We start from the raw sequence: 72,089 nt of genomic DNA on the forward strand, positions 1-72,089 counted from the left end.
TGCGGTTTCCTCTATATTGGAGAGACCAAGCGTAGACTGGGTGACTACTTTGCAGAACACCTTCGGTCTGTCCGCAAGCATGACCCAGACCTTCTTGTCGCTTGCCATTTCAACACACTGTCCTGCTGTCATGTGCACATGTCCGTCCTTGGCCTGCTGCAATGTTCCAGTGAAGCTCAACGCAAACTGGAGGAACAGCACCTCATCTTCTGATTAGGCACTTTACAGCCTTCCGGGCGGAATATTGAGTTCAACAACTTCAGATCATGAACTCTCTCCTCCATCCCCACCCACTTTTTGATCCCCTTTTTTTCTTATAATTATTATTGTTTTCTATGTATATATTTTTTTCTTTTTCCTATTTCTATTATTATTTTAAAAATTTATTTCCATCCATTGTTTTATCTCTACCTTTTAGCCTATTTCAATCCCCTCCCCACCACCCCACCCCCACTTGGGCCATCTGTCACTTGCTCATCCTGCTTTCTACTCATAATGTCACCATTAGCACATCCTTTAGCTAATATCCCCACCGTCAACAACCCTTTGACCTTCTGTTTATGACATCTTTGGCAATCTCTCTTTTGCCTCCACCTATCACTGGCCCTCTAACCAGCTTCACCTTTCCAACTCCCCTTAAACAGCTTATATTTCATGACATTGTTATTTCTCTTTATTTCTGATGAAGTGTCGTACTGACTCGAAATGTTAACTCTGTCTTCCTCGCCACAGATGCCGTCAGACCTGCTGAATTTTTCCAGCATTTTTTGTTTTTGTTTTTGTTTCAGATTTCCAGGATCCGCAGTATTTTATTTTTAGCTTGGTGAGACCACACCTGGAGTGTTGTGTGCAGTTTTGGTTCCCCTACCTAAGAAAGGATATACTTGCCATAGAGGGAGTGCAGCCAATGTTCACAAGGCTGATACCGGGGATGGCAGGACTGTCGTGTGAGGAGAGATTGGTTCGACTGGGCCTGTATTCACCAGATAAAAGCAAAATACTGCGGATGCTGGAAATCTGAAACAAAAACAAAAATTGCTGGAAAACTAGAGTTTAGTAGAATGAGAGGCGAACTGATTGAAACGTATAAAATTCTAACAGGGCTAGACAGACTGAATGCAGAGAGGATGTTTCTCCTGGTTGGGGAGTCCAGGGACCACACTCTCAGGATACGGGGCAGGCCATTTAGGGCTGACATGAGGAAAAGTGCCTTCCCTCGGAGGATGCTCAATCTGTGGAATTCTCTACCACAGAAGGGTGCCGAGGCCAGGCCGCTGAGTATATTCAAGAAAGAAATTGATAATTTTTTGGATATTAGTGGCATCAAGGGGTATGGAGAGAAAGTGTTGAGATAGAGGATCAGCAGTGATTATATTGAATGGTGGAGCAGGCTCGAAGGGCCGAATGATCTACTCCTGCTCCTAGTTTCTATGTTTCTTGTGCCACAGGAATCAGTGCTGGAACCTCAACTTATCACAATTTATATAAATGACTTTGATAAAGGGACCTAAGGAATAGTTGCTAAATGTGCTGACAGCACAAAGATAGATCGGAAAATAAATTGTGAAGAGAATGTAAAGAGGCTAGAAAGTGACATAGGTAGGTGAAGTGAGTGGGCAAAGATCTGGCAAATGGAGTATAATGTGGGCAACTGTGAACTGGTTATTTTTGTCAGGGAGAATAAGAAAGAAGCTTATTATCTAAATGGTGAGAGATTGCAGATCTCTGAGATTCAGAGGGATCTGGGTATCCTCATGCATGAATCATCTGGAGTATTGTGAACAGCACCTCTCTCTATACTTAAAAGATAGATGTAAATGCGTTAGAAGCAGTTCAGAGGAGGTTAACTAGATTGATGCCAGGAATCGGCAGGTTGTCTTATGAGGACAGGCTGGACAGGTTAGGCTTGTATCCACTAGGATTTAAAAGAGTAAGAATTGACTTTATTGAAACCTTTAAGATCCTGATGAGTCTTGATAGGGTGGATGTGGAGAGGATGTTCCCCCTTGTGGGAGAATCGAGAACGAGAGGTGACTGTTTAAAAATAAGGACAGCTCATTTAATACAGAGAGGAGGGGAGATTTTTTCTCTCAGGTAGTTGTGAGTCTTTGGAACTCTCTTCCTCCAAAGGTGGTTAAAGCAGAGTCTTTGAATATTTTTAAGGCAGAGCTAGGTAGATTTTTAATTAACAAAGAGGTGAAAGGTTATTGGGGTAGACAGGAAAGTGGGGTTCAGTTTACATTCATATCAGCCATGATCTTATTGATTGACAGAGCAGGCTCGAGGAGCTGAGTGGCCTACTCCTGCTCCTAATTCGTATGTTCATTTGTATAATCCAAAATTGAAAGAAACACAGAGTACAGCTAAACCCTGAAGCTAAATTAGTTTTGGAAGGGAGCCAACCAGCCAGTCACTTCAAAACACCCCATTACACAGGTTGGAAAGAAAACATTTAGCCTTCACTAACTCTTCAGTGATAAGATTTATTAATAAAATAGACAATAGGAGCTTGTTTTGTCTCTGCAGGCACTGGGGGAATTTGTCCCAGATTTGCTTTAAGTGCGGTAGCAGGCGGGTAAAACAACATTTTACCCATCAGCCAGAAAACAGCTTATTGTCCCAAACCCACCGTGTTATTTATGCATTCCCAGGAAACACACTGGGCAGAATTTGGCCCTCGGATGGTGGGCGGGCCCCACTGACTCTGTGGCGGGTGGACAGCCGACCCCCACCACCGAAACGGGGCCCGCCACCATTTTGAGTGGGCGGGCCAATTAAGGTCCGCCCAGCGGCCTGCCCGACGGGAAACACTTTGCGCTTCCTGTGCAGGGTGTGGGGGGGTGGATTCCCCATCTGTCAAAGTGCGCTGCTTCCTGAGGCAAAGTCCTGACTCAGGGAGACTAGTGACAGGTAAGTAAAGTCTAAAAATAGATAAATATTGAAATTATTAACATGTCCCCCTCATGGGACAATGTCACACGAGATGGGACATGTTAATAAAAATGACATAAGCTTTATTAGACTTTTTAAAAACGGATATGAAACCTCATCCCGCCAGTGGATGAGGTTTCATGCTTTACCAGGATCCCGCTGGGGCTCCTGGCCTGCCCGCCGGCCTTTAGCTTGGACAGGCAGGTATTTAATTATCTTAATTAGCCTGTCAATGGCCTCAATTTCGCTGTCCGCCCACCTTCCTAAAAATTTAAAGGGGTCGGGATGACGTCGGGGGTTCCTCGCGATGTCATCCTACAACATTTTCCTGTCGGCGAGCAGGCCCCGCCCCCAAATCGCCGACGGGAAAATTCAGGCCAGTGTTTCCATGCCAGGCGAGCTCTCATTTGCCCTCCACACCATCATCTCACCGCTTCACACTGGGCACCATATTTAAAGTGTAGCTGCAGCAAAACCTCTCAGTGCTTCCAGCCCACGGCTGCTGCACAGAAGACATAGTCCTGAATGGAAAAAAGACTGCAGCCCTCCCAGTTCAATGACATGTCTCTCGAGCATCTTTTGGACGTAGTGGAGACTCGCCATGATGTCCTCTAACCCCGCTCTGGCCGCAGGATGGGCAGCAACATCACCAATCCGGCTTGGCAGGCTGTGGCAGTGTGGTCAGTTCCAATGCCCTGCACAAGAGGACTGCCACCCTGTGCCACAAGAGGATGAATGACCTCCCCCATTCCACCAGGGTAAGTCTACCCTTTCTCCTCAAGGAGTCAGGCAGGGGCCCTTGGGCATCCATAGGGGGGAGGATCAGCAGGTGCACACCCTGAGGCCATCCATCCAGGTGATGCCGGGAGTGTCCGGCACATCTGAATCCCCTCTTCTTGTGGCCTGAGCAGCTCCAGCTGCACAGGCCAATGGTGGTGCCAACACCACACAGCAGGACCCCAAAAGCTGGCTGGGGCCCTCCAGGTCTCAGCCTCCAGAGGATGCCAATCCTCTGTCTCCTTGTCTGACGAGCACTGTTCATGACACTCAGATATGAAACGTTTCTGCACAAGATAAAGGCAGGTATCTCAGTCTATGGCCTCTTGCCTGTGCTCTGTGCAGCCTTCAGAGCAAGGTGATGGTCCAGCCTCACACTCCCTGGACACATTACTGAAGCCTGCACCTAGATGGTGCTTGTTATTGGTGCCAGAATGTCATGGGCAGGCGTCCCAGAGATCCATCACTCTCTCTCTCTGTTCTCAGAACCTTTAAGGTGGGGCTGTCCCCCATCTCCTCAGCATCTGTGACCAGTGACGCTGTGCACCCGAAGGGCTCAGGTGCTTAAGGTGGTCAAAAGATCTGATGCTTCTTAAGTTTCAGGGCTATGTCTCTATGACATGACCCTGATCCCAGAGCGGAAGCGAGCTGCCCTTAGCCAGACAGGAGTCAGACATTCTCAGAGGCTACATAAAGATATTAGGTGAGTCCTCACTGCATGTCATCATCATCCTCCTGCAGTCGAGTGACTTTTAGGGCCTCCCCTGCATCTCCATGACAGGAGCATTATCACAGAGTGTATGTGCGCTACCATATGCCAGACAGGATTCAAAAATTCATAGATATAATTTGAGGATCTTATGGTGTCTCTCCAGTGCATGTTGTCATCATCCTCGACAAGTCTAGAGGCAATGATGGCCTCCCGAGCACGCCTGCCTCGTTTGGCCAGTGTGAGGGCCTCATCCCCGTCATGGTCGCCTTTGAGGACTTCCTCACCCTCATCATGGTCGACATCCTCGGAGTAGGAGGAGACCTCCAGCTCCTCCATCTCCTCCTCAGCCAGCTCCTCTCCTGTTTGCAGCACCAGATTGTAAATGGCATTGGGGAGACTGGTCCAAACTGGGTTGATGACATTGCAAAGGGCTACAAGTGCCTTCACCAGTGACTGCTCCATGGCCAACTTTAGCAAAGAGATTGTACAATGTGCTCAATCATCCAACAGTTCTGCAGTCCACTAAAACACTAATTTGTTTACATTCTGTGCCCGAGGGGTAATAAACTCTGGAGCACTTGGTGGCACTTTAATGCCTCTGTGTTGCTTGAGTGGGCAGATAAGCTCGAGGCCCAACTCCAATCATATCAATGTGGCTGCTCCTGAACTGTCTCAGCTGCAGAGTAAGGGTCACTTTATACAAGGTGTCCCTAATGCGTGGCCGCTTCCCTTACTCACTCCCCCACCCACCACCCCACACGGGCTTGTGCGCTACCTTCAACTGCAGGGCAGCCTTTGACCCAAACCCCCTGAAAAACACGCCTGAGCCTTGAAGTCTAACAGGCGTCCTTGGTGAGTGCTCTGCAATGTTACTGTGCACTCGCCTCCAAGTTTGCCTCAAAGTGCAGCCCGTCAAGTGCACGCCTTTTATATGCTGTTGTGAAACACATCACGTCAGCGTGGGCGGATGATCCGGCCGGGGGAGGAATGAGTCTGACAGGTGAGCCTTACAATGACATGTAGGTGTACGACATTGAGGTTCCCCATGTCCAATGGATGGAAATACGGCCCGCCATCGATGGACTGAGAGGACGATCGCAAACTGGTTTCACAACTCCCTGGAACCCATTTTTGGCCTTCTTGCCATATTGTCCGCTCACAGCACCAAACACACCCGACGCCAGTGGGCACAGACGATTCCACCCACTGCATTTAAAAGTTCACACCATGAGGATTAGGTCAGTCAGTCACCTTTGGAACATAAAGCGTCAGTTTTACCTTTTGAGAATTCCCCTGGGTTGAGACAGAGATATATCAAAATTCAATATCACCATCTTGAATTCATGAGTAAATATCTTTGTTAATTGCTACTGTTTGCGTTATCCAACAATATTTGCAGGTAAGTTGGATTTATAAATTCCATGCGTTTAAGACTATTATTAATGTGCTTTGTTTAGCTTTAATTATCATTTATAACTTCATGTATAAGCTACAAACTAAAATGGGCTTTAATAAAATGTGTATGTTTTTGAAGCAGGTGAAACGTGTAGTCTTAAAAATGTGTTATCTCGGCAATCTGCATAAATACGCTACTCCTGAAGTCTTATTAAGATGTCTAAGAGCTGATATTTGTTGACTTTCAAAGAAGTTGGTCAGCTAAGACAGGCCTCAATGTATGTCCCATCCTAAGATAATTTTGTGGGCTTTGAAACTCCTGGGGGAGAAGGCTTGTATTTGGGGACCCAGTCTAAGATTATGTTCCTTTAATGCATAGAACCCCTTTTAGTTGGGACTTTAAGCAAACAATAAGTTGAAGGCTTACCCTGACGGGAGCTAATAATATTGGAACCATTAAAAGGCTACTAGCTGAGACTGGATCGCATTGGGAATGTGGTCAGGGAAAAGGTCCGAAAGTGAGTGGAATTGGGGAAGGTGAAGGGATACCTGCACCAGAGGTTGACAAGGGGTTTGAGTGGATCCTGGAGTGACACTCATATAGACTGTTGGGCCTGCATGGAGGGACAGTCTCGAGGGGTTGTACTATCTATCCCTGTCCTCTTTGCCCAGTAGGAAGCCTTAAAAACATTAAAAAGATGCACATGCCTAGGCATCTTCTTATTTTTACACTGTGCCCCCTCATTCCAGGTTCCCTTTTACCCCAGGCAGTCAGTGCCAGGGGAATTGCACCCCAGTGAGAATCAGTGCCCAGGAAACAGAAACTCAGTGAGAGGCAGCGCCAGTGATAAAGTAACCTGGTGAGAGGCAGTGCCAGGGATAAAGTAACCTGGTGAGAGGCAGTGCCAGGGATAAAGTAACCCAGTGAGAGGCAGTGCCAGGGATAAAGTAACCCAGTGAGAGGCAGTGCCAGGGATAAAGTAACCCAGTGAGAGGCAGTGCCAGGGATAAAGTAACCCGGTGAGAGGCAGCGCCAGGGATAAAGTAACCCGGTGAGAGGCAGCGCCAGGAAAGCTTTTTTAAATTATTCATTAAGGGAAGTGGGCTTCGTTGGCTAGGCCAGCATTTATTGCCCATCCCTAGTTGCCCTTGAGAAGGTGGTGGTGATCTGCCTACTTGAACCAGTGCAGTGCTGTTAGGAAAGGAGTTCCAGGATTTTGACCCAGCGACAGTGAAGGAATGGTGATATATTTCCAAGTCAGGATGGTGAGTGACTTGGAGGGGAACTTCCAGGTGGTGGTGATCCCATCTGTCTGATGCCCTTGTCCTTCTAGGTGGTAGTGGATGTGGGGTTGGAAGGTGCTGTCTCAGGAGCCTTGGTGAATTCCTGCAATGCATCTTGTAGATGATACACACTGCTACTACTGTGCGCCGATGGTGGAGGGAGTGAATGTTTGTGTATGTGGTGCCAATCAAGTGGGCTGCTTTGTCCTGGACAATGTCAAGCTTCTTGAGTCTTGTGGGAGCTGCACTCACCCAGGCAAGTGGGAAGTATTCCATCACACTCCTGACTTGTGCCTTGTAGCTGGTGGATAGGCTTCGGGGAATCAGGAGCTGCGTAGTTTGTCGCAGGATTTCACATCTCTGACCTGCTCTTGCAGCCACAGTATTTATATGGCTGGTCCAGTTCAGTTTCTGGTCAGGATGTTGCTGGTGGGGGATTCAGTGATGACAATGCCATTGAACGTCAAGGGGCGATGGTTAGATTCCCTCTTGTTGGAAATGGTCATTGCCTGGCACTTGTGTGGCACAAATATTACTTGCCACTTGTCAGCCCAAGCCTGGACATTATCCAGGTCTTGCTGCATTTGGACATGGACTGCTTCAGTATCTGAGGAGCGGCGAATGTTGCTGAACATCGTGTAATCATCAGCGAACCCAAGGCAGTGTCAGGAACTGGACTTCAGTGAGAGTCGTTACCAAGAGTTATGAACCTCAGCCAGTCTCAGTTACCTCAGGAGAGGAGGGGAAGAAATAAATAGGAACAGTGTGAAATGCTCAAGTTATTGGGCAGTGAGACCCACACCAGCTTCACCTACTCAGTGAGGAAATGGTGGTGTGTCCCGCGGTTGGAGTGCAGCATGGCCACTGGGTTCCCACTTTCTGCCATTGCAGGAAACCCAAGAAATGAAACTGTGCAGACATGAAACCCGAATGTGAAATTGTTTTCTCCCGGGTCACTAACACCAGCGGCCGGCAGATCAATCTTCCATTCCAGGCGACTCCCAAACAGGGAGGGTTGACAATCCTGAGTGTGTGAACTGGAATCAATTGTAAAATAGCTTCCCGAGTGTTCAGACTTCCCGGGAACCGGCACTCTGAGAGTTAATGGTTTCTAATGTCAAGTAACATTTCCATAATGATTCAGCTATTGCGTTTCTTCAACACAATTTGTTGCTACCTGCAGCTAAACAAAATTGAAAATCATCTTCATGAAACAATGTAAAAAGACCTGAGCTCTCTGCTCAATCTGCAGATCCACCTGAAGGTGCTGAGAGTCATTCAGTGCGTTCACCTGTGATCTGAGCAGACACCAGGATGCTGAGACTCTTCCTAACTGTGTCTGTCCTCTTCTGGCAGCAACTTGCTGCACAGGATGAGCTCCAAGAGGTGATCGACTTCTGTAATGAAAGTGACTGCATTGAGCCCGCAGAAGTCATTCAGCACATGGTAAGTATTGTTCAGAGTTGACTGCGTTCTGTCATGTTTGTACGTGGGGAAATTATTTAATGCCCAATTTTGGGGTACATAAACTGTGGTGAATTGACAGCGCATCCCCCAACCCTCAAACATGAGAATGGACTGAAACATAGAAACTAGGAGCAGGAGTAGGCTGATCGGCCCTTCGAGCCTGCTCCACCATTCATTATGATCATGGCTGATCATCCAACTGAATAGCCTGCTCCCACTTTCTCCCCATATCCTTTGATCCCTTTCGCCCCAAGAGCTATATCTAACTCCTTCTTGAAAACATACAATGTTTTGGCCTCAATTACTTTCTGTGGTAGCGAATTCCACTGGCTCACCACTCTCTGGGTGAAGAAATTTCTCCTCATCTCAGTCCTAAATGGTTTACCCCATATCCTCAGACTGTGACCCCTGGTTCTGGACTCCCCCACCATCGGGGACATCCTTCCTGCATCTACCCTGTCTAGTCCTGTTAGAATTTTATAGGTTTCTATGAGATCCCCCCTCATTCTTCTGAACTCCAGCGAATGTAATCCTAATCGACTCAATGCCTCCTCATATGTCAGTCCCACCATCCCAGGAATCAACCTGGTAAACCTTCGCTGCACTCCCTCTATAGCAAGAACATCCTTCCTCAGATAAGGAGACCAAAACTGCACACAATATTCCAGGTGTGGTCTCACCAATGCCCTGTATAATTGCAGCAAGACACCCCTGCTCCTGTACTCGAATCCTCTCGCTATGAAGGCCAACATACCATTTGCCTTCTTTATCACCTGCTGCACCTGCATGATTACCTTCAGCGACTGGTATACGAGGACAACCAGGTCTTGTTGCACATTCTCTTCTCTCAATTAATAGCCATTCAGATAATAATCTGCCTTCCTGTTTTTGCTACCAAAGTGGATAACCTCACATTCATTCACATTATACTGCATCTGGCATGCATTTGCCCCCTCACTCAGCTTGTCCAAATCACACTGAAGCATATCTGCATCCTCCTCACAGCACACCCTCCCACCCAGCTTTGTGTCATCTGCAAATTTGGAGATATTACATTTAATTCCCTCATCTAAATCATTAATATATTGTGAATAACTGGGGTCCCAGCACTGATCCCTGTGGTACCCCACTCATCATTGCCTGCCATTTGGAAAAAGACCCGTTTATTCCTACTCTTTGTTTCCTGTCTGTTAGCCAGTTTTCTATCCATCTCAATACACTACCCCCAATCCCATGCGCTTTAATTTTACACGCCTTCTGAAAGTTCAAATAAACCACATCCACTGGCTCCCCCTCATTAACTCTACTCGTTACAGCCTCAAAAAATTCCAGTAGATTTGTCAAGCATGATTTCCCTTTCGTGAATCCATGGTGACACTGTACGATTCTGCCACTGTTTTCCAAGTGCTCAGCTATTAAATCTTTTATAATAGATTCTAGAATTTTCCCCACTACCAACGTCAGGCTGACTGGTCTATAATTACCTGTTTTCTTTCCACCTCCCTTGTTAAATAGTGGGGTTACATTAGCTACCCTCCAATCTGTAGGAACTGTTCCAGAGTCTATAGAATCTCGGAAGATGACCACCAATGCATCCACTATTTCTAGGGCCACTTCCTTAAGTACTCTGGGATGTAGATTATCAGGCCCTGGGGGTTTATCGGCCTTCAATCCCATCAATTTCCCCAATGCCATTTCCCTAATAATACTGATTTCTTTTAGTTCCTCCCCTCACTAAACCCTGTGTTCCCCAACATTTCTGATATGTTAGTTGTGTCCTCCTTTGTGAAGACAGAACCAAAGTAACTATTATATGGTCAGCCATTTCTTTGTTCCCCTTTATGAATTCCCCTGTTTCTGACTGTAAGGGACCTACTTTTGTCTTCACCAATCTTTTTCTCTTCACATACCTAAATAAACTTTTACAGTCAGTTTACGATTTTCCCCTTTTTAATCAATCCCTTGGTCCTCCTTTGCTGAATTCTAAACTGCTCCGAATGCTCAGGTCTGATGCTTTTTTTAGCCAATCTGTATGGCTCTTCCTTGGACCTAATACTATCTCTAATTTAAAAGCAAAATACTGCGGATGTGGAAATCTGGAAATCTATCTCTAATTTCCCTTGTAAGCCATGGGTTGGCCACCTTTCTCGTTTTATTTTTGCGCCAGGCAGGAATAAACAATTGTTGCAGTTCACCCATGTGCTTTTGAATGTTTGCCATTGCCTATCCACCGTTATCCCTTTTAGTAACGTTCCCAATCCATCATAGTCAACTGGCGCCTCATACCATCGTAATTTCCTTTATTAAGATTCAGGACCCTACTCTGAATCAAGTACGTCACTCTCCATCTTGATGAAGAATTCTTATTATGGTCGCTCATCCTGAATCATGAAATTGGTCCTTGGGTCTTATTAACATTTTATACATGAGCTGCTGTCGGCTGATTGGTCTCCACTGCCAGTTTGTGTAGTCATAATATCAGGGTTTCCATCTCCAGCAGAGGGTCAAGAGAGCGGTTGGCGTGGTAGTAGAGAGGTTAGAGGGACGATGAGAAGGTCTCTAGAGTCGGGAACATTCCTCCCACTCCTGTATTCACTGAATCTAACCCAATTTCGGAAATTTATAACAGACTTAAGTTCACTATGTTACATCTGTAAGAAGCCAAGTCTTGTTTTAGGCGATACCCCCACACCATAGATACCTGGAAAGTCACATCAATACAGCAGTGTCCTTAAAGCAGGTTTGGCTGTGACAATTACATTCCATCCTTGCTAGGGTAATATAAATTGGCCCAGAACTTCTGATCTCTGGGGAGTTTTACCCAGGAGGTTCCCCTGAAGATGTGCTGGGGACACCGCAGATGTGCCCATGCAAGGACTGCACAGGATTTGTCCAGGAATGTTTAAACTCCCGATGGGCAATTATCCTATACTGGGAACTATCCGATACTCCGATTTACATCAGTGACTTTGGATGGTTCCGACTCTCTTAGCAGAATAGTTACCCAGGAAAAGTTAGACAGATTAAACCCACTTCTAACTCCTGGCTACCTATGGTATTGAACCTCCAACTCCCCATTGGAACAAACCCCACCCCCACCCTGACCACCCCCCACTGCCCAACTACCCCTATCCCCAACCCCAACTACCCACTAACCACAAATAACCCCCCCACCCATCTGACTAAACCTCCCAACCCTGATTGCCCCCACCCATCCAATTACCACCCCTGGACTAACCACCCCAACCCCAACCATTTCCCGACTACCCCCACCCCTCCAATAACCATCCTCGGACTAACCACCCCACCCCAAACATTTCCCAACCTCCGACTACCTCCACACCTATCTAGGCCCCAATTTCCATCCAAGCCGCTCACTGCACCCCAACCCTTCCACCCAAACTCCAGATCTTCCTCCACACCGTGACTATCTCCGACCACCCCAAGCCCCATCTACCCCCCACCACAACCCAACCCCCCCCCAGACTACCCCGTGGTCCGCTCACCCCATGATTGGTCCACAACCCACTGACTAACCTTCCCACTCCCCGAGCTCCCATCTGATAGCCCACCACCCAAACCCCAGACACTCCTCCCATACCACAAATACCTCCCTCCACCTCGACTACTCCCCACCCCCTCCACCTACCCCTGGCCCTCCCACCTCCTGATTTCCCAACAGCCCCACAAACTCAGCCCCACTCCCTGACTACCCCACCACCCCGACCACTGGACCCCCGCCACCCGTCTGGCCCGCCTCGGCCCTCCTCCACTCCAAGGAGGTTGTGAGCCATTAGCATGAGTGAGGGATTGGATAATAGACAGAACGAGGACAGAAAGACCTTCCACCACTCTGACCACTCACCATCCAACCCGCGATTATCCCCTGACCCTCCCACTCCCTTATTACACTACAGCCCCCTGACTAACCCCCACACCCCACCCCTTCGAACACTGGACTCACTGCCCCTCCTCCAATCCATGACTATCCCAAAACAATCCCACCCCTGACCATCCCCCAACCACCCCCCCCACCCCCACTTACTACCTCAATGACCCTCTGACTAACCCCCACTGACCCAACTATCCCACTAGTCACGTCTATAGTCCCACCTATCACCTGAACTCCCACCTCCCCGTGAATATCCCCCGCCTCCCCTCACTGCTCCCTACCCTTCCCGACATGCTGACCCTCCCCCACACCTGGGTGAGTGAAAAGGAACGGAGTGGAAATCCGAAGGCGATTGTCACTCCCTGGATGTTGTGAGCCATTAGCATGAATAGGGGATTGGATAATGGACAGAAAGAGCTATGGGAGGTTGATAAACAGCCTCAGTGAACAGGTTATTTCTAAGCAAGTGCTCCATGATAGCATTGTTGATAACCCCTTCCTTTTCTTTACTGTCGAAACTCTTGCTATCCGTTTTTACATTTCTAGCTAGCTTCCTCTCATACTTTAATTTCTTCCTTCTCATAAGCCATTTAGTAATTCGCTGCCATTCTTTGTATTCTGACCAATCACCTGACCTGCCACTCAACGATGCACAATTATCGGCTTTTTTCTTCAGTTTGGTGCTTTCTTTAACTTCTTTAGTTAACCATGGATAATCGGTCCTCCCTTTAGGATTTTTCCTTATCATAGGAATATACTTATTCTGAGTATTCTGAAATATCCCCTTAAATGCATTCAGCTGCTTCTCTGTTGATCTATCCCCTAGCCTAGTATCCCAGTTCACTTCAGCTTGCTCAGTTTTCATGCCCATGTAGTTACCCTTATTTAAGTTTAAAATACAAGTCTTAGACCCGCCTTCCTCCCTTTCAAATTGGATATAAAATTCAATCATAATGTAGTTGCTGCTATCTCAGAGTGCCTTCACTCTGAGGTCATTAATTAAAAACAAAAACAGAATTACCTGGAAAAACTCAGCAGGTCTGGCAGCATCGGCGGAGAAGAAATCAGTTAACGTTTCGAGCCTCCATGGCCCTTCAGCATCCGCAGTAGCTTTTAGCTTTTTGTTTTTGTCATTAATTAATCCTGTCACATTACACAGCGCTAGGTCTAATATAACCTGTTCTTTGTTTAGTTCTGCTGCTCTAAAAAAAAATCTCGAAAGCATTCCATGAACTCTTCATCCAGGCTATCACTGCAAGCCTGATTTGTCCAGATTATATCTAGTTTAAAGTCACCCATCCCTTTATCAAAAGCACCCAATATTTCTTCTTATATACTTTGTCCTATACTGTGGTTACTTTTAGGGGACCTGTAGACCACTCCCACGAGTGACTTCTTTGCCCTACTATTTCTCATCTCCACCCAAACCGACTCGACATCCTGATCCCCTGAACCAAGGTCATCTCTAACCATAGCACCAATGCCATCCTTGATCAACAGTGCTACCCCTCCACCTTTACCGAGCTTCCTATTCTTCTTGAATGTCATTTGCCCTTCAATATTCAGAACCCAATCCTTGTCATCCTAGCAGCTACTTCTCTGAAATGACTCTCAGATCATATTTATTTACTTCAATGTGTGCTATCAATTAATTTACTATGTACTGAATGTTTTGTGCATTCAGATACAGAGTCTTTGGTTTTGTCTTTTTGTTATCTTTGTAATAAATAGCCTTGACTGTTGGTGTATTCTTAAGTTTTTTTTCTCTCTGTCCCTGCCATTCTCTAACCCTCATTTCCTATATTACTATTTTGCTCCTCTGCCTTGTCTCTACACCTTGATTTTCAATACCCACACAAGCTTGATGCCTCACACCCTTTATTTAGTTTTACGCCTCTCTGTTTCCCCAGCTATGTAGCTCGCTAGAACACTTGTCCCAGTCAATTTGTCTTATGCCAATTTACACATGGCTCAGGGAATAATCCAGAGATTATCACCTTTGGAGTTCTGCTTCTTAATTTGGTGCCTAGTTCCTCACACTGACTATGTAGTTCCTCCTTCTTTCTCCTGCCTATGTCATTGGTACATGGACTATGACAACTGGGTTCTCCCCCTCCCAGTGCAAGTTGCTCTCCAGCCCTGAGCAAATAGCCCTATCCCTGACATCGGGCACGTAACACAGCTGCCTGGACTCTCATTCTTTGCTGCAGAGAACAGTGTCATTCTCCCTCACTATACTGTCCACGACTATCACTATATTCATTATAGCTCCCTCCACTTGAATGGCTTTGTGTTTGCCCTGGATGACAGTGGTATCCAGATCCCACATGCTGCAGCTGTGTCACATCACCTGTGCTGCCTTCCTTATGTGTTTTAATTAACAACTTAATTATTTTATTGAATTATTTATTTTATTTTATGTATTTTATTAATCTTACCATTAGTTCCTATGCTATTTGAAACCTTAGGAATAGAATAGACCTGCACCACAGACCAGATCCTCACCAAACAGCTAGCTCCTTCCCATGTAGTAGAGCAAGTACCAGTTCCTACAGGTGAAAAAGTGAGAAAAAACAGAATTGCACCTTCCTCCCTTCCTCACTGAACTCCCAGCAGTGCGATGAGGTCACACTCCAGTGCTAAGTTGCACTGAAATGTTTGAATTCATGTGCTCTGAAAATAATGGCACTAGCTGAGCCCAGGTACAGAAAAACATTGCAAGCTATCTACAGCTGCACCCAGTGTTTAGATACTCTCTCCCTGGTTGGGCCGCTGGATGAGATTTAGAATTTAAACAGTATTGGCAGTTAATTTTTAAATGCCAAATATAAACATTATTAGACATTTAAAAAGAGATTTATGTTCCCTCAATTGACCAAACTCTCAGGACTCTGTTGAGGTCACACTCCAGTGCTCGGTCACACTGAAAGTTGCTGTCACTTTTTTTTTTCCTTTTAGGGATTCTTCTGCATAAATTACACTTTTCCACTTAATTTCCCTCTTTTGCACAGATCTCAGGAACAAGCAGATTTTTAAAAAAATTGTATTTTGACATTTATTTAGTGCAAATGATATGCAACATCATATTGAACCTGTGGATAGGCTGTAAATTCAGTGCTCAACACAACTTGTACGACAGCTTCTGGGCGCAGGGGAATCAATCCAGTTCTTGAGTGATGGCCGTACGGAATGTTTGTACCATGTATCATTCTACTCTGAAAAATTCAGAACAACGATTCTCTCTACAATTTTTCTGAGCTGCTGGTAGATATCAGAATGTCAAATCCTTGGTTAGTGGCATTAGCATACAAGGGACCGATGCCATTTAAGGTATACGATGAGTTGGTGCCAGTGAAGTCAGAATGGCAAGGTTATATTGTTACAGAGTTGAATTGTTTTGTAAATGTAGTGTTTTCTTTGTAGTCACTTTGCTAACACTAGTCAAGTGCTCTGTGATTAATTATCCTAAGAGAATCAGCATTGGTCCTGCAATATCACCATTGCTACAGTCACTCTGCCTATCCATGCAGGTGTAATGAAAGAAAGTTAAACATGCATTTATACAGCACCTTTCACAATGTCTCAAATCACCTGATAGCCAATTAAGAGCTTTTGAGTTGTAATCACTGTTATAATTTAGGGAATGTTGTTAAATGGCAGAGCAGGCTTAATGGGCCAAATGGCTCACTCCTGCTCATAATAGTATGTTTGTGTGTCATTCTGGATGGATCCGATAAGCTGGTCCAAATGGCCTTTATCATCCATAATTATCTTGCCATCAGGAAGTTGAATCATTTCTGGAGTTCTGTTTATTTTCTTGCTGATGGAAGTTTACTGTGAGCATGTTTTGTGGAGTGGAATTACAAGGACACAAGAGCGTAATGGGCTCATAGAGAATCAGTAATCTATTTTACACCCTATGTGATTCTTAAGTGCCTTTTCCCTTGATTTCAATCTTTTTATCTACTTAACTATTAGCTTACTCTATCTTGGTGCTTTTAATGTTTCCTTGAGGCATTGAAACATCAAGATGAAGTTGTGTTGCATACTAGATATTAAAAATATATCCTAGTAAGAAGCAGCAATCAGAAGAGTGTTCAGACTTGCTGAACAAGAAAATACAAATACAAATGTGAACCATTCAGACTTTGTCCTCTGGCCTTCTAAATATTGTGTTGCACAGAGGCACATTAGGGTTCCAATGCTTCTCATTGACAGTGAAGACCATGTTGTTCCATAATTGCACTTTGTTGATCAGGAAGTATTTGATATTTCTAGCCTATGAGATTACTGATAAAGTAGAATCCAGTAATAGTCCTTGTGTGAAATAATTGTATTGAATAATATGCACCTAAGGCAGAATAAAGTATTCTACTGCTTTTATAGAATGGGATAGATCTTCTGTAGTTAATCTGAGGTGCAAGTTTAGAATATTTCCACAAATATTAATTTACTGTCATCACTGCCAGGAAGGACAATGCGTGGAATATTATAATGAGGGCTGAGGCAGTGAACAAAATCAGTGTTATCGTCTGCAGTGTTATAAATAAGTAATGGGGTATATTATACAATGCTGTTAAAGTAATATCTGTAATCTCTGGTTCATTTAGTGGTCGTGGTGGGATCACCTTTTGGGTGCAATCAAACTAACACTGCATTGTATCATTCTTGCTCTTACTATTAATGAGCCATGCTGCATAAATATCAGATGATATTTGCAGCCAGATGCTAACAATGGGATTTCCCATTTTACTGGGACCTTTCTGTGATCGTTTAGTGAATTAATTGGTGAATGTTGAATGGGGATAAATCATCCTGCATGATTGAGGGAAGAGGGTTGGGGGCCGGTGGGGGGAGGAGGTGGGGGTGGGATTAAGGGGCTGGGAAACAGGAGAAGCACTAGGGCTCAAGACTTCTCTCCCTGGCCCTGAGAACACTCAGAGGGGCTTGATTCAGTGTAAAAGGCTTCCAATAACACTCTCTAATTTTTTTTTATTGAAAACCCAAGGGGAGGAGCAAGGCCAATAGTGCAGGACAACGCTAAAGCTGAAAGAGTGAAAGAAAAAGGAAAATGAACCAGGAAGTGTTAATGCCAAGAATTCCATCAAACCTCCTAACTCTCTTTCAATCCCAGCCCATCCAGGACATGAATGCTGCTACCACACCTGGGAAACTAGGATGCCCTCTGAACACTGACGCTTTACAGAGGGAGTTCAGTTGTGTCATATGGTAATACATTCTGCTCTTTTTGTCTTAGAATTATGAAGAGGAAGAATTCCTACATTTCCAATGGATTGGAACAATGGTTCATGGAATGGATTTGAATAGTGCAATAGAGACCGGCCTGGACAGACTTTTCAATTATTCACATTTCTCTAATGCTGCAGGTACATCCAATGTTCCCTCAAAATAACAAAGGAATAGAAAACAACCTTTCGATCTTTGATCTGTCTTGTTTCAACCTAAGTGTGTAGACTGAGACACTGACCGAAAAATCCCCCCATTGTCAATCCCAGAGGCTTCATTGTTCACTTGTTCCCAGTGGGTAGAAGTGCCACTTGGGCTATTCCTTTGATATCTGCAGACTTTATGCTCCCAGAATAGGAAGGTTTCCCACATATGGGGCGGAATCTTCCCAGATTCGTACTCAGTGCCGAAGCAGGCAGGTAAAACGATGGTGGGTTTTCACGCCGTATCATCCCAAACCCACCACATTATTTATGTACTCCCGGGAAACGCGCTATTTCCATGGCGGGCGGGCTGTCATTCGCCCTCTCACCATTACCCCGCCGCTGCATCACGCCGAGCACCACATTTAAAGTCCAGCTGCAGGCACACATCTCAGTGCTTCCAGACCACAACTGCTGCACCTAAGACATGGCCCTGAAACGGAAAAGACTGCAGCCCACAGGTTCAGCGACGCGCCCCTCGAGCACCGTTTAGATGCTGTGGGGGCTCCCGGGATGTCCTCTACCCCCACTCTGGCCACAGGAAGGGCATCAACAGCACTAACCCGGCTTAGGAGGTGGTGGCATTGGTGGTCAGTGCCAACGCCCTTCAATAGAGGACAGCCACCCAGTGCTGCAAGAGGATGAATGAACTTCCTCATTCCGACAGGTTAAGTCAGGGTAAGATCTCCCCCGTTACACCAGGGTAATTAGGGCAGGTGGTAGTGTAGTGGTATTGTCACTGGACTGGTAATCCAGAGGGTAATGCTCTGGGGACCCAGGTTCAACTCTCACCACATCAGATGGTAGAGTTTGAAATTTTAATTCAATTAATATCTGGAATTGAAAGTCTGATGATGATCATGAAACCATTGTCGATTGTCATAAGAACCCAGTAATGTTCTTTAGGGAAGGAAATCTCCTGTCCTCAGCTGGCCTGGCCTACATGTGATTCCACACCTACAGAAATGTGGTTGACTCTGAAAAATGCCCTCTGAATAAGGGCAATTAGGAATGGGCAATAAATGCCGGCCTAGCCAGCAACGCCTACATCCCAATGAGCAAACAAAAATAGAAAAGCCATTCTTCTCATCGCTTTCAACACACACACTCAAAAACCCATCGCACATCCATAGGGCCATCACTCACAGCTGGCTCAAGAGCCCAATGGCGGAATGGCTGAAATCAAGGTCCTCACGGAATTTGAAAACAGAGCCGCCCAGCTGGCTGGTGATGATCTGGACCGGTCCAGTGCTGACGGTGAGGTCAGCGGTGCTCTTACAAGTGAGGGTCCAGCAGTGCAACATCCATTAGACAACTATGCTGTGAATGACATGTTCTCTTTCACAGGCCAATGCCATGCACTAATTATCTCCCCTTGCTTGCGTAAGCACATCTGCCAAATAGCCGATGGAGTCCACAACCCAGCGCCTCCAAACAAGCCCCGAAGAAACCTCTGTGCAGGAATCTGGAGGCACCCTCCCTGAAGTCCCATCACAGTGCTGACCCTCACCCTCCACCAGCGCAGAGATACACTTTGGTGGGACCGAGCCTTAGAGTAGCCTTGGGATCACAATGTGGTGAGCACATCGCACAGCAGGCGGAGGCAGTGACCCCCGAGGTTTCTAGCACTCCGAGGACCGCTGGAGGCCAGAATTGTGCTGAGTCTGAGTCAGATGACGAGCCTCTGGACTCAGTCATGTCACAGTTGCTGGAGCTGCAAAGGCAGGCTCAGGAACATCAGGAAGGGATGTCCACTGCATTCCTCAGTTTGTAATGCATGATGGAGGAGTCTGCCAGCCTTCAGCCTGAGGTGACAGTGCCGACATGCCAATGCACTGAGGTTAACACTGGACCAGGATGTTGCTTCTGCACTGCTGTGTGGGCTCAACTCCATTGCTGATGCTCATAGTAAGCCTCCAACAATGTGTACGCAAGATGGGTGCCAGGCAGCTCGATCTCAGCCCGGCTACCCCTGCTAGTGGTCAGCCTGGGGCCCCTGGGCACCTGTAGGGAGGAGGATCAGCAGGTGCACTCTCCAGGCCCATCCATCTAAATGACTCATAGAGTATCCAGCCCACCCGACTCTCAAGAATGTCTCCCAGCCTATGGCCCCTTGTTCTGATGAGTAGTGTTTTTGTCACTCAGATATGAAACCTTTCTGCAGAAGATAAAGGCAGGTGTCTCAGTCCAGGGCCTCTTCCCTCTGCTCTGTGCAACCGTCAGAGCAAAGTGATGGTCCGGCCTCACACTCCCTGGGGCAGAAATTTGCCCTCATTGGGCGGGCTCGCTGGGGGCAAAGTGGAAGTGGTCGGGGAGCCAACAGCCGCCCGTGAATGGGCCATAATCGTTATTTGACGCTGGCGGGCCAACTAAGGCCTGCCCGGTGTGAAAGGTGCAGGACAGCGCTCAGCACTGCCTGTGTAGGGGTAGGGGGAGAGGAGGGCCAGCACAGAAGTTCACACATGCACACGGTTAAGCAAAGGAAAAGCTCCCTGAGGCTCAGAGCTGCCTCACGGAGATGGAGATTCTTGGAATAAAAAGAAAGATTGTAAAAATTTTAATAACATGTCCCTGCTCATGTGACACTGTGAGATGAGCAGGGATGTGTTAGAAATTAGTTTAAACATTTAAATTTTTTTGGATGACTGATCGAAACCTCATCCTGCCCGTGGATGAGGTTTCACAAAAAATCCAAAGGCCGCTTGGCCTTTTCACCCACCCACCAACCGTAAGGTCGGACGGGCGGTGAAACATTTCATTCACTTGGACCTTTAATGTCCTTAATGAGCCTGTTAATTGTCGGCGGGCGAGCTGCCGACTGCTGCACGCGCCTGCCCACTGAAATATCGCGTGAGGGAGCGATGACGTCGGGATGCTCGCCTGATGTCATCCTGCGTCATTTTACACACGTTCAGACCGGGCGCACACCCGCACGACGAACGGAAAATTCTACCCCGGGAAATATTACTGATGTCTGCACCTCGACAGTGCTTGTCATTGCTGCCAGAATGTAGTGGGCAGGTGCCACAGAGCTCGCTCATTCTCTCAGTGTGCTCTCAGCACCTTTAAGGAGGGGCTGACCCCCGTCTCTTCAGCATCTGTGACCAGTGACGCTGTGCTGCTGAAGGGCTCAGATGCTGAAGGTGGACAAAGGATCAGATGCTTCTAAAGTTTCATGGCTGTGTCTCTATGATATGTCCCTGATCACAGAGCACAGCCGACCTGCCCCTCAGCCAGACAGGAGACAGTCTTTGTCAGAGGCTATGTGAAGATCTATGGAGTGTCCTCACTCCATGTCATCATCATTCTCCTGCAATTAAGCAACTATTAGGGCCTCCACTGTGTCTCCATGACAGGAGAATTATCACAGAGGGTATTTGCGCTGCCATAAGCCAGACTGGAGTCAAACATTAACAGATGTGATGTGAGGAACTATGGTGTCTCCTCACTGTATGTCATCATCATCCTCCACAAATCTAGCAGCTATGAGGGCCTCCTGAGCACGCCTGCCTCATCTAGTCAGTGCGAGGGCTTCATGACCATCATCGCCGCCTCCGAGGGCCCCCTCACCCTCACCCTCACCCCCTTCAGCGTCCTCCTCATCAGAGGAGACGTGCAGCTCCTCCATTTCCTCTTCAGCCAGCTCCTCTCCATGTTGTAGGATCAGGTTGTAAAGGGCGCAGCAATGTGTGTCACCCTCTGCGGAGTGTATTGCAGGGCTCCACCAGACTTGTCCAGGCAGCAGATCCTCATCTTCAGCATCCTGATGTTCTGCTCCAGCAAGTTACGAGTTGCAGCGTGAGCCTCATTATACCATTGTTCTGCTGCAGTCTGAGGCTGCCGCACAGGTGTCATCAGCCCCGGCCTCTGCGGGTAGCCCTTGTCCCCAAGGAGCCAATCCTGCAGCCTCTGTGGACCCTGCAAAACTCCAGGGATCTGTGACCGACTGAGGATGTAGGCATTGTGCACACTCCCTGGAAACCGTGCGCACTCCTGCAGGATGTGTTTCTAGTGGTCGCACACTAGCTGCACATTCAGCGAATGGAACCACGTGTGGTTGATATAGTCCACTATGTTGCAATGGAGACCTGAGCACCACATGGTGCAGTCAATCGCACCCTGCACCTATGGGAAACCTGAGATCTGGGAGAATCCAATCGTTCTTGCTTCCTGGCTGTCCTGGTCCCTGGTGAAATGCACAAAGTTGTGTGTCCTCGTGAAGATGGCATCCGTGATCTCATGGATGCATTTGTGGGTGGAAGCTTGTGATACCCCACAGAGGTCACCCGTGGAGCCCTGAAAGAGGCACTGGCATAGAAATTGAGTGCCACTGTCAATTTCACAGCCACTGGCATCAGATACCCTCCATGTCCCCATGGCACCAAATCCTGCAGGAGCCGGGAGATGGGACCGACCAGTTCCCCAGACATGTGCAGTCTTCGGCGACACTGGTTCCTGGTCATCTGCAGGAATGACAGGCAGCATCTATAGACCCTGGATGTGGCTAGGCGCTGGCCTGCAATGGCTCGTTGGGGCTCTTGGGTGACGTTTGCTGGAGCACCAGCCGCCCCTTCTTCCTGAGGTTGCTGCTCCTGCCTCTATGCAGCCAGGATCCTCAGTCGCTCTCTCCTCCAACGTCTTTGCATCCTGTAGGCCATCAGGCACACAGCTAGTTCACCAGGCTCCATGATCCTGATGTACTCAGCCTGCAGGATGAAAGTGAGAGACATGTGGTTAGCATGGGTGCACTAAGAACCTGTCCTGGTTAAGTGTAACGGCCCCATAACACTTCCCGGAGAGTGCTGGCCACCACTTGGATGGTCAGAGAATAGTGCGCTGCATGGCTGCCCTATTAGCTTGAGCTATTGGGGAGACGGGTCCAAACTGGAATGCTGACATTGCAAGGAGTGTGAGCGTCTCCTGCAGTGACTGCTCCACGGCCAGCTTTAGCGAGGAGATTGTACAATGTGCGCAGTCATCCAACTGCTCTGCAGCCCACTAAAATGCTCATGAATTTGCAGTCTGCCTGTGGGGTGGGCTGAGGGCGGGTGGGTCGGCTGTGGTGTACGTGGAGCTCTGGGGCACTTGGTGGCAATTTGCTGCCTCTGTGTTGCTTGAGTGGGCAGGTAAGCCAGGAGCCCGACCCCAACCATATCAATGTGGCTGCACCTGAGCTGTCTCAGTTGCAGAGGAATGACCACTTTATACAGGTTCCCTAATGTGTAGCCACTTCCCTCACCCACCCTACCCACCCGCACTGAATACTTGGGCACTATATTCAATGCCAGGCCTGCCTTTCCCCGCCCTCCTCCCATCAGTCGCCTCAATGGCAGGGCTGCCCTTAACCCCGAACCCCCCGATTCTCCTGAAGCTTGAAGTCCAACAGGTGACCCTGGCGAGAGCTGCACAAAGTTACTGTGTACTCACCTCCGAGTTACCCTCAAAGTGCAGGCCACCAAGCTCACTCCTTTTATGTGCTGTAGTGAAACACGTTGGCGGACTATCCTGCTGACATGGACGGATGACCCGGGGAAGGGGGGTACGATTCTGGCGGGCTGAATGATAATGATATGCAGATGTATTACAATGAGTTTCCTAATGAGTTACAATGATGTCCGATAGCGGGCTGAGCGGGCAATCGCAAACTGGTTTACTGCTGTCATGAAACCAATCGCGCCATATTATCCGCTCACGCCACCGATCATGCCGACTCCAGCGGGCACAGAAAATCCTGCCCATGGTGGGATGGGATTCCAAACTCATGTTCCTACTCCAGCAGTGGCTGCTGAATTTTCCTAGTATAATAAAGGCTCCATATGCCAGGCATGAATCCCACTACTGCAGTCGACATATACCCTTGTGGAAGCTGATACATTGCATCTCTCTCAGGTTACTGGATGCTGCTGGAATGCTGGGTCCAGACTGAGGTTCAGTGGCAGGAAATTCTGTCTTGTTACAGATAAATCATGTTTGACTAGCTTCATTGAGATATTTAATGGTTAATGTTGGATGAGGGCAGTTGACATTATGTCTATACACTTTCAAAAGATGTTTGACAAATTGATACATAATAGACTGTTCGTAAAATTAAAGCCCATGGGATTAAAGGGGTTGGCAGTGTGGATACAGAATTGGCTAAGAGACAGAACACAGAGAGTAGTGGCGGACAGTTGTTTTTCAGACTGGAAGGAAGTTTACAGTGGTGTCCTCCAGGGGTCAGGGAGTCTTACACTTTGGATACAAATTAATGACCTGGAAATGCCAACATTTGCAGATGATATTAATGTTGGGAAATGCAGTAAAAAATAAGGAGGTTCTAACAGAACATCCAATATGAGCGTAGGAGCATGGGAGCAGGAGCAGGCCATTTGGCACTTTGAGTCTGCTCCACCATTCAATAAGATCATGGCTGATCTGGCTGTGGTCCCAGCTTCACTTTCCTGTCTGCCTCCCCATAACCCTTGACTCTCTTGTCTAACAGAAATCTTCTAACCCTGCCTTAAATAAATTCAAAGATGTAGCCTCCACTATTTTCTGGGGAAGAGAATTCCACACACCAATGATCCTTTTGGAGAAAAAGTTTCTCCTCAGCTCTGTCTTCAAAGGGATTCCTCTTATTTTTAAATTATGTTTCCTAGTTTTAGTCACCCCACAATAGGAAACATTCTCCGTGTATCTACTCTATCAAGTCCCCTCACGAAGATCACCTCTCATTCTTCTAAACTCCATTAGATATAGGACTAACCTGTTCAATCTGTCTTCATAAGACAACCCCTTCATTCCAGAAATGAATCCAGTGAACCTTCTTTGAACTGCTTCTAAAACAATTATACCTTATTTTAAATAAGGTGATCAAAACTGCCCAGATATGGTCTCACCAAGGCCCAGTACAGCTGTAGTAAAACTTCCTGACTTTTATATTCCATTCCTCCTGCAATAAACACCAACATTCCATTTGCCTTCCAAATCACTTGCTGTACCTGCACACTAACCTTATGTATATTCATGTATGAAGACACCTAAATCCCTCTGTACAACGAGGTTCTGCAATCTCCCTCCATTTAAATACTATACTGCTTTTCTATTCTTCCTGCCAAAATGAACAAGCTCACATTTACCCATGTTACACTTAATCTGCCAAATTTTTCCCACTCACTTAATATTTATATCCCTTTGCAGACTTACTACCTCTTTTTCATAACTTACTTTCCTATATACCTTGGTGACCTTGGCAAATTTAGCAACCATACATTTTTAAAAATTCATTCATGGAATGTGGGCTTTGCTGGCTAGGCCAGCATTTATTGCCCATCCCTAATTGCCCTCGAGAAGGTGGTGGTGAGCTGCCTTCTTGAACTGCTGCAGTCCCTGTGCTGTTAGAGAGGGAGTTCCAGGATTTTGACCCAGCAACAATCAAATAACTGGATTCGCGTTCCATCCCTTCATGCAAGTCATTGATATAGATTGTGAATAGCTGATGCCCCAGCGCTGAACCCTTTGGCACTCCACTCGTTACAGCTTGCCAATTTGAAAAAGACCCGTTTGCCCCTACCCTCTGCTTCCTGTTAGCCATCCAATCTTTTATCCATGCTAATATGTTACCCACTAAATCGTGTGCTCTTATCTTGTGTAGTAACCTTTGATGGGGTCCCTTATCAAATGCCTTTTGGAAATCCAAGTGCACCACATCCATAGACTCCCCTTCATCCACCTTGAGTGTTACTTTGTCAAAAAATTTGGACAGATTTGTTAAAAACGATTTCCCTTTCACAAAGCCATGTTGGCTCTGCCTGATCAAGTATCCTGCTGGACCCTCCTTAATAATGCTTTCTAGCACTTTCCCTATGGCTGATGTTCGGCCAACTGGCCTATATTTTCCTGCCTTCTGCCTCCTTCCTTTCTTGTATGAAGGTGTTACTTTAGTTATTTTCCAGTCCACTGGATCCTTTTCATAATCGAAAGAATTTACAAGATTATAACTCATGCATCTCTAATCTATGCCACTGCTTCTTTTAAGACTCTCGGATGCAGGCCATCCGGTACTGGGGGCTTCTCAACCTTTAGGTCTTGTTTCAGCTGCAGCTGATGTTAATGCTCAGCAAGCCAGATCTCAGATTGAAACCCATCTCGGCTGATTGTAATTTTTTTTCTGTATTGTAGAAACGAGGAGGGAAAGCTACAGAACACAAAAGTATCAGGACTCCAGTTATTACTTTTAAAAATTGAAAAATTAACATGTTTATTAAAAGAAAAAAAGAAAAGATGAATCTTAAACACACAAGATAGAAGATACAGTGAGAAAATAAGTCGTACAAAATGATACCCAAAATGCTTTATCAAAGTTACACAATAAAACTATTTTTTCGCAACAGCCTTTACAGATTCTTAACCATAAAATCCAGGAAATATTCCCCAAACTGAGAATTTGCTTTCACTTTAAACAGAAGTAAAATCCACGACTTCACAGAACAAATCCACACTTATGTGGCTCTTCCAAAGGGAGAGTTCGAACAAACTGTTTCTCAGGACACATATTCTCCTGGCCCAAAACTGTGCTGCTTTCCTCAATTAAAAGGTTTTCCGAGCTTTTCTGCACACTCCAAAACACTGGGGTTGGCCTTCAGTGGGACGTCCCCCACAGCAACTGCTACAGCTGAAAACCCATTTGTATAAATACCTTTTCACCCCTTTCATCTTAGTTCTCCATTGCCTTTAATTATCTCTTTGAAAACTCAGGTTCCCAAATATCAAAACCTTTCATGTTCCTATTTTACCTCTATTTCGGGTCCATAAAATTTAAAACGCCTGCCCCTGTTTACTCACAAATCTCCTGTAAAATGCAAATGTTCTTGTATCTTTGAGATTCGTTTGAAATGCAGCAGCTACAAATCAATTTCAAAACTTATCCCCAAATGCTGATTTCAGACCAACTCTGTTTCCTTGTAATTTAACACTCACTATAAGGTCTCATTCCGAAATGCAAGAAGATAACACCCTTAGTCTTTTGTGCCTTAGACTCTACAGAGAATCTAACTCCAACAACCTCACTTTGATTAAAAAGAAAAATTGCCGGAAAAACTCAGCAGGTCTGACAGCATCTGTGGAGATAAAGACAGAGTCAACATTTTGAGTCCGTATGTCTCTTCATCAGAACTCTGCATCCGCAGTATTCTGCTTTTATCACTTTGATTAAGCCTGGACACAGACAGACACAAATTACCCTTACCTACATCGGATATACACATAAACAGAGAAATTTAAAAACGTACTCCTATCATCATGGTCCAATAGTTTAAAAGTAAAATATTGTGGATGCTGGAAATCTGAACTAAAAACAGAGAATGCTGGAAAAATGCATCAGGTCCGGCAGCATCTGTGGAGCGAGAAACACAGTTAACGTTTCAAGTCCGTATGACTCAACTTTGAGAAAGAACCATACAGACTCAAAACGTTAACTCTGTTTCCCTCGCCACCGATACTGCCAGACCTGCTGAGTTTGGCGGCATTTCCTGTTTTTATTTTAGGCCTAATAGTTTTCCTAGCACCCTTTCCCAGGTCAAGGTGATTGTATTATGTTCATCCCTCCCTTGAATCTGAAGGCTCTTTGGGAAGTTTTCTAAGTCCTCTACTGTGAAAACAGACACAAAATCCCTGTTCAACGTCTCCACCATTTCTTTGTTTTGTGTTACCGATTCCCCAGAATCACTCTCTAGCTTTCGTTATTCTTTTCCTATTCAAACACGTGTAGAAACATTTTCCACCTGTTTTTAGATTACTAGCGAGCTTTCTCTCATACTCTACTTTCTGCCACTTAATTATCTTTTAAGTAATTATTTGCTGGTTGTTAAAATCTGTCCATTCTTCTGACCTACCACTAATCTTGCACATTTGTACAGTGTTGCTTTGAATTTGATACAATCCCTTTAATATCACCTTCAATTTTGTCAATGCAACTTTACTGTATTAAGTTTTAGTTTCCAAGTTCACCTAAGCCAACTCTGCCTTCATAGTTTCATATGGGTTTATTATTTATTTATTATCTGGGTTTAAAACACTAGGCATGGACCAACACTTCTCCATTTTAAACTGAACATGAAATTCTATCACATGACTGCTGTCCCTTGAGGCCACTTTACCATGAGGTTATTGATTTATCCTGTGTCACTGCACATTACCAGATTTTATCTGTTCCCTGGTTGGCACTAGAATGTACTGCTCACAGTACATTTCTTAGATACCCCATTTATTTCTTCCTGTATGCTTTGTCCTACACTGTAACTACAGTGAGGAGGCCTATAAACTCCTCCCACAAGTGACCTCTTACCTTTTAGTATTTTTTATCTCTTGCCAAACTGATTCTACACCTTGCCTTTTCGAGCTAAGTTCTTCTCTCAGTATTGAGCTAATGCCCTCTTTAATTAACAGAGATACCCCACCACCTTTTCCTAGCTTCCTGTCATTTTGATAAATCAAAAATGCTTCACCATTCAGACCCCAGGTTTGGTCCCCTTTCGACCATGTCTCTGTAATGCCTATCAGGTCATCCATATTTATCTCTAGTTGTGCTAACAATTCATCTCTTTTGCTACAAATGCTGCGTACATTCAGATGCAAGGCCTAAAACTCTGCTTATCTTACCATTTTCTGCTTCATCTGCTGGTGCACTCTTATGGTTGTATTTTCTGTCCCTTCCTGACACACTCTGGAACTCATTCCCCAAATTTCTGCCCTGCTCCATTGCATTGTTGTGTCCCTTTACTTTACTGAATATCATTACATATGACCCCTTCCCCCCATTATTTAGTTTAAAGCTCTCTCTACCACCTTAGTTATAAGATTCACCAGAACACTGGCCCCAGCACGGTTCAAGTGTAGACCATCACAATGGTACGCTCCCACTGCCTGCACCCCATGAATCGAAACCCATTTCCCCCACACCAATTCTTTGAGCCATGGATTCATATCTCTAATCGCAATTACCCTGCACCAATTTGCTCGTGGCTCAGGTAATAATCCAGAGATTGTTATCTTTATGTTCTGCCTTTTAATTTAACCCCTAGCTGCTAATAATCTATAAGCAGGGGGAGGGGGTGGCATAGTGGTATTGTCTGGTATTACAGAGACCCAGGGTAATGCTCCGTGGACCAGGATTCAAATCCCACCACAGCAGATGGTGAAATTTGAATTCAGAATGAATCTGAAATTAAAAGTCTGATCATGGCCACGAAACCATTGTCGATTGTTGTAAAAACCCAAATACTTCACTAATGTCCAAAAGGGAAGGAAATCTGCCATCCTTACCTGGTCTGGCCTACATGTGACTCCCGGCCCATAGCAATGTGGTTGACTCTTAAATGCCCTCTGAATAAGGGCAATTAGGGATGAGTAATAAATGCTGGCTTAGCCAGTTATGCCCTCATCCCATGAATGAATAAAAACAGGATGTAGAAACTCTTTCCTAGTCTTATCTATGTCATTGGTACCTACATGGATCACAACCACTGGATTCTCTCACTGCCACTGCAAGTTCCCCTCCAGCCCAGAGCAGATATCCTGAACCCTGGCACCAGGCAGGCAAGACAACTGCCTGGATTCATGTTCTCAACTGCAGAGAACTGTATCTATCCCCCAGACTATACTGTCTCCTATCATTACCACATTCCTCTCTGCTCACCCACTTGAATGACATCCCTCACCATGGTGCCATGGTCAATCTGCTCATCCAACTTGCAGTCCTTCTCCTCATCCACACAGGTAACAAACACCTCCGCTGGGAAACTCCACTATGCACCTTCCTCCAGTCCGAAGAACAGGCTGTTTCTGTTTCCTGTTGCTCAGCCAATTTTGTATCCAAGTTGCTACTGTCCCTTTTATTTGATGAGATAAATCTTTGCTCAGCTGTCTGTTGTGCAGCACTGTATCGAATGCCTTTTGGAAGTCCATGTACACCCACATCAAAAGCATTAACCCCATCAACACTTTCTGTTACCTCATCAAAATGTTAGCTAAACACGATTAGTGCTTAATTGCTCTGGGCTGGTTTACCTTCATTAACCCATGTTTGCTGAATTGAGTATAAATTTTGTCTCAACTTATTTTTTCTAGAAGTTTCCCCAACTCCAAGTTTAAACTGACTGGCCTGTAGTTGTGTTTATCTTGATATGCTGTTTTGAACAATCATGTAACATTTGTAATTCTCCAGTCATCTGGCACCACCCCTGAGTCTAAGGTAGGCTGGATAATTATGGCCATTGCGTCTGCAATTTCCTCCCTAACTCCCCTCTGTATCCTTGGATGTATCTCATCTAGTCCTGTTGCCTGATCAACTTTAAACAAGACAATCTATTCAACACCTCCTCCTTATCAATTTTAAACCTTCCAAATGTCTAAATTACCTCCTTTTTCACTATGACCTGGTCAGAAACTTCTTCTTTGGAAAAGACAGATGCAAACTATTCATGTAATACCTCAACCCTGCCCTCTACCTCCACGCATTCATTCCCATTTTATCCCTAATTGGCTTCACTCCTCCTTTTACCACTCCTTTACTATTTATAAGCCTACAGAAGGCTTTTGGATTCCATTTTATGTTAGCTGCCAGCCTCATCTCATTCTCTCCCTTTGCTTCTTTCATTTGCTTTTTCAATTCCCCTCTGAACCTTCTATATTCAGCCTGGTTCACAGCTGCATTACCAACCTGACACCTGTCATGTGTACACTTTTTCTTTTTCAGCTTAATCTTTATCCATGTTGTCATCCAAGGAGATCGGGATTTGTTTGCTCTAACATTCCCTTCTGTGGGAATATACCTTGATGGTGAGTGAACGCTCTCTTCTCTAAAGGCAGCCTGTTGTTTAATCACCTGCTTACTTGTGACACCAGATTATCTGGGCCAGATCCATTCTTACCCCACTGAAGTTGGCTTCCCCCTGTAATTATTCTGACTATGGATTGTTCTTTTTCTTTTTCCATCATCAACCTATTCCCAATGATTAATGTCCCATAAATGTTCCCCTTCTGATCCACTGGACCCATCACATTCCCAAGAACCTGGCCAAGCACTTCCTCCTTTCTCATTGGACTAGAAAAATACTGCTGAGGAAAATTCTCCTGAACACACTCTAGGAACTCTTGCCCCTCACTATCCTTTCCACTCCGACCATCCCAATCTATATTCTGATAAAGTTCCCTATTATAAATACTCTGTAATCCTGGCACCTCTCTATAATCTCCTTGCAAAATGTATATCTTCCCGACTAGTTGGTGGCCTTTAGACTACATCAAACAATGTAATTATGAGACTTTTTCTTCCTTAGCTCTAGCCAGATAGTTTCTATCCTTGACCCCTCTGGGACACAATCCCATCCAGCTTTGCAATGTTCTGTTTAATCAATGCTGCCACCCCTCCCCCTTTCCTATTTTTCCTGAACACCTTGTACCCAGGAATATTTAATACCCACTTCTGCCCGCCTTTGAGCCAGGTCTCCGTTATAGCCACAATGTCACATTACCATGAGGCTATCTCCGCCTGCAACTCATCAATCTTATTAAGCACATTCCATGGGCTGAATCTTCTGGCTGACATGCGGGTGGTGGAGCCTGCACGTCAGCGCTTAAAATCTCACGGCATCGCGATCTTTAGGTTGGCGGGCGCTATGCAGCGCCACACGTTCCCGCCGTTAATTAAAGGCCCTTTTAAGGCCATTAAGTCACCAATTGTCGATGATTTTGAGGGGCCCATGCGAACTTCGGCTCTGCGCATGGGCCCAACGGGCAGGCGGGAAAGTGATTTTTTTAACAAACCTCATCCACTGGCGGGATGAGGTTTGATTTCGGATTTTAAAAAGTTTAGTAAAGTTTCTGTGTACTTCATTAACATGTCCCATTTCGTGTGACACTTTCACATGAGGGGGACATGTTCATGATTTTTTAATTTTTCTAGTTTTGAACTTTCACCACCTTTCAGTGATCTCCCTGAGGCAGCACTTAGCCTCAGGGAGATGTGCGCTCTTTCGTGCGCATGTGTGAAAGAGCGCACTCTCGCAGTTGGGGAATCCCCCCCCTCCCCGCACAGGAGTGCACAGCGCTTCCTGTCCAGCATCACACTGGAATCCCCCCCTGCCCACGTAAAATGGTGGCGGGGCCCGTTTCAGCGGCGGCGATCGGCTGCCCGCCCGCTGCTGAGTCGGTCGGGCCTGCCCGCCCATCAAGGGCAAAATTCAGCCCCATGGGTTCACATACATGCACAGTAACGCTAATTTAGACAATGTTACTCTCCCCCTTGCTCTGAACCCACCTTGTATACTTTAAAATGGAACACCAGTAAAACTAGGAAATAAGAATGCCGGTCAAAACTGTTTTTACCTTCAAGTCATTAGCACCACCATTGGCTCAGCTGTAGAGAGACACATGAAGAAGACTGGAATAGTAATAGGGCAATAGTAACTTGCTATTCAAACAACTTGCTATTTCACACTGTAGTGCTATCTGTCTCTCCCAGTGTTTTGTGCACCTTGGGAACCCCTGGTTTCCATATCCCTGCCATGTTAGTTTAAACCCTCCACAGTAGCATTAACAAATCACCCCAAAAGTAAATTGGGCCCGGCTCAGTTTAGCTGCAACCCATTTGGCTTGTTCAGATCCCATCTCCCCTAGAACAGGTCCCAATGTCCCAGGAATATAAAGCCCTCCCTCCTGTCCATCTTTCCAGCTATGCACTCATCTGCTCTGTCCTCTTATTTCTATACTCACCTGGATGTGGTACTGTGGGTCATCCGAAGATTGCTAATCTTGAGGTCCTGCTTGCTATTTTCCTACCTAGCTCCCTAAATCCTGACTGCAGGATCACATCCCTCTTTCTACCTGTGCCATTGGTACTGCTTTGGGCCAGACTGCTGGCTGTTCACTCTTCCCCAGCAGGGTGCTCCGCAGTTGGCCAGTGACATCTTTGACCCTGGCACTAAAGAGGCAATACACCATCCTAATTCAAGTCTGCTGTCATCGAAAAAAACAATCTGTCCCCTCATGATTGAATTTCCTATTATTATTGTTCTTCCTGTGTTCTTCATGTGTCCATCTACAGCTGGGCCGTTAATGACTTCCGCAAAGGTAAAAACAGTTTTGACAAGTATTCCTAGTTTTACTGGTGTTCCATTTTAATGTATACAAGACCAGTTCAGACCAGTATTCTTATTTCCCAGTTTTTACTGTTTTTTCCTTCTGGGTTGACTCTAGTCCCCACATAAACCAGTATTTTCATCAGTATTCAGAACTGAATACTAGTTAGACAGTGTGGTGCACAGAGGGGGTTCCTGCACTACCTGCCTGTTTCTCCTTGACTGCCTGGTGGTCACCCATTCCCTTTCTCTCTGCATACTTTTCAGCTGTGGGGTGACCACATCAAAAACATGCTATCGCAAAGCTCTCTAACTTACAGATGTGCCATAGTGATAACAGCTGCTGCTCAAGCTCTGAAACCCGGAGCTCGAGCTGCTGCAACTGATGACAATTCCTGCACAAGCATCCTGGAGTTCCTACGTAGCGCAGGATGTGCATTCAACAGGTCAGAGCTGCCCTGCCATTCCTCTATCTATTAGGTAAGAAAACTTACTACCACTAATACAGCTTACTACTTAAAAAGATAAAGACTCACCAACAACTCACCTTCTTTTTGCTGTTGTCATTTAAACCGAGGGAAGATAATGAAATGTTTTATTTAAACCTCATTTTCTCTCCTAATTTTTTTTTTTGTTGCAGTTTTTAATTTCCCAGCTCCTTAAACCCTCTCAGAAACTTTGCAGATAGGGGAAAAAACTACACTACTCACCAGCCAATCAATTCATACTTTCCAGTGATGTGACATTTTGATTTATTTTTTGTCTCACATTTTATTTCAAACTCTAGCGTGCCCATCCCAATCCTCCTGCCCAGACTGTCCTCGAGTAATGGAGTTGAATATAGAAGTCGTGATGGTTTTCATGTAGTTGTATAGGGCATTGTTGAGACAACATCTAGAATATTGTGTACAGTTTTGGTCTCCTTATTTAAGAAAGATAATTGCCTGAGAAGCAATTCAGTGAAGGTTCAGACGACTGATTCCTGGGATGAGGGGTTATCTTATGAGGAAAGGTTGGGCAGGTTGGGACTGTGTCCATTGAAGTTTAGAAGACTTGAGGTGATTTTATTGAAACATATAAAACCCTGAGGAGGCTTGACAGGGTGCTTGTTGAGAGGATATTTCCCCTTGTTGGAGTCACCAGAACTAGGGGACATGGTTTAAAAATAATGGGTTTCCCATTTAAGAGACAGATTAGGAGAATTTTATTCTCTCAGAGGGCCATGAGTCTATGGAACCCTCTTCCCCTGAGAGGCAGGTCATTGAATAATTCTAAGGTGGAAATAGATAAATCCTTGACCAACAAGGGAACCAAAGGGTACAGGGGGTAGGCAGGAATGTGGCACTGAGGCCACAATCAGATCAGCCATGATCTTACTGAATGGTGGAGCAGGCTCGAGGGGCCAAATGATTTACTCCTGCTCCTAATTTGTATGTATGAATGTAAGTAAGATCAGGCGATTGATTTGCAAAACACATCTCTTCAGCCTTCAAGCCTCTGTTCAACTGTCATTTTAATTCTCCACCTTGCTTCCATGCTGATCTTGCTGTCCACAGTCTCCTGCCATGTTCCAATGACTCTCATCAGAACCTCTGCCTCCATTTCCTTTCCTTTCTCTTTGCTGGTTTCCTTTTTTCTCTCTTGTTTTGTTCTTTTTGTTTTCAGGTGGTAGTTGTTCAGATTCTGTCAATCACACCTCCTCCAGGCACATCTTTTGTTTCTTTACGATAAGAAGGAAATCAAGGCATTGGAGAGGGTGCAGAAGAGATTTACTAGAATGATAGGAGTGTGGATGGACCTCAGTTACATGGAGAGACTGGAGAGGTCGGAGGTCATTTCCTTCGAGCAGAGAACGTTGCCAGGAGATTTGAGAGAGGTTTGAAGAACCAGGAATGGATTTGACAGAGTAAATAAGGAGAAACTGTTTTCAGTGGCAGAGCAGCCGATACCCAGAGTGCATAGAATTAAGATGATTGGCAAAAGGATCAGGTGCAACATTTATTTAAACAATGAGTCACTGTGATATGGAGAGCACTGCCTGAACTGGTGGTGAAGCAAGTTCAATAGTAAAATTCAAAAGACAATTCTTGAGATAATGGGATACATTTTTTGTGTGTGTCTGTGGGAAAAGAGGAGGTCAGGGTGATTAGTCGGATATGTCCACCAAACAACACAGGAGCATCTTACCTGGAGGCTGTATCATTCTGTGTGTCTATGATTCAATATAGCCACATCAGTGTTTTCCACATCTCAGCAGTCTCCCTGACTCACCATTAGCAATGCTGTAACAATGTGTTTCTTTGTCTACAGGTACAATTGTTCCCATCTCTGCACCTTGGGTAGTTTCTGGATACATGGAAAATGGCACAATGGGACAGGCACTCTTGATATCTGTTACGATAGTTGCTGAAGTCATCAATCCACCAGAACCAACAGATCAAACAGTTCAACTAGGAAGTATGCCTGCTGATTGGTGCTATATCAGGTGAATTTAGTTACTGATTTGTATTGTGTTTGATATTGCTTTAACTCAGCTCGTGTCAACTTCACTCAACCGAGAGTCGGGCTGTGATTATTGGGCTCATCTGGGTGCACGGGAACATTGGTCAATATTAATAGTATAATGGAATGATTCATATCTCACAATCTGCAGTTCCTTCTTCTGAGAACACAGCGAGACCTCCCCATTCACATTAGTCAGGTTCATATGGAGTTGGCTCCTGTTTTTCCGACATTCTCACATCCACCACGTTGTTTATATTTTGAAGAACAAATTCAAATCCGTGTTCTCATTAGATACAATAAGCATAGTGGGAGAGGAAGTACTGGAGGGACTGCCATCATTGAAGGTGGATAAACCACCAGGGCCGGATGGATTGTATCCAGGCTGTTGTATGAAGCCAAGGAAGAAATCGCAGATGCTCTGAGGATCACTTTCCAATCCTCACTAGACACAGGCGAGCTCACAGAGGATTGGAGGCCTGCGAATGTCATACCATTTTTTAAAAAGGGTGTGAGGGATATGCCAGAAAATTACAGGCCAGTCAGTCTGATTTTGGTGGTGGGCAAATTATTGGAGACAACTCTGAGAGACAGGATAAACTGTCACTTAGAAAGGGGCAGATCGATCATGGACAGTCAGCATGGTTTTGTTAGGGAATATTGTGTCTTACTAACTTAATTGAAATTTTTGATTAAGTAACAAGGAGGATTGATGAGGGTAGTGTAGTGGATGTTGTCTACATGGATTTTAGTTAGGCATTTGACATTCCCCACATGGCAGACTGGTCAGAAATGTGAGATCCCATTGGATTCAGGGGAAGGTGGCAGGTTGGTTACAAAATTGGCTCAGTGACAGGAAACAAAGGGCAGGATTTTACGCGTCGGCGAGTGGGGATGGGGCCTGCATGCCGACACGTAAAATGACGCTTGGTGAAGTCGTGGGGAACTCCCGACGTCACCACGTGCTATTTAAATTCTTTGTACAGTTCTCGTCACTGCATTACAGGAAGGACATAATTGCTCAGGAGAGAGTGCAGAGGGGATTTACAAGAATGTTGCCAGGGCTTCAAAATTGCAGCAATGAGGAGAGATTGGATAGGCTCAGGTAGTTTTCCTCAGAACAGAGGAGGCTAAGAAGTGACCTAATTGAGGTGTACAAAGTTATGTGGGGCCGAGAATGTGTAAACAGGAAAGACTTGATTCCCCTGGCTGAGGGGTCAGTTAGCAGAGGACATAGATTTAAGGTGATTGGTAGGAGTATTAGAGGGGACATGTGGAAAAACTTTGGAATTCACTGCTTAAGTTATTGGTTGAGGCTGAAAAGCTCAACTCATTTAAATGGTACCTGGACCTGCATCTGAAGCACTGTAACCTGCAAGGCTACGGACCTATTGCTGGAAAGTGGGATTAAAATGAGCAGCCAGTTTCTTTTTCCTCTTTTTTGGCTGGCACAGACATGATGGGCTGAATGGCCTGTTTCTTCACCGTAACTTTTCTATGGTTCTATGGTTAATCAGTGCCTCACCCAAAGCCATTTCAATTCATCATCTTCTCGTTGAGATGTCTGATGTTCTATTCAATTAGTTTAAACGTCCCTTTATCTAATCTCTCTGTGCGTAGCCATAAATGGCACAGTTCCAATGTTACTGGCCATCCTCCCATCGACTGTGGAGGGGACATTTTCCTCATATGTGTCTGGACAATGAATGTCGGTGTGATTTGCTGATCTCAGAGAGGATCAACCTGGGCCCAGTTGTTCCTTCACTAAACATTCACTAATTCACACTATCAGTGAGGGTCATGACACAGGACGATCTCCAATCTGGAAATTGTCCTCCTGGAGTAATGAACGGTGATGCTATTTTGTCATCTCTATTATTGCACATTGAGCTTTTACAGTGAGCAGCTGTGATTGCAAAGATTGCTGTTTGGGAAAATTACAGCCTAGTTTTTACTCCATTTAAATTATTGACAGAAATTCAGGCACTTCGGGCCTCTGAATTCCCAACCAGTGAGCCCTGTGAACAACAATTCACTCCAGGAATTCCCGATCAGGAATTCTGTCCTCATATTTTAAACAATCAAAGACATTTGAAGTTTTCCCTTCAAGGAGCAGAAGTTGGGGTGGGAGGAGTATCTGAGATATCAGCTGGGTGTGGGTCATCCTTTATATGGGTTGGCAGTATGTGGTAGAGTTGTAGAGAGCAGGAAATGCTGCAGGCAATTTGTGCACAGCAAGATCATACAAACATACAAATTAGGAGCAGGAGTAGGCCATCAGCCCCTGGAGCCTTCTCTGCCATTCACTAAGATCATGTCTGATCTGATTGCGGCCTCAATGTCACTTTCCTGCCAACCCCCTGTACCTTTCACTCCCTTAATAGTCAAGAATCTATCTCCCTCTATCCTAAAACTATTGAATGACCCTCTTCTGCTCCCTGGGGAAGACAGTTCCACTGAGTCAAGAGCCTCTGAGAGAAAAAAAAAAGCCACCTCAGCATCTTCTATGTTTCAATAAGATCACCTCATTCTTCTAAACTCCAATTGGCCCAACATGCCCAACCTTTCCTCATAAGAGATCTCATCCCAGGAATCAGTAGAGTGAACCTTCTCTGAACTGCTTCTAAGGCAATTATGTCCTTTCCTAAATAAGGAGACCAAAACTGTCCACAGTGCTGTTGATGTTGCCTCACCAATGCCCTGTAGAACTGTAGCAAAAGATCCCTACTTTTATATTCCAGTCACCTTGCAATAATGTTAACATTTCCCTTCCTAATCACTTGCTGTATCTGCATACTAACTTCTTGTGATTCATCTACCAGGACACCCAGATCCCTCTGTACCTCAGAGTTCTGCAATCTCTCTCCATTTAAACAATCTGCTGCTTTTCTATTCTTCCTGCCAAAGTGGACAAGAGTAATTACATTCACTATTTTCCAATCTGATGGGACCCTTCCAGGATCTGGGGAATTTTGGAAAACCAAAGCCAATGCATCTACTATCTCAGCAGCCGCTTCTTCTAAGACTCAAGTATGAGGTCCAGCAGGCCCTGGGGACTTGTCAACCTTTAATTCCAATAATTTTTTCAGTACTCTTTCCCTGTGAATATAATTGTTTCAAGTTCCTCCCTTCATTTCACGTCTTGGTTCACAATTATCCCTGGGATGATATTTTTTCCTCTACAGTGAAGATGGATGCAAAATATCTGTTAAATTTATCTACCATGTCCTTATTTTCCATTATTAATTCCACACGCACTCTCTAGGGGATAAACATTCACCTTAGTTATTCTATACCTTTTTAAATACTTGTGGAAACACTTATTATTCATTTTGATATTTCTACCAAATTTTCTCTCATAATCTAATTTCTCTTTATTTTTCTTATTATTATTATTCTCATTGTTCTTATAGCCATTCTATGTTATTTATATACCCAGTCCAATTTTCTGATCTTCATGGAATTTTATGCTCTTTCTTTCAATTTGATGCTATCTTTAACTTCCTTAGTTGGCAATGGATTGTGTGTTCCTCCCCAGAATCTTTCTTTCTCACTGGAATATATTTTTGCTGAGTGTTATAAAATATCTCCTTAAATATCTGCCACTGCATCTCCACTGAACTATCTCTAAACCTATTTCCCCAGTGCACTTTAACCAGCTCTGTCGTCATACTTCCATAATTGCCCTTATTTAAGTTTAAAGCATCAGTCTTAGACCCGCTGGCCCATAACTTCTGTTCTCCGGGGCGTCAAACCCAGGAGATAGCCCAGAAGATGCACTGGGCATCCCACGGAAGTCCCCATGCAAGGATTGTATTCAAGTTCAAACTTCCCATTGGCAATTACCCTGCACTGGGAACCATCCGATGCTCCAATTTAATTCAGAGACTTTGTTGATGGTTCCAACTCTCTTAGCAGGATAGTTACTCAGGAAAAGTTAGAATAATTAAAACCACATCTAAATCCTGGCTAACTATCGTACTGACCTCCCCCTCCCCGTCCAGAAACACCCAGGGGGCACCCTGGACACCCCACATCCCCCAACCACACCCTGAATCTCCTGATTGTCCCCAGCTTCCTGACTACTCCCCCACTACCTGACTACCCACCACCCGCCGAGGTCTCTCCCATCGCCCCCGACTGCACTCCTGACCCTCCAACCACACCCCACTCCCCTGACTACATTCTCTAACCCCCAACAAAATTGCAGCACACTGACTACAATCCCAATCCACCAACTACCCCTCTAGCAACCCCCACCCGCACACTCAGCCGCCCTTCCGACACCCCTAACAACCTCCCACTACTCTCCTGATCTCTCAAATACCCCCTACCCATCCCCGACTACTCACCCAGCACCTTCTAGAACCCTCCCCATCCCACGATCAACCCCCATCCTCCCCGGATACCCTCCCATTCCCCTGCCAGTCCCAGACTCATCCTACCGCCACACCACCCCCACTGACCACCAGACCTCCCCCAATCCTACACGCTTACCTTGCACACTTACCTTCTCCCTTGCTTCTCAAAGTGGCTAGGTCCAAAAGTTCATAAGACGTAGGAGCAGAAGTAGGCCATTTGGCCCATCAAGTATGCTCTGCTGTTCAATGAGATCATGGTTGACCTGATAACCCACATTCCACTTTCCTGCCTTTTCCCATAACCCTTGATTGCCTTACTGATTAAAAATCTGTCTATCTCAGCCTTGAATGTATTTTGCGGCCCAGCCTCCCCAGCTCATTAAACTTTAAACTTACCTGCTTTATAGCAGCTGGTGCCATAAAAAGGGGTCTGACCTCCTCTCAAATGATTCTGCTGCCCTCGACTGAAGGCCTCGGGAACACGCTGCACTGCACATTTCTCACCTGGCCCGAGGAGAAAGGTCGGGAGAGGAAGGTGCAGCTCCTGAGTAAGGTCGGAAAAAGGAGCAGAGTGGCAATCCAATAGTCGTTGTCAATTCTCGGAAGTTCTGGCCCAAGTTCTCTGCCTCAAACTGAAAGCAAAATTCAGTCATATTATGGTCACTGCTGCCTAGATGTGCCTTTACTGTTACGTTCATTAAATAATCCTGTCTTGCTGCCCATGATCAGGTGTAGCATCGTCTGCTCTCTGGTTGGCTGTAGAATGTGCTGCTCTAAGATACTGCCCCGAAAATACTCTTATGAACACATCGTGTCAATCTGATTCATCCAATTTATATGTAGATTAAAATTACCCATGGTTAACACTGCACATTTGTCACAAGCCCCCATTATTCCTTTCTGATACCCGCTCCTACAGTGTGGTTACTGTTCCTGGGCCTATAAACCAATCCCATAAGTGACTTCCATCTCTAAACAAACTGATTCTACATCTTGATATTTAGAACTATAGTCATCTCTCTCTAAATTACTAATGCCAAACTTAATGAGCAGAGCCACCCCTCGAAGTTTTCCGAGCTCCTGTCCTCCTGAAATGTCACATACCCTCAAATATTCACGTCCCAGCCATTGTCATCGTGCAGCCATGTCTTTGCAATGGCTATCAGATCATACACATTTATTTATGTTTGGACTCTCAATCCATTTGTTTTATTGTGAATGCGACATGCAATTAAATACAGAGCCTTTAGTTCTATCATTTTACTATTTTCACAACCTCCAGTCTTATCTGCTGGCACACTTATAAGTTTGTACCCTCTGTCCCTTCCTGCCACACTCCGACTATCATTTCCCCTATTGCTTCCTTGCTCCCCTGGCTTGTCTTCTCTCATCACATCCTGTAATACTTGATCCCTTGCCCCCACTAATTATTTTAAACTCCTACCTGCCAACCTCTTTACTTGACTCAGCAGATCACTGGTCGCAGCACAGTTCAGATTCAGACTGTCCCAGCAGAACAGCTCCCACTTTCCCCAAGACTGGTGCCAGTGGCCATGAATCAAAACCCAATTCTCCCACACCGCACTTTGATCCACCCATTTAAATTTCTAATCTGATTTATCCTATGCAAATTTGCTCGTGGTTCAGGTAATAATCCAGGGAATATTACATTTGAGGTTCTGCTTTTTAATTTAACCCACAGCTGCTCATTATTCCTAAGCAGAACCTCTTTCCTCATTCAACATATTTCATTGGACCCCACGTGGGCCATGACAACTGGATCCTCCACCTCCCACTGCAAGTTCCTCTCCAGCCCTGATCAGATGTCCCAAACCCTGGCACCTGGCAGGCAACCCGGCCTTCTGCACTCTTGCCCTCAGCTGCAGAAAACTGTGCCAATCTGCCTGACTATACTGTCCCCTGCACCCACTACATTCCTGTCCACTCCCCCTACTTGACTGGCTTCCAGTACGATGGTGCCATGGTCAGTTCGCTCATCCACCCTGCAGCTTCCACTTTCGTCCCTACAAACTGCAGGAACTCAAACCTGTTGGACAACTGCAAGGGCTGAGGCTCCTCCACTTCTAACTCCTCGATCCCATATCTGCCTCACTCACAGCGACACCCTCCTGTCCCTGACCACTGACCAAATCAGCTGACCCTATCCTAAGGGGTGTGATCGGCTCCTGGAATGAAGAGTCCAAGTAACTTTCCCCCTCCCTGATGCCTCGTAGTGTCTGCAGCTCGGCCTCCAGCTCAAAGACTCTGAGCCGAAGCTCCTCGAGTCTCTGGCACTTACTGCAGACATGTTTGCCCTGGATCACACACGTGTCCATGAGCTACCGCATTCTGCAGTCGCAACACGTAGATACCATGAGAAGTCCCACAAGCGACATTTTCTCAATTCCTGGAAAGTACGAAACTCCCTCTATAAAATACGAACATATCAACATATCAACATATAAACTGGGAAGAAACCTGTGATTCCTTCAGGACACTTCTTTTAAAAGTACTGTCCCAAGATTCACTTTTCCAAATCAGACCTTGTAGAAGGAAGGATATGAGTGAGAGAGTTTTCTCCACAGGGCAGAGCTAAAGTTAGTAAATTGAGTAGAGGTGTGGATCATAGACACATAGGGCGATATTTTAATGTAGGCAATGGGGATCTCTGCAGAAGAGCTGACAAAGGCCCTGCATCACCTCCTTTAGGGAGGGCCTGCTGCATTAAGTGCCTTTCAGGTGGCCAATGGCAGGTCTTCCCTGGGATCAAGGACCCCAGGAGGCAGAGTCCTCGCCCTCCAAAAGCAGCTGGCCAATAAGAGGCCAGCAGCTCTCAGCGCTTGTCAGCATCAAGGAGGTGTAGTGTCTGCTGTTGGCTCTGTTCATGAGAGGCCGAGGATCAGTGCTGGACCCCAGGATAACAGGTGACTGATGGCAGGAAGAGGATTGCAGGAAAGGTGGTCATGGGGGAGGGGGTGAGATGTGTAGGAAAAAGAGGCAGAAGGTGGCTCTCCACGGCTCCACTCACCTTCCCGATGACAGTCCCTCGACAACAAAATGGCCCCTTCAAAAAATCCGAAAGCAACCAGCGTAGTGACAGGCCCTCCTGCCTCTGGGTTAAGGACATCAGCTACAAGAAGAGACTCTAAGTGGATGTGAATTGTCCATTTAAGTGCCTCCATCGATGGTGGGTTGGGAAGGGTTGGGCTGCCCGTGCACGAACCTCCCCACACTGAATTTAATCTTGGTGGAGGCAGTAAGGCAGCGGGGTGCCCATCCGCCACCAACACAAACAATTAAATGCCCTCTCCGCCAGCAAACTTGCCTCAAGGGAGCACAATAAATTTGGCACGTAGAATCATGACTGCACAGAAGGAGGTAATTTAGCCCATTGAGACCATGCTGACTATATAGAGCAATCCAATCAGTCCCATACCCTCCCTTTAACCCTGTGAACCTGCAAGTATATTCCCCTCAAATGCCCATCCAATTTCCATCTGAAATCATTCATCATCTCTGCTTCCACCGCCTTAATAAACAGTGAGTTCCAGATTATTACCACTCGCTGCATAAATGGTTTTTCCTCAGATACCCCCTGAATCTCTTGTCCAAAGTCTTCTCTCTGTCTCCCCTAGTTCTTGCACCATCAGCTAATGAGAGCAGCTTTTCCTTTTCTACCTTATTGAACCCTGTCAGAATCTTGTACAGCTCTATCCAATCACCCCTCAACCTCCTTTGACCCAAGGAGAACTACCCCAGCTTCTCCAACCCAACCATGTCACTAAAATCCCCCACCCGGGGAACTATTCAATTACGTCTCCTCTGCACCCCCTCAAGGAACCTCACATCCCTCCTAAATTGTGGTCTCCATCAATGGATGCAATACGCTAATTGTCGCTTCTCCAGATCTTTAAACAGGTTCAGCATCAATTCCTTGCTTTTGTAATCAATACCTCTACTTATGAAACCCAAGTTGCCAGATACATTGCTGAACATTTTCTCAATATGTGCTCTCACATTCAAAGATCCATGCAGCCCAAGGTCCCTCTGTCCCTGCACACTCTTTAGAATTGTGTCATGATGTCTCCATTACCTCTCCTTATACCTTCTGCAAAATGCATCACCCCACTTTGTTCTTAGTTCATTCATGGAGTGTGTGCACCACTGCTTAGGCCAGCAAATGTTGCCCATCCCTAATTGCTCTGAGAAAGTAGTGGTGAGCTGCCTTCTTGAACCATTGCAGTCCATGTGGTGTAGATACACCCACAATGCAGTTTGGAGTGTGTTCCACAATGTTGTCCCAGCGACACTGATGGAACGATGATACGTTTCCAAGTCAGGATGGTGAGTTGCTTGGAGGGGAACTTCCAGGTGTAGGTGCTCCCATGTGTCTGCTGACCTTCTAGATGGTAGCAGTTTTGTGTTTGAAAGAGGCTGTCTAATGAGCCTTGGTAAGTTCCTGCAGTGCACCTTGTAGATGGTACACACTGCTGCTACTGTGCATCAGTGGTGGAGGGAGTGAATGTATGTGGATGGGGTACCAATCAAGTGGGCTGCTTTGTTCTGGATAATGTCAAACTTCTTGAGTGTTGTTGGTGCAGCACTCATCCAGGCAAGTAGAGAGTATTCCATCACACTCTTGACTTGTGCCTTATAGTTGGTGGACAGGCTTTTGAAAGTCGGGAGGTGAGATATTCACCACAGGATTTCTAACCTCAGACCTTATCTCGTAGTCACAGTATTTATATGTCTAGTTCAGTTCCGTTTCTGGTCTATGGTAACCCACAGGAAGGTGATAGTGGGGGATTCAGTGATGGTAATGCCATTGAATGCCATTTCCCTGTATTAAATCCAATCTGCCACTTGTCTGCCCATTGGGCTATCTTATCTATTATGTTACTACAGCTGTGGATGAACTGAATGGTGGAGGGTCCTCAGTGGACTGAATGTCCTGACAATCCATTTGGCTTCCATACGGGCTTTGTCAGGAGGAACAAAAATGAAAATTATATATTCTTAATTCTGTTGCAGGACTTTTGACCAGAAGGTTGATGGGCAACAATATGAAGGACATGTGACTGAATTCCAGCAGGACTTGGAACAAGACAATCGACACTTTGATCCAGGATTCATCATCAGTTTTTATAACACACATGGGCTGATGCAAATAGCTTTTAGAAAATTGTAAAAGCTACCTGGTAGGGTTTGTTACCCCTATAGATATAAAACAGTGAGATGTGCTTAACTCTATTCTTAAACTGATTGAACCTTCCACTAATTACACAATGAGTTTAAGCCGGAGTACTGTGCAAAGTTCTGGTCTCCTTTCCTAAGGAAGGATATATTTACCTTAGAGGGAACGCAATGACTGTTCATTAGACAGATTACATATATGTGCCGGTATTGGGGTTTTGAACAAATCCACCAATGACGCATTCAGCACTGAGACCCTGTTTAGAAATATTGGCCAAAATTTTTCCCTTGATGGGCGGGCGGGCAGCCGAACTCCGCCACCGAAAAGGGCGATGGGAAGCACCATATGCTTCCTGTGCAGGGGGGTAAGGATTCCTCATCTGTCAAAGTGCGCTCTTTTGCACATGCGCGCGAAATAACGCACATCTCCCTGAGACTAAGTGCTCTCTCAGGTAGATTAATGAAGTGTAAAAAACTTGAAAAATAGAAAAATATAAAAATTATTAACATGTCCCACTCATGTAACATAAGAAGCACGTAAAATTTATTGATGTTTTTAAAAACGGACATGAAAACTCATCCCGCCAGTGGATGAGGTTTCATGTATTATCAGAAGCCCACTGGGGCTCCTGGCTTGCCCGCCAACCTTAAGGTTGGACGGACAGGGCCTTTAATTATCTTAATTATCCTGTCAATGGCCTTAATTGGCCATTGACAGGTCGGTGGGCGGACAGCTGATTTCGCTGTGCCCCCGCCTTCCTCAATATTTAAATGGACCGGGATGATGTCGGGGGTTCCTCCCAACATCATCCCATGTCATTTTCCCCTCGGCGAGCGAGTCCCGCCCCCAAATCACTGAGAGGAAAACTCTGCACATTGCCCTCTCTTGACAGTTAATTCTGACTCCCACACACACTGTTGCATTTATTCTTTTTTTAAAATTATGCAACCATGTTAGCATCAACAGTGAGCATTTCTTCTTCATTTACATAAACTGCTCCCTTTGGTTGTTTTGTTCAGTGATTCTAAACAACGGCTCTTGCCGGGTGTCCAGCTCAATGTCTCCCACACTATCCTGTGACAGACAGGTCATGGTTCTCACCAGGGGCTGTCCCTCCTTGTCTTTCCCAAAGTCAAATAAAACAGAGGCTCTTCAATCCTGCTCCACCATTCAGTAAGATCATGGCTGATCTTCTACCTCAATTCCACCTTCCCACACTATCCCTCGAGTGTGTAATCTGTCTAATAAACAGGCATTGCAGTCCCTTTAGGGAAAGTTCATCTAACCTTAGGTAAGGAGACCAAAACTACAGGTGTGGTGTCACCTATATAATTGAGGTAAGATTTATTTGCTCTTTAATCCCTTTGTAATAAAGGCTAAGATACCATTTGTATTCCTGATTGCTTGTTGTAACTGCATATTACCTTTCTATGCTGCATGTGTAAAGACACCCAAGTCCCTCTGAATAACAACATTTTCCAGTCACTCACCCATGCAAAATATTCAACTTTTATATTTTTCCGATATTTGACTGACTTCATACGTCCCCAAATTATATTCTGTCTGCCACATTCTTACCCACTCACTTCGCCAACCAAATATGGAGAAACCACATGGTCTTCTACGTTAACCAGACATGAGGATCCAGCCCTGGCAGATCTGACTGTCCCTGACAGAGGAGCCCTGACCACTGCTGTTGCTTTTCCTGTTGTTTATAATTAGGTTCCTCCTTCAATTCAAACTATTTGCCAAACTTGCAGATTCATTTCTGACCAACCACCTCTGTGGGCAGCAATGGTGAAATGAGTCTAACATCTCCGCACTGAGCATACACAGGCCTAATCCCAGTTGGACACGGGTAGTGGGCCCTCCATTGGGGAACAGGGATTAATCACTGCAGTAATTTGCCTTTTCTATAATGTTGCTTTAATTGAATCATGAACAGACTGAGATTGAGATGGTCCTAGTGACTGATATAGTTCCAGAATGTTCTATCTTGACACAGCGATGGATTATATTTATGTTTATCTCAGTCATTCTGATCAGAATGTTTAAAGGTGAAGTGAAAAGATCTAATTGAAAATGGGATGTGTTGCAGAGCAGAGAGAATTGAAGTTGTTACGAATGAAATTATGGAGTGGTCAGATGTGGCATTGTACCTGAGCTCAGGGAGGGGAGCATGAGAATGGCAGCTTGCATTGAGGCCCAGGACCGACACGAGTGACTCAGTGTTGGAGGGTTAAGTGGAGTTGAGTCGGGGTTCAGGGGCATGCAAGAGTTAAAGAGTGTGTGAGGTGCTCGGTAATAGAAACAGCCAGAGACACCTAGAGTTAAAGTGCATGAGCAACATGGCTCCTTGTATTAAAACATATTCTTCAGACTCTCCACTTCTTCCTGCAGACTCCCTCTGTGGGTATAATTCTGTAAGGAAGATTCCAGTGAACAATATGTACAGATTGCAATTTCAAAACAGTAATCAATGACAGAAAGATCCAAGGAGGGCAGAGGGTGGACTTGGGGCAGGCAGAAGTGAAAGAGGAGGGGCCTGGCATCTTGGTATGGTAGGGGTGAGGGTAGGGGAGGTGGGGAAAGGCAGTCAAGGTAAGAAAATGAGGGACCTAAAGGACAATATCAGGACATGTGGGTCCATTTCTAATTGTTGGTTGGCTGAGTCCTTGAATTCACCTACAACATTCCAATTATCCCTGCTGAGAGTGATCATCGACAATCTCCTTTACAATGCATAGAAGGGAGAGCCAGCTGAGCCAGCAACTCCAACCATGTTCCACAGAGCAGTGAGTGCAACACTGGACACTAACATAAACATTCAGTAAAGAGTGAACCTAGACACACAATATTATATCTTCCATGATAAAGATATGTCCCTGATTCTTTTGTAACCATCAATGTGTGCCAACTATGAGCTGTGCCAGGACATTGAGTTTTCTGATTAAATGAGTCTCAATAAATAACGATGGTGCCGACATGAATAAAGAGAAACCAATGTAATGTGAAATACTTACAAGTGAAGTTTAAATTTGAAAAACACGCATGCCACCTTTCTGCTTTCTATAAGTCTCCTGTTAGTAGCAATAGAGTTGGGCAGGAAAATTGTGGTCATGATGAAGACCCTGTTTGTCCAGGAGACTCTTTTATCACCTGCCTGTACCTGCTGCCTTGTCAGCTGACGACAGTAATCACCACTGAAAAGCTTCCCCGCAGCATGATCACACACGTCTCCCATGCACACCACCAGCACTTTAAATTTTCATTAGAATCATGAGGAAACTGAAGTGGAAGTTTTGACGATTCCGGTTTGAAGCAGCTTAAAACTGAGAAAGAATCCCAATCTAAGATTAGATTCCAGAGACTAAACATGGAATAAAGTTCAGATTCCCATCTCCTCACACCCATACTGGGAACTCACATTCGGAACATCGACAGACTGAACCTGTGATTGAGAACATGATCTATTCAGATATTACCCCTGTTAACAGGTGACCCATTCACAGGCTTCTCTCATGGAGTAAATTAGCCATTGTCTTCTAGCTTTTGTTTGTCTTTTGTTTTTCAAACTGCTGGGAATGTATTCTCACTGTGAAATAAAGAGGGTGATGCATTTCAACTTTTGGTCTCATGTTAGTTTCTTACTCAGAAATAAGGCTGAGTAACGCATTTGTTATTTCTGGGGAGATAGTGGTGTAGTGGTAATATCACTGAACTAGTAATGCAGAGACCCAGGATGATGCTCTGGAGGCAGGTGTTTAAATCCCACTATTGCAGCTGGTAAAATTTAAATTCAGATAATAAAATCTGGAATTGAAAGCTTGTCTCAGTAATAGTGATAAAAGTAAAATGCTGCAGATGCTTGAAATCTGAAATATAAACAGAAAATGCTGGATAAACTCTGCAGGTCTGAAAGCATCTGTCACCCCTACTTGAAAGATCATATGGACTGGAAACATTAACTCTGTTTCTCTCTGGTAGACCTGGTGAATTTTTCCAGCATTTTCTGTTTTTATTTCAGATTTCCAGCATCCGCAGTGTTTTGCTTTTATCTTAGTGTTTAATTCAGTGCCACCTCTCTTCCAGGAATGCCTGCATTGAAGAAGTACTGCTCTTCTCTCAGTAATAGTGACTCTGAAACTAACATTGATTGTTGCAAAAACCCATCTGCTTCACTAATGCCCTTACCTGGTTTGGTCTACATCTGACTCCAGATCCAGAGCAATCCACAGCCAGGCTTCGAATTAACCGTGTCACGTCCTGGTCTGTATTTAATTGGGTATCCTGGATCCCCTGTCCCCACCCCAAAATCTCCTTAAGCTTAAAGCTCAGTGTACGGACCTTCTGATCAACAGTTGCTAGGTTGATGGAATTAACTATTGATGTCCCTGTATTGAATAATGTGGCAGCGTCATTTGTCAGGCTGCGCTTAGCTCGGTCTCCCTCTGGGCCTGATCGCATCCCGCCATTAAACTGGACCGCTTCAGCCATCAGCTGGCCCGTCAGAACCGTATAGAGTGCTTAGGTATGGGTTAAGCACCACTGGGTCACGACGATTCCGGATATGTTCAAGACGACGGTTACCAGCACATGGTGTACATTATCATACAAAACTTCTGATTAACCAGGGCCAAACCATTCGTCGGTCCTGGATGCATAGTCGGAAAAGGTGGGTCAGTCGGTGTGGTTTGCGGGGCTTCAATTATCTCTACTCGGACTGTGAAAGTAGAGGTGGGAGGTGGCTGGATAGTGGCGGACCTCCCATGCCCGATCTGAAGCAAACTCTTGCTACAATTCGAAAGCACTTGTTCTCTCACTGTTACATTTATCATTCCCCGTTGCGTGTCGCATTCGGCACTATCCGTGCTGTACCAAAGTTCCTCCTGCGGTGCGGGATGAGCAGTGATGATCCCTGACCTTGTTGCCAGTACTGATACGCCCACAACCAGGATCATAGATCTTTGGAGACATTAACAAAGAAAAGAACAAAGAGCAAAGAAAAGTACAGCACAGGAACAGGCCCTTCGGCCCTCCAAGCCTGCGCCGATCATATTGCCCGTCAACTAAATCATTTTGCACTTCCGGGATCCATATCCCTCTATTCCCATCCTATTCATGTATTTGTCAAGCTGCCTCTTAAACACCACTATCGTACCTGCTTCCACCACCTTCTCTGGCAGCAAATTCCAGACACTCACTACCTCTGCGTAAAAAACTTGCCCCGCACATCTCCTCTATAGTTTTCTCCTCTCACCTTAAATCTATGTCCCCTAGTAATTGACTCTTCCACCCTGGGAAAAAGCTTTTGACTATCTACTCTGTACATGCCACTCATAATTTTGTAAACTTCTATCAAGTCGCCCCTCAATCTCCGTCGCTCTAGTGAGAACAATCCGAGTTTCGCCAACCTCTCCTCAAAGCTAATAACCTCCAGACCAGGCAGCATCCTGGTAAACATCCTCTGCACCCACTCCAATGCTTCCATATCCTTCTGGTAATGTGGCGACCAGAATTGCATGCAATATTCCAAGTGTAGCCTAACCAAGGTTCTATACAGCTGCAGCATAACTTCCCAGCTTTTATACTCAATACCCCTGCCAATGAAGGCAAACATGCCATATGCCTTCCTGACTACCTTATCCACCTGCGTTGCCACTTTCAGTGACCTGTGGACCTGTACACCCAGATCCCTCTGCCCGTCGATGCACTTAAGGGTTCTGCCATTTACTGTATAATTCCTGCCTATATTAGACCTTCCAAAATGCATTACCTCGCATTTGTCCGGATTAAACTCTATCTGCCAATTCTCCGCCCAAGTCTCCAACCGATCTATATCCCATTGTATCCTTTGAAAATCCTCTTCAATATCTGCAACTCTCCAACATTAGTGTCGTCTGCAAACTTACTAATTAGCCCAGTTACATTTTCCTCCAAATCATTTATGTATACTACAAACAGCAAAGGTCCCAGCACTGATCCCTTCAGAACTCCACTAGTCACAGCTCTGCATTCAGAAAAGCACCCTTCCACTGCTACCCTCTGTCTTCTATGACCAAGCCAATTCTGTATCCATCTTGCTAGCTCACCTCTGATCCCGTGCGACTTTACCTTCTGTACCAGTCTGCCATGAGGGACCTTGTCAAAGGCCTTACTGAAATCTATGTATATAACATCCACTGCCCTTCCATCGTCGATCATCTTTGTCACTTCCTCGAAAAACTCGATCAAGTTAGTGAGACACGACCTCCCTTTCACAAAATGATGCTGCCTCTCACTAATACGCCCATTTGCTTCCAAATGGTAGTAAACCCTGTCACGAAGAATCTTCTCCAATAATTTCCCTACCACTGACGTAAGGCTCACCGGCCTGTAATTTCCTGGATTATCCCTTCTACCCTTCTTAAACAATGGAACAACATTGGCCATTCTCCAGTCCTCTGGGACCTCACCCGTAGCCAGTAGGGATACAAAGGTTTCTGTCAAGGCCCCAGCAATCTCCTCCCTTGCCTCTCTCAGTATTCTGGGGTAGATCCCATCTTGCCCTGGGGACTTATCCACCTTAATATTCTTCAAGACGCCTAACAACTCCTCTTTTTTGATCTCAACATGATCCAGGCTATCTACACATTCTTCCCTAGACAAATCGACTGCTAAGTCCTTCTCTTTGGTGAATACTGATGAGAAGTATTCATTTAGTATCTCTCCCATTTCTTCTGGCTCCACACACAGATTCCCACCTCTGTCCCTGAGTGGGCCTACCCTTTCCCTGGCTACCCTCTTGCTTTTTACATATGTATAAAAGGCCTTAGGATTTTCCTTAATCCTGGTTGCCAGTGACTTTTCATGACCCCTTTTAGCCCTTCTGACTCCTTACTTAAGTTTCTTCCTACTTTCTTTATATTCTCCACGGGCTTCATCTGCTCCCAGCCTTCTAGCCCTTATGAATGCTTCCCTTTTCTTTTTGACTAATCTCACAATATCCTTCGTTACCCAAGGTTCCTGAAACTTGCCATGCTTATCCTTCATCCTAGCAGGAACATGCCGGTCCTGAATTCTTATCAACTGATGTTTGAAAGCCCCCCACATGTCAGTTGTTGATTTGCCCTCAAACATCCGCCTCCAGTCTAGATTCCTCAGTTCCTGCCTAATATTGTTATAATTAGCCTTCTCCCAATTAAGCACCTTAACCCGAGGACTCCTGTTATCCTTATCCACCAGTACCTTGAAACTTACTGAATTATGGTATTTTTCCCGAAATGCTCTCCTACCGAAACTTCGACCACCTGGCTGGGTTCATTCCCTAATTCCAGGTCCGGTATTGCCCCTTCCCTAGTTGGACTATCTACATATTGTCTCAGGAAGCCCTCCTGGATGCACCCTACAAAATCTGCACCATCCAAACCCCTAGCACTAAGTGATTCCTAGTCAATATAGGGAAAGTTAAAATTACCCACCGCAACAACCCTATTGCTTTTACATCTTTCCAAAATCTGCCTACATAAATGTTCCTCAATCTCCCGCCGGCAATTGGGAGGCCTATAGTAAACCCCCAACGTTGTGACTGCACCCTTCCTTATCCGGAGCTCTACCCATATTGCCTCGCTGCATGAGCTCACCGAGGTGTCCTCCTGTCGTACAGCTGTGATATTCCCCTTAGCCAGCAGTGCAACTCCCCCACCTCTCCTACATCCCTCTCTATCCTGCCTGAAACATCTAAATCCTGGAACGTTTATCTGCCAATCCTGTCCATCCTTCAACCAAGACTCTGTAATAGCAATAACATCATAGTCCCAAGTACTAATCCAAGCTCTAAGCTCATCTGCCTGGCCTGTTATACTTCTGGTACTGAAACAAATGCATTTCAGACCCCCAGTCCCACTGTGTTCAGTCATTTCTCCCTGCCTGCCCTGCCTCTTAGTCCTACTGGCCATATTCACTGGTTCCCAGTCATTTATTTCACCTGCTGACCTATTGCTCTGGTTCCCACCCCCACACCCTCCCGAGTGACACTAGCAAACCTCGCAGCCAGGATATTGGTGCTCCTCCAGTTTAGATGCAACCCATCCTTCTTGTACAGGTCCCACCAGCCCCGGAAGAGATCCCATTGATCCAGATATCAGGAACCCTCCCTCCTACACCATCTGTTCAGCCACGTGTTCAGCTGCACTATCTTCCTATTTCTAGCCTCACTGGCACGTGGCACAGGGAGTAATCCTGAGATTACAACCCTAGAGGTCCTGTTTTTTAACTTTCTGCCTAACTCCCTGAACTCCCGCTGCAGGACCTCATCACTCTTCCTGCCTATGTCGTTAGTACCAATGTGTACCACGACCTCTGGCTGTTCTCCCTCCCCCTTCAGAATGTCCCGTACCCGATCAGAGACATTCTGGACCCTGGCACCAGGGAGGCAACATACCATCCTGGTGTCTCCTTCACGACCACAGAAGCGCCTATCTGAGCCCCTGACTATAGAGCCCCCTATGAAAATTGCTCTTCTGTGTTTTGACCCCCCCCCCTGTTGAACAACAGAGACAGCCATGGTGCCACTGCTCTGGCTTCTGCTGTTGTTTTCCCCTGATAGGCCATCCCCCCCAACAGTATCCAAAATGGTATACCTGTTAGAGAAGGGGACAGCCACAGGGGATGTCTGCACTGACTACCTGCCCCTTCTAGCGGTCACCCATCTATATGTCTGTACCTTGGGTGTGACCACGTCTCCAAAACTCCTGTCAATGACGCTTTCCGCCACCTGAATGCTCCTAAGTGCATCCAACTGCTGCTCCAACCGATCCATGCGGTCCGTGAGGAGCTGCAATTGGGTACACTTCCTGCAGATGTAGTTGTCTGGGACACTTGAAGCATCACAGATTTCCCACATCCCACAGGTGAAGCACTTCAACCCAGCAACTGCCATTTCTAGAACTATTTAATAAATTAATTTAAATCTAATAACTGCTTATTGACTCCTTATTAACTATATATTCCCTAGGGCTAGATTTCTAATATAAATGCTAAATTCTAAGAACAGTAATCCCCTGATTCTGGTCTAGATACCCTCTACTTATTAATTAAGTAATTAATTTATTTCGTTTAATTAACTTAACAATGTTTTAGTCTCAAATTCAGTTTAGATTCTCTACCAGCCAATCAGGTCACAGATTTACCGTGACGCCACAGTTAATTTTTTTTTAAGACCCGAGGTCCGCGAATCCTCGAGGTAAGGTTTTTATACTCACCTCTCTGGAACTCCACCCTCCGACTCTGCTCCCTGGAACTAGGCCGCGAATCCCCGAGGTAAGGTTTTTATACTCACCGCTCTGAAACTCCGCCCTCCGACTCTGCTCCCTGGAACTAGGCCGCGATTCCTCGAGGTAAGGTTTTTATACTCACCTCTCTGGAACTCCGCCCTCCAACTCTGCTCCTTGGAACTAGGCCGCGAATCCTCGAGGTAAGGTTTTTATACTCACCTCTCTGGAACTCCGCCCTCCGACTCTGCTCCCTGGAACTGAGATAATACACTTTCGAAATTATATTAAATTTGTTTTAGGAACTGAAAATGCAATTCACTTTTTATGGTAAATCAATCACAACATTGACAGTTCCAGGAGAAGTAAGTATATTCTTGATTATAATAGAGAATCCAGATCTTATTCATGTTACAAAAAAAATTGATATCTATTAATATTTGTAGTTGTTTTGTAGTAGAGAACATGATCATTGCTAAAACAGAAACATGTCAAAGTTTTTCATATTGCACTCATCAGGACACTCCTCAAGAATACCAGTATAAGGGGAAAACAACTGTTTACACTTTATGATAAGAGAGTGCTGATTGATTGGCAAGTGCACTCTGATTGGTAGAGGCATTGATATTATGTGAATCTGCATTAATTGAATCTATGATCTTGGTAACGTATGCAGTTGACTTCAGTTTTAACCATGCCACGTAGCCCCAAATAGATGGTGTTGTCATAGGATCCCCTCTAGGCCCAGCTCTCATGAACATCTTTGTTGGGTTCTATGACAAATGTCTCTTTGATGTAATGACACCTAATCATCTCCCTCTCACACATTTCTGATATGTGGATGATACGTTTGCCATATTTAAATCTGCAGCTATATATTATAATTTCCTTACACATATTAATGGAATCCACCCCGTGCTCTGATTACCCTGGAAAGGCAAGGTATCCCAATAATTTATGCAGCAGCAATAAGAGTGGTATTCACGAGTAGCAGGTTGCTGCCATCAAGCCAAAGGTCATTCTGCCTATCACACAAATGAGTAATGTGGTATATGATTTCTCGTGCCAGTGTGATGCTAGGTATGTAGGCTGGACGTGCAAAGACAGGGGATCACATCAAACAGCATGTCCCAGCCGCTGTTCACAATGGGCAGGGTACAGGCCGTATCCAACCAGCCCTTTCTTGCAAAAATCAAAACACAGTGTCCAACATTAGATGTGATTCGGCGAATGGACAACATTTGCTAATTAATTCTCAGTGTGCTAAGAATGACGCTGACAACCAATTGAAGATTGTCAGTTGAGCTCGCAATGTGGCACTTTTGCATGAACTGGAAGCTACACATATTAATACACAGGGCCCTGCTCATTGCAGACAGAAAGACAATGTACACATGGGGAGGTGAAAGTCTTGTGGTATTTTCACTGGGCTAGTAATCCAGAGACCCAGGGTAATGCACTGGGGACCCAGGTTTGAACCTGCCAGCGCAGATGATGGAAATTGAATTCAAAAACAATCTGGAATTAAAAGTCTAAAGATGATCACAAAACCATTGTCGATTGTTCTAAAAAAATATCTGGTTCAATTATGCCCTTTAGGGAAGGAAATCTGCCGTCCTCAATGATGGGGGAGCCCAGCCCATCAGTTCAAAAGATAAGGCTGAAACATTTGCAACAACCTTCAGCCAAAAGTGCCCTGTGAATGATCATTCTTGGCCCCCAGTTTCACAGATTCCAGTCTTCAGCCAATTCGATTCACTCCACATCTGAAGGTACTATAGAGTGCAAAGGCTGTGGGCACTGAAAATATTCCGGCCATCGTACTAAAGACTTGTGCCTAAGAACATGCCATGCCCCTAGCCAAGATGTTCCAGTGCACCTCCAACGCTGGCCTCCACCCGGCAATGTGGAAAATTGCCCAGGTATGCAAGACAAATCCAACCTGGCCAATTAATGCCCCGTCAGTCTACTCTCGATCACCAGTAAAATAATGGAAGGGATCATCAACAGTGCTGTCAAGCAGCACTTGCCAAGCAATAACCTACTTATTGATGCCCAGTTTGTGTTCCTCCAGGGCCACTCAGACCCTGACCTCATTAGAGCCTTGATTCAATTGTGGACTAAAGAGCTGAACTGCTGAGGTGAGGTAGAAGTTACTGCCCATGACATCAAGGCAGCATTTGATTACTGTGGTGTCAAGGAGCCCTAGCTAAACTGGAGTCAATGGGAATCAGGGGGAACATTCTCCACTGGTTGGAGTCTAACCTCACACAAAGGAAGCTGGTTGTGGTTGTTGGAGGTCAGTCATCTCAGCTCCAGGACATCACCGCAGCAGTTCCTCAGGGTAATGTCCTCGGCCCAACCATCTTCAGCTGCTTCATCAATGACCTTCGTTCCATCATAAGGTCAGAAGTGGGGATGTTCACTGATGATTGCACAATGTTCATCACCATTCACGACTGCTCAGATACTGAAGCAGTTCCATGTCCAGTTGTAGTAAAACCTGCACAATATCCAAGCTTGGGCCTACAAGTGGCCATAAGACCATATGGTGTAGGAGCAGAAGTTGGCCATTTGGCACATCGAGTCTGCTCTGCCATTTAATGAGATCATGGCTGGTCTGATAATCCTCAACTCCACTTTCCTGCCTCTTCCCCATAACCCTTGATTCCCTTACTTATTAAATATCTGTGTATCTCAGTCTTGAAAATACTTAACAACCCACTCTCTACAGCCGTCTGCGGTAAAGAATCCCACAGATTCACTAGCCTCTGAGAGAAGAAATTCCTCCTCATCTCTGTCTTAAATGGGTGGTCCCTTATTCTGAGATTATGCCCTCTGGCCCTAGACTCTAGCACAAGGGGAAACAATCTCTCAGCATCTACCCTGTCAAGCTGCCGAAGAATGTTATCTGTTTCAATAAGTTTGCCTCTCATTCTTCTAAACTCCAAAGAGTACAGGCACAACCTACTCAAAGTCTCCTCAGAAGAAAATCCCTCCATACCCGGGATCAACTCAATGAACTTCTCTGGGCCGCCTCCATTGCCAGTAAATCTTTCCTTAGATAAGGGGACCAAAACTGTTAATAGCATTCTAGGTGTGCGCGAACTAGGGCCTTGTATAGTTTTAGCAAGACTTCCTTATTTTTATACTCCAATCCCTTTGAAATAAAGGCCAACATTTCATTTGCCTTCCCTATTACCTGCTGAACCTGTATGCTAGCTTTCTGTGATTCATGCACGAGGACCCCCAAATCCCTCTGTGCTGAAGCTTTCTGCAGTCTTTCTTCATTTAAATAATATACAGCTCCTCTCTTCTTCCTGCCAAAGTGCATAACCTCACATTTTCCCACATTATATTCCATTTGCCAAGTTTTTGCTCGATCGCTTAACCTGTCTATATCCCTCTGTCGACTCTTTATGTCATCCTCACCAATTACCTTCCCTCATTTTAACGTGTCATCTGCAAACATGGCGATAGTACATTCACTTCTCTCATCTAAGTCATGAATGAATATTGTAAATAATTGTGCCCCAGCACTGATCCCTGTGGCACTCCACTAGTTACAGATTGTCATCCTGAAAATGTCCCCCTTATCCCAACTATCTGTCTTCTGTTCGTTAGCCAATCTTCTATCCATGTGAATATACCACCCCAAACACAATGGGCTCTTATCTTATTAAGCAGCCTTATGTGCGGTACCTTATCAAACGTCTTTTGGAATTTCAAATAGATTACATCGACTGATTCCCCTTTATCTCTCCTGCTTGTGACCTCAAAGAATTCCAATAAATGTTTCAGCCATGGTTTCCCCTTCATGAAGCCATGTCGCCTCTGCTAGATTATATTATGCATTTCTAAATGCTCTGCTATTACATTGTTGATAATAAACTCTAACATTTTCCCAATGACAGATGTTAAGTTAACTGGCCTTTAGTTACCTGTTTTTTCTCTCCGACCCTTTTTGAATAAGGGTGTTACATTGGCAGTTTTCCAACCCTCTGGGACTTTTCCAGAATCTAAAGATTCTTGGAAGATTGCTATCAATGCATCCATTATCTCTGTAGCTACTTCCTTTAATATCCTAGGATGCAACCCTTCATGTCCAGGCTATCAGCCTTTAGCACCATTAGTTTTCCTATTACTATTTGATAGTTATTGTATTCATTTCCTCCCCTTGCTCCCCTCTTTTCCCCTTGATTATTTAGTATTTTTGGAACGCTATTAGTGTCTTCTAACATGAAGACTGATGCAAAGTATTTATTCAACTCCTCTGCTATTTCCTGGTTCCCCATTGTTATTTCCCCAGCCTCATTCTCTAAGGGGCCTATGTTCATTTTAGCCTCTTCCTTCCTTTTTATATATTTAAAGAAGCTCTTACAGTCCATTTATCTATTACTCACTATTTTACCCTCAAAGTTTATTTTCTCCCGCTTTATTTTGTTTTGGACATCTTTTTGGGTTTTTAAATTTCTCCCAATCCTTTGCCTTACCACTAATCTTTGCCACATTGTATATTTTTTCTTTCAATTTGACACTATTTGTTATAGAGTTGATCTTCAGACTAGTTTTCTTTGTGGAAACATTTAACTTTATATACAAGACAGCAGCAGCAACTGCACGTGTGCATCAAACTCCATAACTAAAGAAGAACTCTACTGTAGAGCTTCCCCGCGCTGCTAACATATTGGTTTACACAGATCATGTGATCTTACAACACAGGGTTAATCTTAAAGCTACAGTCCAACATTTCCCAAAATGATAATTACTACTTTCCTCCCCCTTTAACTTTTCTGTACATTTTGTATTTACAAGGATTTTTATCTCATGACATTACAATGTTTACACAGGTTATGAAATTACAAGTTCAGTTTTTCATGTGGTTCCATGATCCGTGTGGAAAGTCGCAGATCCACGACTTCAGATTCTTTTGTAGGAAACACATTCTCTGGAAACTCATTAATATCAGGTACCTCATTATGCACTTGCAGTTCAGTGTCTTCCACTCCCACAGAGACTTCGGGCATGTCTGTCCTTGACTGAGCAACTTCAACAGGAACCACTGGCTCAGTAATGGTTACAAGTGGAACATCATTTTATTGGGGTATTTCTCTATTTCTTAAACGATCCACATGTTTACGGGTGATCCGGCCCTCCACTTCCACATGGTACAACAATGGTCCGGTAACAGAACTCACTTTACCAGGTAACCACTTCAGTCCTCCACCAAAAATCTTTACACATTTTGCTTCTCCAACCGTAGATTGTCGCTCAAGACGATGCAAATCATGAGTCGGTTTTTGATTCCCTTGGCTTTACTCGACTTGCCCCTCCAAATTGGGAAGTATTAGGCTTAGTCTTGTCTGAAGACGGCGCTTCATCAGTAATCCTGTCGGTGTTGCTCCTGCCGTAGTGTGAGGGATTTGTTATGTAGTGAAATAGAAAACAAGCAAGTTTGGTCTCCAACGAATCCGCTGTTAACTCTTTCATTCCCGCCTTAAATGTTTGCACTGCCCTTTCCACCAGTGCGTTTGATGACGGATAGTACAGTGCAGTCTTCATTTGGTTGATACCGTTGAGGCTGATAAATCGTTGGAACTCAGCGCTTGTAAATGCCGATCCATTATCTGAGATGATTACCTCTGGCAATCCATGGATGGTGAAGTTCTGGCATAGTTTTTCTATAGTAGTGCCTGACGTTGGCGACTTTACCTCATAAATGTCTAAACACTTGGAATGAGCATCTATAATCTGTAGAAGCAGGTTCCAAGGAAAGGACTCATGTAATTATTGTGCTATTGCACCCAGGGTCTACCAGGATACTCCCATGGGTGTAATGGGGCTGCCAAGGGCAACTTTTGTAGCCATTGACACTGCACACAGTGTTTAACCACCTACTCAATATCACCATCCATCCACGGCCACCAAAGATAACTCCGCGCTTTCATCTTCATTCGGGAGATCCCTGGATGGGCACTGTGTAGCTCTACTAAAAATGGTTCCCTTCCTTGTGCAGGATTTACTAGCCGTGCACCCCATAATAGAAAACCATCATGACTGCTCATCTTCTGTCTGCGGTTGAAAAATCAGAGACTGGTTCCTGGGTCTAACCCTGTAACACTTGGTCTCTCACTCGAGACAGGACGGGATCATGGTTCATCCAGTTTCTTATCTGCCTGGCACAGACTGGTGAGGAATCTAGAAAATTCATCACTAACTTGAGCTCCTGTGGGACTGGGACATGTTCATCATTCTCTTGTAAAGGAAGGTGACTTAGGGCATCGGTATTTGCTTTGTGAATCCCTGGTCTATGTACAAAGGTGCATTCATATGCCTCCAAAATTCGGTCCCATCTTTGTATTCTTGCAGAGGCTATGGGTGGTATAAGATTTTCCTCGCTAAGCAGACCCAAAAGTGGTTTGTGTTCTGATGCTATCATGAAATGTCGCCCGTGCACGTATTGGTGTAATGTTTTCATGCAAAAAATAATTGAGAGACCTTCCATTTCGATCTGAGGATATCCTTTTTCAACTGTTGTGTCTTGGACACTCCTGCTTCTAGAAATCGCCTCAGGATTTCCTCTAAGTTAACCACGTGTTCCCTTTCAGTGAATCCAGTTATCAGTACATCATCCAGGTAGACTACAACCTGAGGTAGTCCCTGTAATAAGCTCTCCATTCTCCTCTGAAAAATGGCAAAGGCTGAGGAAACACCGAAGGGCAGATTGGGTGACCACTTTGCGGAACACCTTCGGTCTGTCCGCAAGCATGACCCAGCCCTCCCTGTCGCTTGCCATTTCAACATTCCACCCTGCTCTCATGCTCACATGTCCATCCTTGGCTTGCTGCAATCTTCCAGTGAAGCTCAACGCAAACTGGAGGAACAGCACCTCATCTTCCGACTAGGCACTTTACAGCCTTCCAGACTGAATATTGAGTTCAACAATTTTAGATCATGAACTCTCTCCTCCATCCCCACCCCTTTTCCGATCCCCCTTTTTTCCAATAATTTGTATAGATTTTTCTTTTCCAACCTCTTTCCATTATTTTAAATGTATTTCCATCCATTGTTTTATCTCTACCTTTTAGCCTATTTCGATCCCTTCCCCTCACCCCACCACCCCCCTAGGGTTATCTGTACCTTGCTCGTCCTGCTTTCTACCCTTCATGTCACCTATTAGCACATTCCTTAGATAATATCACCACAGTCAACACCTATTTGGCCTTTTGTCTATGACATCTTTTGGCAATCTCCACCTATCACTGGCCCTCTATCCAGCTCTACTTGTCCCACCCCGCTCCTTAAACTAGCTTATATTTCACCTCTCTTCTATTTTTCCTTAGTTCTGTTGAAGAGTCATACGGACTCGAAACGTTAACTGTGTTCCTCTCCGCAGATGCTGTCAGACCTGCTGCGTTTTTCCAGGTATTTTTATTTTTGTTTTTGTTTTGGATTTCCAGCATCTGCAGTTTTTTGCTTTTAAGTTTAACAAGATGCCTCGATCCAAGTTAAGGGGTGAACTATCATCACTACACTATAGCAGCATACCTTCACCTTGAGAGATGCTGGAGTGAATCCAACAAACTAAATATCCTACTGTGTCATTCCAATATATATACACGAACATACAATTAAGGAACAGGTATAGGCCATTCAGCCCCTTGAGCCTGCTCTGCAATTTAATAAGATCATGGCTGATCTGATAGTAAGCTGAAATCAGTATCTCACATACCGCCGATAACCTGTCACCCCCTTGCTTATTAAGAATCTATCCATCTCTGCCTTAAAAATATTCAAAGACTCTGATTCCACCACTTTTCCAGGAAGAGAGTTCCAAAAACTCACGACCCTCTAAGTCAAAAACATTTTGTCTCATCTCTGTTTTAAATGGGTGATCCCTTCTTTTTAATCAGCGACCCTTAGATCTAGATTCTCCCACAAGAGGAAACATGTTCTCCACATCCACCCAATCAAGGCCCCTCAGGATCTTATATGTTTCAATCAAGTCACCTCTTACCCTTCCAAACTCCAGCGGATACAAGCTTAGTTTACCCAATCTTTCCTCATAAGACAACCCACACTTCCCAGGAATTAGTCTGGTAAACCTTCTCTGTACTGCTTCCAACACATTTATATCTTTCCATAAACAAGGTTACCAATATTGTACACAGTGCTCCAAATATAGTCTCACTAGTGCCCTGTAGAACTGAAGCATAACCTCCCTACTTTCATTCAATCCACCTCACAATAAATGATAACATTTCAATTGCTTTCCTAATTACTTGCTGTAGCTGTATTCTAGCCTCTTGCGATTCATGCATGAAGACACCCAGATCCCTTTGCATCTCAGAGCTCTGCAATCTCTTGCCATTTAGATAATATGCTTCTGTTTTATTCTTCCTGTCAAAATGGACAATTTCACATTTTCTCACATTATACTCGATTGGCCAGATCTTTGCCCACTCACTTAACCTACCTATATCTTTTTATAGCCTCCTTATGTCCTCTTCACAGCTTACTTTCCTACCTATCTTTTTATCATCAGCAAATTTGTCAACCATCCCTCCAATTCCTTCATCCAAGTCATTTATATAAATTGTAAACTGAGGTCCCTGTGGTACACCATTCGTTACAACCTGCCAACATGAAAAAGACCCATTTATGCCTTCTCTCTGCTTCTTATTGGCCAGCCACTCTTCTATCCATGCCAATGTGTCACCCCCTATCCCATGAGCTCTTATTTGCCGCAATTACTTTTGATGTGACACTTTATCAAATGCCTTCTGGAAATCTAAGTAAGGTACATCCATCAGTTCCCCTTTATCCACAGCACATGTTACTTCATAAAGAACTCCAATGAGTTGGTTAAACATGATTAACCTTTCATAAAAGCATGTTGACCCTGCCTGATGACCTTGAGCTTATCCAAGAGCGCTGCTATCATTTTTTAAAAAGCATAGTTTCTAACATTTTCCCTACAACAGATATTGAGCTACCTGGCCTGTAGTTCTCTACTGTCTCCGTCCCTCCCTTTTTGAATAAAGGGGTTACACTTACTATATTCAAATCTAATGGGACTTTCCCCGAATCTAGGGAGTTTTGGGAAATTAAAACCAATGCATTAACTATCTCACTAGATCCTAGGATGAAGTCCATCAGGATCCTGGTTCTTGTTAGCCGCAGCTCCAAAAATTTACTCAGTACCACTTCTCTGGTGACTGTAATTTTCCTGATTTCCTTCCCCACTTCCATTTCCTGGTTTATAGCTGCCTCCTGCATGTTACTTGTATCCTCTGTAGTGAAGACTGATGCAAAATCCCTATTCAATTCAGCTGCCATCTCCTGGTTTTCCATGATCAATTCCCCAGACTCACTTACTCACTTTCTACAGGACAAGCCTATACCCTAAATGAACGAAACCAGCAGGAAGCCTGTTTAACACTCATGCTGGACAACATCCTTTGTTTATCGTCAACATCATTAAATCAAATATGATACTGAGAGGTGCAGACAATGGTCACTCCTTTACGAAACCCAGTTTCCAGGATTCAGTTAACAAGTTACTTAGAGTAATCTTTAAGGTTATCCATTGTTAGGTTGTAGCATCCTACAATCTACCAATGCCTTGCTGAGGTGATGTAATGGTCAGTTCCTGTTTTTTAACAGAACCACCCTTCCACCTTCCCTCACTTCTTCTCCTTCCTAAATATCTTTTACCCTTTAATATTCAGGTCCCAATCCTTGTCCTCCTGCAGCTATGTCTCTGTAATGGCTATCAAATCATATTTATTTATTTCTATGTGCACTCTCAGTTCATCTGTTTTATTCCCAATGCTTCCTGCATTCAGATACAGAGCCTTTAGATTCATCCTTTTATTCTTTTTATCAGCTCGAGCCCCATCTTTTGATTTATTGTTAGATTTGTACTCTAACTCCCTTTCTCTCATGGTCTGCTTTTCATTTCTGGTAATAATAACTTTCTTTTTAGTTTTGTTTCTACTCTTTGATTTACCACATCTTCCCAATTTTGTACCCTTTTCCCCACTACTTAGTTTAAAGCCCTCAGCACCATTCATGACTCTTCACATACTGAAGCAGTCCCTGTTCAAATGCAGCAAGACCTGGACAACATCCAGGCTTGGGCTGGCAAGTGGCAAGTAACATTCACAGCGGAGAAGTGTCAGGTAATGATCATCTCCAACAAGAGAGAATCTCACCATCGCCCCTGACATTCAATGGCATTGCCATTCAATCCCCCGCTATCAACATCCTGGGGGTTACCGGTGACCAAGTACTGAACTGGACTAGTCATATAAATATGGTGGCTACACGAGCAGATCAGAGGTTTGGAATCCTGTGGCAAGTAACTCACCCCCTGACTTCCCAAAGCCTGTGCACCATCCACAAGGCACAAGTCAGGAGTGTGATGGAATACTCTCCATTTGTCTGGATGAGTGCAGCTCCAACAACATTCAAAAAGCTTCACACCAGCTAGGACAAAGCAGCGCACTTGATTGGCACCACATCCACACCATTCACTGCCCCCACCACCGACCACAATAGCAGCAGTGTGTACCATCAACAAGATACACTGTAGAAACTCACAAAGGCTTCTTAGACAACAACTTCCAAACACATAACCACTATTATCTAGAAGGACAACGGCAACAGATAGATGGGAACACCACCACCTGGAAGCTCCCCTCCAAGCCACTCGCCATCCTGATTTGGAAATATATCACCGTTTCTTCACTGTCACTGGATCAAAATCCTGGATCGCCCTCCCTACAGTACGGTGCATTTACCTCTACCACAGGGACTGCAGTGGTTGAAGATGGTGGCTCTTCAGCTTCTCAAGGGCAATTAGAGATGGATGAGAAATGCTGGCCTAGCCAGTGATGCCCCAAGGGTTGTGCTGTACTGTACAGACCAGTTGTAAAAGGGAAAAATCTTAACAGTGATTTAAAGGGAACTTTGAGATAGTACGTGGAGAAGTTTGGGTATGACATACTCCCACTAGCTGAGCATTTGACTAGGTTATGAGAAGAGATAGACAAAATCCAGGAAAGCATATTATCAAATATAACCTGTCAAACATCGGATTTTGCAGAGAATTAAAGATATCCCAGAAACGTCATGGTGAGATGCTGGAGCAATTTTTGTAATATGTTCCTGCATGAATATAATATTGTATGTTCTGGTAGTGGTACAGCTTTGAGTTGTAATGTATTTAGTCTTCAAATCTTGTACTTAGTCTGTCAGAAGTGTAATAATGTTCTCTAGTGAAATTATACACTTAAGGGTGGATGCTGTAAAGGGAGCGTAGCCAAGGAACATCTGGAGAAAGCATGGAGATGTACAGTGATGCCATTAATAACCAATTAAAAAGATGAAAAGCAGGCTTTACTTTATTTGGCGTAGGAACATAGCAAAAAATATATAAAGTAAGAGCCCACAGAACCATCTCTACTGCAATGGTTAGAGCAATTTGGCCAGTTGGTCAGAAGACACACACGGAGGATTCATCATTGGATTGGCCTCTGAGACGGACTCCGGCTCACAGGGAAGCTAAGCAACCGGTATTATTGTGAGTGTGTAGACTTGCTTAGTGGTTTAATAAAGGGGAAATTTTGGTGCAATTTCATCCAAGTTGTTGTGTGCTGTTGATATCCAAGAAAAGAGCGCTTAGACCAGGAACAGGGTCTTACAATGGAATACCCTCCAATTTCCTGGATTAATGCAGCTCCAACAACAATCAAGAGGCTCAACACCATCCACGACAAAGCAGCCCACTTGATGGGCACCCCGTCCACCAGCTTCAACATACGCTCCCTCCACCACCAACACCAGTGGTAGCAGTGTGTACCATGTATATGTTGCACCGCAGAAACTCACCAAGGCTTCTTCGACAGTACCTTCCAAACCCACGACCTCTTTCGCCTAGAAGGACAAGGGCAGAAGATGCATGGGAACATCAGCACCTGGATGTTCCCCTCTAAACCACACACCATCCTTACTTAGAAGTATACAGTTGTTCCTACACTGTCGCTGGGTCATAAATCCTGGAACTCCCTCCAAACAGCATTATGGGTGTACCTACACCACATGGACCGCACCTGTTCTTCTGTCTTTGTCCTTCTTCTCCTGCACACATATGCAGTGTCCCAAATGTTATGCCACATATCCCACTAGTTACTACCCTATCTCACTCATGAGCCCGGGAGAAATTTTGCAGTCCAATAAAATATTCTCATAACGTGTTTAAAACAGAAATCAATCATTTCTGTTTGATTCAAGGCATTAATATATTTTGCTTCTTTGTTCTGTATCTTAGAGGACATCATAGTTTTAAAAAAGTTACTTGCTCAATTAGAGGGCACTTTTCACATCTCAAAATTGCCCCAAATTCAAACAATTGGGCTGATAGATTTCCTTTCATATTTAATTTATCTCTTCTTCAAAAGAAACCTTATCTTTATCCATAATAACCACCTAGTCTGTGTGTTTATATCTTTTTTTCTTTTCCTCGAATCCTTTTGAATTTCAGGTAATTTTTCCTCAAAATGTTTGAAACACCAGCTCATATAAATTAAAAGTAATTCATCAATTCCAGTTTCTTGTGGCCAGACTTGGTGGTTTTTAAAAGTCTGATACTCATTGGTCAACGTGTTTACATCAGATTTCCCATACTCAAGCACTTTGTTTCTGGGAATTACAGATGGACTGAATGGGTTAAAGACAACTTTCTCTTAGTTTTTTTTATAAAACAAAGCCTTTAGTCCATGACTATGCTGTGACATTGAAAGTCTGCAGATAAATTCTCAAATCCTTGAAGCTACTGCAAATCCTGTTCCACTTGCACTTACCTGTAAACAAAACACAAAAGATTCATTCTGCTCGTGGCAAAATTCATCCAAACATATCTGCAATGCCCAATACATATAAATATAAACACATTTTGATTGAACAAGGTAGAACCAGTGATGAGTTTAAGCAGTTTGCAGGAATGAGTGAATTCTCGGCTTGGAAAGGGGTGGAGCAAAAGTTCTCAAATGGACATAATGATGTCACGGCCCCTTTTTAAATTTGTGTTCGAAAGGAAAAACCTGAATCTTCTCAAAGCTGTTTCTTTGCAGAGTCCAATCACAAAATGTTCCTTTCCCTTTGTGTCAATTGTGTCAGGGACAAACCTTGAAGCTTTGCAAAGAGTTTTTAACCCTAGATCAATCCAGCTCAGTATTGGTCATCGTCACTTTAAATATCCCAAAGTCAAATCCACCCGATTGAACTAATTCGTTCTCAAATGTGTAAATTTGTAGCCGGATTAAAATCCCCGCAAATTTTCTAAGAATACTCTGGAATCATGATTCTGGTCAGTGACCATGACTCCAGGTTCATAACTTGAAAATTGTACTTTCTTAATTACTCTTCCCTTTTGTTAGCTTTTAAACTTAAAGTACTGAAACTACTACCACAAAAATCACAATATCGGGAAGAGAAACACTAAAGCTTGAGGGACACGAACATCATCCACACAAAAATCAGTTTATTCCCCACACAGACACAAAAGATACATGCTTTAACAAAAAGAGAACAAATGAATGAAGTCAGCGGTCTTGTGGTTCTTTCTTCAATTGCGTTTCCAATTAATTAATAATAACTAAAGAAACAGTGAATTCTCACAAGAAAACTTTCAGCATCCTTAGTCTAAAATACCTGGAACCTGTAAGCTCCCACACAAAAGAAAAGCAATCACAGAGTTTCTCGCAGCTCGCAAAATCCAAGCAGTCGAGTCTCAGCATTCTCTCACAGCTACACACAGGCTTTCAAAGACAGAACACTACAACCTCACAATGCCTTCATTAAATTACAAAATGAGAATTATCCATTATTTTTCGCTAAACTTACCTTTTCCTGTTTAAATCAACTTCTAATTGCTGAGATGATTCCCATTACCCATTCTGCACTGAACCAGAATCTCAATCTTATTCTCACCCAAACACATCATTACCTCCTGCAGAATTTCTCCTCGTTTATCTGGCAGAGATGTGACAGCGCAACAAAGTTCCATTACTAACTGCACATCCCTCTAGACCAAGCTTATAATTCTCATATTTAACTGGTCACTGAGTTCCCACAAATCCACAAATAAACTTTATATTAAATTGACATAGGTTCATTCAACAGTCACATTCACACTTTCATATTTCCATGCGCCCCTAGAAATATGAACTACTATAATGAGATAAACTCAAAGTACATAAATTATCCCCAGATCGTGAACTCCAGGGAGGAGCGGAATAAAAACAAATTAGAGTTGAAGCCAGTTTAAAGTCTCAAACATTATATAAATGTATAAACACATTTAACAACCACGAATAAAAAACGTTAAGCATAGCAGAACACAGAGGGTAACTAATCCGTTAGTTCGGCGACACTAACCCAGCACTTACAGACACAAGTCAATCACATTCAGGCAGTAAAATGCTTTATACCTCAACAAAATACTCAAGCAAATACTTCCTCACACACCAGTTATCTCTTTCCTTTTTTTTTTGCCTTTTCACACAGCATCTTAACTATACTGTAGGTCTATCAGCTTAATTTTTACTTTCCCCGAACCATTTTCTTTAACCCCAAACATTCTTTTACATCTCCACCTTACTTGCCATGTGGTGGGATTTACAGAAACGGATTGTTTTAATTTATTATCTGACTCCTGAAAAAACTTGTCACATTTCTCAGGACAGTGAGGTGTCTGAACCGAAAAGTCTTCACTCTTTTCAGCTCTCGCTCTTTTCTCATACATCTGTCCTTGGATAACTGCTACTTCTTTAAAAGGAACCCTCTCCTCCTTCTCTAGACATTCGGGAAGCAGTGTCTGAACCTGTTTAATAAGCATCTTGTCTGCCTCATCCCCCTCCAGGTTCTGAAGAAGAGTCATACAGACTCAAAACATTAACTCTGTTTCTCTCCCCACAGATGCTGCCACACCCGTTATGTTTATCCAGCATTATCTGTTTTTATTTCAGATTTCCAGCACCTGCGGTATTTTGCTTTTAACCAGAAGCTGCCACTTTTCAAGGGGTGATTTCCCTGCCACGTAATTTGTGACTAATCCATCCATAGTATGTTCTGCCATTTCTTCATCTTCATGATTCCTGGGCAAACTCGCCAAATCCTGTAAGACCCTGTTCCTGGTCTAAAGGTTCTTGTGTTGGATATCAACAGCACACAACAACTTGGATGAAATTGCACCAAAATTTCCCCTTTATTAAACCACTAAGCAAGTCCACACACTCACAATAATACCGGTTGTTTAGCTTCCCTGTGAGCCGGAGTCCGTCTCAGTGGCCAAACCAATGATGAATCCTCCGTGCGTGTCTTGACCAAATGGCCAAATTGCTCTAACCATTGCAGTAGAGATGGTTCTGTGGGCGCTTTCTTCATAACTTTTTTGCTATGTTCCTGTGCCATATAAGGTAAAGCCTGCTTTTCATCCTTTTAATTGGTTATTAATGACATCACTGCTCATCTCCATGCTTTTTCCAGATGTCCCTTGGCTTTGAAAGTCATACTTGAGGCACCATAACCAGCTTGACTTCTCTTTGTTATCTCCAACACTGTTACCAAACCCCAGAGCTGGGAGAAGGTGGCATATTTATTGTTCCTTAATGAAGCTCAGTCTGTTTATCTTCACTGGTCCGAGCACTTCTACAGGTTAAGTCATTTTGCAGAATTGCTGATTCTAGCTAGGCTTTCTCTTAATTCAATTAACCATCTTGCTTTGTGTTTTGAGCCCACAGAGCAGGTCAGTACAGTCCTTTACATATCTTCAGTCTGGGTCCTTCTTATACCTTGATGTTCCTTGTTACCACCATGAGACAGACTCCACACATCAATTAATATAAACAAAATAAAGTAACAGTTACATCGTTGAAAAGTGATTGCACATTAAAAAGGTAAATAGTACATTGGCTGACAGAACAGAAGGCACTAACCTGGCCCTGGTTCATTCTGTTTGCTTTCTCTCAGCCACTGCAACCCTCAAAGGTTCTGCCGCCCCCTGCAGGCCATCTAATTCTTTCTCAGCAGAAACTCTGCAGAATCGGTTGGTGCTTTTCAGTTTCCCTGGACTGTTGTTGACATGTGGTGGGTAGTAATGGGCAGCCAGCCAGGTTATTCCCCAGTAGACAAGCTTGGGATCACACTCACCATTAGCAGTCCCATAACAAGCTCACTCATTAAGTGATTTTCTTTTACTGAAGATTTCTCAATTCCTTCTCCAGTGAGTTCTTTGACGAGCACAATGGAATTTGTTCTGTTTCTGCATGGGAAACCTCCAATTATCCTCACGAACAGCGTCTATAAACACCCAGCATCTCGGAGAATTTTTACCGCCTTTCCTTGATCCTTGGAAACACGAGGACATCCAGTGAACATCTTCCCCTGTTTGCCGCATGTTACGTTTGAACAGAGACTCTTAGCTTTCAGGACCAACAACATGACTGGCCGCTGTTTCTCCTGTGCTTCATTCGGCAGCCAGCAGTTCACCTTGACATGTTTGTTCATTCATGCATGGGATGTCGGCATTGCTGTCTAGGCCAGCATTTATTGCCATTCCTTAATTGCCCCTGAGAAGTTGGCGGTGAGCTGCCTTCTTCAACCACTGCAGTCCATTTGGTGAAGGTACCCCCACCATGATGTTAGGGAGGGAGTTCCAGGATTTTGACCCAGCAACAGTGAAGGAATGACGATATATTTCCAAGTCAGGGTGGTGAGTAGGTTGGAGGAGAAATTCCATGTGGTGACGTTCCCATGTGTCTGCTGCCCTTGTCCTTTCAGGTGTTAGTTGTTGTGGATTTGGAAGGTGCTGTCTAAGGAGTCTTGGTGAATTCCTGCAGTGCATCTTGTAGATGTTACACACTGCTGCTACTGTGCATTGGTGGTTTCAGGAGTGAGTGTTTGTGGATGTGGTGCCAATTAAGCGTCTGCTTTGTCCTGGATGGTGTCAAGCTCCTTGAGTGTTGTTGGAGCTGCACTCGTTCAGGCAAGTGGAGAGTATTCCACCACACTCCTGACGTGTGCCTTGTGAATGGTGGACAGGCTTTGTGGAATCAGAAGGTGAGATACTTGGTGCAGGATTCAAAGCCTCTGACCTGCTCTTGTTGCCACAGTATTTATATGGCTCATCCAGTTCATTTTCTGGACAATGGTCACCCCCAGGAAGTTTACAGTGGGGGATTTAGCAATGGCAATGCAATTGAATGTCAAGGGGTGCTGGTTAGATTCTCTCTGTTTGGAGATGGTCATTGCCTGGCACTCCTGAGGTGCGAATGTTATTTGCCACTTGCCAGCCCAAGCCTGGATGTTGTCCAGGTCTTGCTGCATTTGAACAGGGACTGCTTCAGTATCTGAAGAGCCATGAATGGTGCTGAGGGGTTTAACTTAAGTAGTGGGGGCAAGAGTACAAATTTGGGAAGATGTGGTAAATCAAAGAGTGGAGGCATGACAAAAGAGAAAGGTATTATCACGGGAAATATAAAACAGAAGTGACAGGAAGGGATTGAGAGCAGAAATCTAACACTAAATCAACAGATGAGACTAGAGGTTATAAAAAGAATAAAATGATAAAACTAAAGGTTCTGTATCTGATGCAAGAAGCTTTCGAAACTGAACAGATGAAGTTAGAGCGCACATAGAAATAAATAAATATGATTTGATAGCCATTACAGAGGCATAGCAGCAGGAGGACAT

At 44.6% G+C, this 72,089-nt stretch overlaps 1 protein-coding gene across 1 annotated transcript; it reads left to right on the forward strand.

Annotated features, from left to right (window-relative positions):
• The first annotated feature begins 8,364 nt into the window (after positions 1 to 8,364).
• LOC144680382 (heme-binding protein 2-like) lies at positions 8,365 to 45,075 on the forward strand. The gene is made up of 4 exons (XM_078541348.1): positions 8,365 to 8,545; positions 17,716 to 17,845; positions 35,335 to 35,509; positions 44,919 to 45,075. Exons 1-4 carry the CDS (start codon positions 8,414 to 8,416, stop codon positions 45,073 to 45,075), a joined length of 594 nt encoding a protein of 197 aa, XP_078397474.1. The 5' UTR covers positions 8,365 to 8,413.
• The last annotated feature ends 27,014 nt before the right edge of the window (positions 45,076 to 72,089 follow it).

This window comes from Cetorhinus maximus, chromosome 5 (genome assembly GCF_964194155.1).
Source record: "Cetorhinus maximus chromosome 5, sCetMax3.hap1.1, whole genome shotgun sequence".
Classification (NCBI taxonomy): domain Eukaryota; kingdom Metazoa; phylum Chordata; class Chondrichthyes; order Lamniformes; family Cetorhinidae; genus Cetorhinus; species Cetorhinus maximus.

Bases quoted from the DNA above. Each gene is read 5' to 3' on its own strand.
- LOC144680382 (XM_078541348.1), top strand. From the start codon at position 8,414: ATGCTGAGACTCTTCCTAACTGTGTCTGTCCTCTTCTGGCAGCAACTT. The intron at 8,546-17,715 runs GTAAGTATTGTT...TTTTTGTCTTAG, and splicing joins CAGAAGTCATTCAGCACATG to AATTATGAAGAGGAAGAATT. The intron at 17,846-35,334 runs GTACATCCAATG...CTTTGTCTACAG, and splicing joins ACATTTCTCTAATGCTGCAG to GTACAATTGTTCCCATCTCT.